Source organism: Pongo pygmaeus, chromosome 3, assembly GCF_028885625.2.
Source record: "Pongo pygmaeus isolate AG05252 chromosome 3, NHGRI_mPonPyg2-v2.0_pri, whole genome shotgun sequence".
Lineage (NCBI taxonomy): Eukaryota > Metazoa > Chordata > Mammalia > Primates > Hominidae > Pongo > Pongo pygmaeus.
In genome coordinates, this window is record NC_072376.2 from 63,540,159 (window position 1) to 63,612,247 (window position 72,089).

General features: G+C 46.6%; 1 non-coding gene and 2 pseudogenes across 1 annotated transcript; 1 reads left to right on the forward strand and 2 right to left on the reverse strand.

Moving 5' to 3' along the window:
• Positions 1-15,698: 15,698 nt before the first annotated feature.
• On the reverse strand, positions 15,699-21,937 carry LOC134739504 (putative uncharacterized protein FLJ44672; annotated as a pseudogene).
• A 1,628-nt stretch (positions 21,938-23,565) lies between these two features.
• Positions 23,566-24,133, forward strand: LOC134739505 (putative uncharacterized protein FLJ46235; annotated as a pseudogene).
• Positions 24,134-48,204: 24,071 nt separating this feature from the next.
• On the reverse strand, positions 48,205-48,308 carry LOC129035918 (U6 spliceosomal RNA). The gene has a single exon (XR_008502407.1). It is a non-coding gene; the product is annotated as a U6 spliceosomal RNA (small nuclear RNA).
• Between the last annotated feature and the right edge of the window lie 23,781 nt (positions 48,309-72,089).

Consider the following 72,089-nt stretch of genomic DNA (forward strand, 5'->3'; position numbering starts at 1 on the left):
CCAGATACAAGTGTCTGTATGTAGCTCCCTTAATGCATTTAGACAGGACTTTTTTCTTCTCTGCTTTACACTTACTATAGCTTAATAGATGTTTACTAGAATATGCCTTAAGATCTAGGTATTTTTATGGATATCTTTCTCCTAATATAATTAAGAACTGTGGCAGTATTGTCTTGGAAATTATACCATATATCAAGTAAATATTTCAGAAAGGAAGGCAGAGGAAAACCTAAAGTCAGGCAATTACATGACCACTTAAACCTGCTTTATAAATGTTGAGAAGTATCCGTGGCACATAGTATTAGGAAGCATCCAGCACAGGAGGATGATGTAGGCTGGGAGGCTAGACCCATCTCATCTTTTCATGTCTTTCTGATTGCTTTATATTCACTGGAAGCTGATTAGATTGTGCCCATCAGATTAAGGGTGGATCTGCCTTCCCCAGGCCACTGACTCAAATGTTAATCTCTTTTGGTCAACACCCACACAGCCACACCCAGGATTAATACTTTGTATCCCTCAATCTATTCAAGTTGACACTCAGTATTAACCACCACAGTGAGCATTTGATAAATTTTAGCTATTTTCTTATATTGTAATTAAAACCAATTTAGAGACATCTTCAGAAACAAACAGCCCTGTGATTCTGTTTCCTTTTAAGTACATTCAAAGCTCTGTCTGTAAGATGAAACAATAAATTTCAGATGTTTATGCACTTTTGCTTTAGCTAAATCATTGTCTAGCATAGAAGTAAAAATGCTCAAATGACAAGGTCTCATAGTTTTCATTTTTCAAGTTTTTTCCCCAGTTTGTGGATAGAAGAAATTTTTTTTAACCAAGATGTTGACATCCCACGTTTTTGGTAAAGACTTGACCCCTGTTTCCAGGTGGTCCTTAAAACAGTGCCACACTTCTTACATATTCCTGCACATCATCTATAAGAGGGATATGTAGCCTAGAAATAGACAAAACAACAGGTTTCCACAAGGGTACAGACTTTGAGTCAAAGGACACCATGAAAAAGGGTGTCCTGAATTTATTCTTAGAGACTAATTTCCTTGCCACTCTTGAATTTTGCTTATAGCACCAGAATTTTATTACCACCATTTTCTTTTTCTGAAATATGTCAAATATTTGAAAACATAGAAGTAGATGATAGGTGTGATATATTTCAGTGATTTAAAAATAGTAAATTTTCTAAGCCCTTGAGAAAATTCCTTTTTGTTTTCTTTGGAAAATGTTGAATATGAATCTCACTGAAGTAAAAAACAATTGATTTATGTGCATTGTATTAGTCTGTTCTCACACTAGTAATAAAGACATCCCCAAGACTGGGTAATTTATAAAGGAAAGAGGTTTAATTGACTTACAGTTCTGCATGTCTGGGAAAGCCTTAGGAAACTTACAATCATGGCAGACCTGGGGATGAACATGTTCTTCTTCACATTGTGCCAGGAAGGTGAAAATTGAGAGCCAAGTGAAGGGGGACGCCCCTTATAAAACCATCAGATCTCCTGAGTACTTACTCACTATCACAAGAATAGCATGGGGGAAACCACCCCCATGACTGAATTACCTCCTATTTTGTCCCTCCCACCATACATGGGGATTATGGGAACTACAATTCAAGATGATATTTGGGTGGGAGCACAGCCAAACTATATCATGGGTCAAAACAAAAATGAACTGGATATTATTTATAAGTGCTCCCTCAACCCAATTTGTATTTTTCTTAGGACATTTATTCAACTTCATGAATGTAATACTATGCCAAGTGGTTGTTATGCACTGTGATTATTGGACACAAAAATTCTTAGGGCTATTACAGACAACTGTTGTGATTAAGTTATTGATAAATTTCACATGAGACCATAACAATGTTGCATCAAAAATATTAGAAGACTATTCATGATATCCAGGAATATGCAATTTAATTCTTTGACCATCTTTAATTGGCTTAGAATAGTTTCCTTGGAGAATATTTAATAGAGATTACTCATGAGAGAAAACAGAAGAAAATAGGAATGGAATCTGTTGGGCACAGCTGGAAGTGCAGTGTAAGGGATCTCCTTGTGTACTAGTCACAGGGTTTTTTGGGTAGGGAATCTACACAGTGGCTGACAGCCATTGCCTGAGATGTTCTCAGATGAAACATCTTTACAGGCATGACTGTGCATAGAAAGTTGCACCAGCTGTAGAAATTTCACACCATCTGACTGAACATAGCCTTATCCCTCAGAGTGTAAATAAACTAACTCAAGATTACTAGCAAATCTGGACCATCCAGATGGCTCCAGCAGACATTTAATTGATAAGACAAAGAAACAACTATTATTTAGAGTATTTTAATTTTATTTTGTGCCATGTTTTCATATATGTGTTTATTGAATGAGTGGAGTTGCTACAAGTAAAATCATGAAACTTAGTTTTTCCTCATGCCACTGTCTTTGAAACATAAAATAGTAGATCTCCCTTTTCTGCTTGGACAATACTTGTGGCAGACCTTGTGGCAAGTGTGCTTATTTTAGATATTGAGGTCTAATTTGGGGGCATTAAAATATTCACTGTTATTTAAAGGAAAATGTGAGTTTTTCATTCAGTTCAATGCTTCTCTCCCTACCCTAACTTTATCATGATTCAGTTTCAGAAACCTACATAAAGAAGGGGCACATGGTCACTTTCTTTTGTCTTTTCTTTCCAACTCTTTAATAATAATTGTCCTTTAATATTTCTCCTGTACTCAAATTCAGAGAGGAGTTTCCCTAAAAATAAAAGCCAAGTCAAAAGTGACTAGTGTATCTGACATCTGGCATTGGTGTCTTAGCTGGGATAGATGCCCAAATATGTCTGTCTCCCAATGGACTATTCTGTGGGTTGTTCTGAAACTCCCCCACGTGGGAAGCTCTCACTGCAATATTTTGTGAAAAGGTCAATGTACCTTCTGTATTCTCTTCTCACTTCCTGCTTCTGGTGTTACACCACAAAAAGACTCCTGATGGAGTCTATACACTCATCCCGTCAGTGTAACCTTCAAGATAATTCATGTCTCTTTGTTTACCAGGGTCCTCTTGGACCCTGAAAAGAGCTAACACACTTGTTCCTTACCCTTCTTATTAGTGCTTCTTGCTTCCTGTCTCTAATTCTCTGCCATTTTCATCTTTCTCCTCAGCTTTACTTTTAAAAGTGTCGATGTCAGAGTCACATACCAAATTCGCTACATGCAGATCTCTAGGTGGTTGATCGAATTGATTTGAAGAAGTTTGAGGTGTAAGGGAGAAATATTTAACATTCTGACGATTATTTCCAATAAATACTCTTTATACATGTTTCTGTATTTGTAGATAAGCTTTAGGTAGATGATGGGATAAAATCTGAAGAACCAACTTTGGGTCAATCCCTCAGCAAGTCCTGAATAAATTATCAAGATATTTATCACCAATTGTTCCCATTTCTGTGCCTCAGTTCAAATTGAAATGACAGGGGACATATCTTTTAATATCCTATCACATATATTTCATGTATACGCTGTCTACATGGCAAATGAATCTTCTGTTTGCTTTCTTGTTTTTTGTTTGTTTGTTTAATATCATCTAATCCTTTATGAAGGCATTTAAGCATTGAACTGAATTCCCTTCCTGTGCCTCAGGAAAAAATTTAGGCACCTATTGGAGCTGAATTATCTTATACTATAAATCTCTCAGTCCTTTTTGAGCAGAAAGATAATCAGGTGAAGTACTTACTGAACCATTCAGATACAAAAATATTTATCTTGGTTGATAAGAAATTTAAAAACAAAATGTACTGTGGCAGAATATATTACAAAGAGGAAAAAGAGAGAGATTTTATATAAGGCTTCTCTAAGATGTAGTAGAAGAACTCCCTCTTTTTTTGTTTATATAATTGAGATTTGAAAAATGTCCACAGTGCAAGCTGATAGCTTTCAACTAGTTCTCAATTATGAAGGATGTTTTTAAATTCTGAATTTCTGTAGGACTCTAAACAGAGAGAAACTGGAGAGCCAAGGGACCTGAAGTCAAAGTTCAAAAGTGTGACCAAAATTAAGAAATATTACAAGTATATTAAAATTAAGCAGATTATCAAATTCTAAGTGTAGAAATAAGGTTAGGTCTGTTTGGGTAAACACATGTTTACTTAAATTATTTTATATATACCAAATATTTATAGATTGAGGCTAAATTCCAAGAAAGCCACTCTTCAAATTTGAAGATGTTGCCATCATACAAAAGATTTTACATAATCTTTAAACAAAAGCATATAGTCATACATAAAAAAGCTTTCTTTCTTTTTTTTTTTTTAAGGTGGAGTTTCACTCTTGTTACCCAGGCTGGAGTGCAATGGCACAATCTCGGCTCACCACAACCTCCACCTCCCGGGTTCAAGGGATTCTCCTGCCTCAGCCTCCCAAGTAGCTGGGATTACAGGCATGCACCACCACACCTGGCTTATTTTGTATTTTTAGTAGAGATGGGGTTTCTCCATGTTGGTCAGGCTGGTCTTGAACTCCCGATCTCAGGTGATTCACCCACCTTGGCCTCCCAAAGTGCTGGGATTACAGGCATGAGCCAACGCACCCAGCCAAAAACACACTCTTTAAGGCTAAAATCATTTTACTCCATATTGTGTTGCATATATTAAACTTAGTAGCTTTAACAAAACACGTAAGAATTTTAAATATTAACCAAAAAAATTCTTAAAAAATCAATTTATGTCATCCCCACATCACTGTGACTTATCTGTATAATAAATTCATTTAATTCTATTACATTTATTTTTTATTAGAATGTTGCTATTGTACTCTGAAGGGTCAAATGATACAGTTATATAGTATAGCACCACCAGAAAAATATTTTATAGCAAGAGGAAACATTGAGAAAATATAGAAAATAGTTCAATTGATTGGACATGAACAAATATCTTTTAAATACGGATATACTGGTGACCAGAGTCTCTAAGAAAATTTTAAATTTCTAAGAAATTTTTAAGAAATTTTAAATTTCTAAGAAAATTTTAAATCTATTAATGAATTATATATATATATATACACACACATATATATGCTAATGAAAAAATATGAGAAATAAATCATGGTCAACATTTCAAAATTTATAATTTTTAGGATACCACAATTTTCTGGATTTTTTAATGTAGCATTTTATTTAGTCAGGAAAATTTACTGAATGTTTTTGTGCAAGGCCCTGGGGGATGCAAAATAGGGTAATTTGAAGTCATTGGCCTTCAAAGAGATAAATTGTTAAACAAAGAAGATAAGGTACATGGTGCCTGATTGACAAGGATGGCGATTCAGAGTTAGGAGGCAGAAAATGCCACAAGAAACATGATGCTTTCCCAATACTTTGCATTTACCTAATAAGTTTTATCATATGAAATGAGTGGCGGGGATCATAATTTTATGACTGTGCACTCTGACTTTGTGCCCTTGGACAAATTATATATCTTGAGTCCTCATTTATTTTTTCTTCACAATAAGATAGTAGTTCCTAATGCATGAAATTGCTGTCAGAATTAAGCTATATCTTTTTTAAAAATTTTTTAAATTAATTTTTTAGATGGATTTTCACTCTTGTTACCCAGGCTGGAGTGCATTGGCATGATCATGGGTCACTGTAACCTTCACCTCCCAGGTTCAAGTGATTCTCCTTCCTCAGCCTTCTGAGTAGCTGGGATTACAGGTGCCCACCACCATGCCCGGCTAATTTTGTATTTTTAGCAGAGATGGGATTTCACCTTGTTGGCCAGTCTGGTCTCAAACTCCAGACCTCAAGAGATCCGCCCACCTCAGCCTCTCAAAGTGCCGATTACAGGCGTGAACCACTACTCCCGGCCCTATATGTTTAACTTGGACAGTGCTAGACATACAATCAACTGTCAATTAATAATAGTAACTTAATATAAATTATTAGAAAATTTTATTGTTACTCCCACTTTACATGTGAAATGCTGCCTACCCTGAAGCAGCTTGTATCTGGCAGAGTTACCTAAGAAAAGCATGTCTATATGGCTCACTCCATGGCTTTCTTAGGAAGATTCCTTTAAATGTCATGCAGTTTTCTGTTTTCTCCTTCATCCCTTAACATTAAACCTTCCAGATGTTTCTTTTCCATTCTAAAAGCATGTACAGAAGAACAGAGAATAAATTGCATAATCTGGTTAGCACCTAAGTGGCAGAATCCTAATTCTGGTCCCTGTTGACAAAGCCAGTGTATCTTTTCCTGCACGAAAAGAAGGAAACTTAAGAGGGAGCAATGACTTTGGGCTGGAGGGAAATGATCAGAATTTAAGCTGGATACTAAAGGATACTATGCTCGTTAGAGATCGCATTGATCTGCATGTGACACATTTCAGCCAAACATAGGGGGATTCGCTGAAATTTTTCCTCTTATAAAAAGTGCTCACAGCCAGATAGTGCCTGGCTTTGGTTCACCAGCTTGAGGATGCTGGGGCTAAATTTCCTTTCTCTATTCTTCATACTGTCAGATGGATGTTGAAGCTCCAGCCATTACAACATTATTTAGACAGCAGGGGAGAAAAAGGAAATGGGAAGTTTGACACATGTATTAGTAGAGCAAATTTGCCCTCCTATGCCCGGCACATTTCCAGTTTTCTGTCATTTTTCAGAAATGTGTCATATGATCATCCCTTCCTATAAGAGACTCCGGAAAGAAGTTTTACCTTTTAAGGTTCATGACAGTGAATCTGATGAGACTGGTAAAATGATGGGAATGTATACCGAGTGAACCACAAATTATGTGCCCCAAAGGTGGGCTTACTTGCATGGCCAGAGATGGGAGAAAGAAATTACAAGCAACCAAAGGTTCAGAGATTTTGGAGACTGATGAATAATCTAGTCAGAATCAGAAAGCAGTGGTTCTTAGGGGTCAACCAGGCCGGGCGAGGTGGCTCATGCCTGTAATCCCAGCATGCTGGGAGACCGAGGTGGCCAGATCACGAGGTCAGGAGATCAAGTCCATCCTGGCCAACATGGTGAAACTCCGTCTCTACTAAAACTACAAAAATTAGCTGGGTGTGGTGTCAGGTGCCTGTAATCCCAGCTACTCAGGAGGCTGAGGCAGGAGGATTGCTTGAACCCAGGAGGCAGAGGCTGCAGTGAACCGAGATTGCGCCACTGCACTCTAACCTGGTGACAGAACAAGAATCTATCTCAAAATAAATAAATAGATAAATAAATAAATACAGTCAACCAAAGGAGTGGGGAAACATTTATTTAAAAACAGAAAAAAGTCTCATGAGAGATACAAATGAAGACAGTGTTTTAGAAATTACAGAGATTATGGTTACAACTCTGAGAAAGATAGAGTGTAGGAGGAAAAGAGAGAAAATGTGAAGATAATCCTTGAGAATAGCTTCACTGAGAAAGCAGTAATAAGACCAAGGAAAGGTGCGGCCAGAGAAGCAAGACAAGGTGGAAAGTGAGTAGCGTCATAGAAGCCCATGCAGTGAAGGAAAGCAGGGTCGCTATTTGGAGACTTCAACTATCCTACACTTGCATTAAGAAAAATGAAAACGAAAAACCCACTGCTTTTAAAGTTTCTTCCATGACTTCAGAGAGAAATTCTTGTAGACTCTCTGGGAAATGTCATGACTCAAGGCTTGAGCTAATTGATGGAAGAGGATAGCAGCTGGAATAGAATACAAATTATTTTAGATGTTTTACTGTCAAAGAGAAGGGAATTCAGTGAGGTTGGGAGTTACAGAAGATAACAAACAAAAGAAAAGTTATTTTATGTAGTTTTTGTGTTTTGTTGTTAATGAGGAAATATTAGCATATGTGTCAGAAAAATGCTAGTGGAAATTTAGAGATTAAAATGGAAAAAAATAGGAGGGAAAATACTTGGCTTTTTAAGTGGATGTTTTATTTATTTTTGATTGTTCAAAGTCTGATAATGTACAGACTTACATGCTTGCCAAATATAGTTCATTTGTTTAAGTAAGAGGGAATAACATTTATTAAACTGTTGAATGTTTACTATATTCCAGCAAAGTTACACAGGTTATCTCATTTGGTGATTGAAAAATTCCTAAGAATATCTGCTTCAAAATGTTGGCATGAGAATGCAATTATCAACATGTAAAATGCTTAAAATAGGTCCTAGCATGTTATAAGCAGTACTACTATAGTTATAATTAATAGCAATTGTAGAAACAATATTTTACACTGCTTTCTTTTATAGAAAACTGGAGTTCAAGTAATTTAATAAATGGATCTGCATTCATGAAAGAAAGTAAATTAGAAATTACTTTGAAAGAAACTAAATTAGAATTCTGTCTCAGGTGTGTCTGACTCCAAACCCCACTGAGTTTCAGTAGGAACAGATTCTGTTAAACATCTTAAGGAGAGTGTCACAGTCATAGGCCTAGTTCAGGGACAGAGACAGTCTTCTACAGACTTAGTAGAGGAGTTGAGTTTATCAAAAGCAATGAATAATTCAAAACCCAATTCTTAGATAAGGTTATGGTTATTAAAATAGAATACAAGGTAGGAACAAAATGTCAGCAGCAAAATGGGTAACCAGGATGAGCACAAGTTGGCGTCATTAGTAGTCAGGGTATTGCCTAATATTGGTGAGGTGCTCCTTAAATTTCTTCTGCTAAAATGTTAGATTTTTTTTCTGGAGGCTAGAACTATCCTACACTTGCATATGGGAGGCAAGCAAATTTAACTTTTAGAAAGAATGGCATGCAAATGCTAAGAATCAGGTAAGGCATTTAATACTAAAAACTCAGTTATTAAATCAAGTTAAATAGAATAATCCTAAATTCTTTAAATGTTTATGTAGTGCAGTTTGCAATATACTGAATCACTGATCCTTGGATCTTAGGGCACTATATCAATTTATATATATATAATCAATCAATCCAGATATGGTCAATTTTTCATAAAAAAGTAATTGTTATTAACCACAGAAATAAGCACTCAAATAGAAACCACATGTAGTTACTGTATTCTTAATTTTGGAGACTTTAATGGCTTTGAAATATTAATTTATGTATTTATTTATCCTTCACTTCACAAACATTTATTATAAAGTACCGTTCAGAAGCCAGTATGTTTGGAAATAAATAATGAGCTGGCTCTCACCTGTAATCCCAGCACTTTGGGAGGCCGAGGCAGGCAAATCACGAGGTCAGGAGATCGAGACCATCCTGGCTAACATGGTGAAACCCCATCTCTACGAAAAATATAAACAATTACCCAGGGGTGGTGGTGGGCGCCTGTAGTCCCAGCTACTCGGGAGGCTGAGGCAGGAGAATGGCATGAACCTGAGAGGGAGAGCTGGCAGTGAGCCGAGATCGTGCCACTGCACTCCAGCCTGGGCAACAGAGTGAGACTCCATCTCTAATAATAATAATAATAATAATAATAATAATAATAATGAGCTGTATACCTGTAAGAAAGATGGAGTATTCCAGAGTGAAAAAGCCATGCACTTCAGAATTAGGAATTATATACCATCACATAACATATAAATTACAAAACTAATACAAGAAGGATTTGCAAATGAAGTAATGTATTCTTTCACACTGAATCTAAGATTTGTATATATAATTATATAAATAATTATATCCAATTAGAAAGGTCAAAAAAGGCAAATATAACAGTTATTTTAAAATCCCAGGGACTGTGTATATACGTGTTTATTAAAGAAGCTGTCAAAATTAACCTTTTAGAATTGTAACTAAATGCAAGTCCAGCTGCTCACTGCTCGAGGGCCAGAATACAAGAAGCAAAGTGTAGTGAAAGGAAAGCAACTTCATTCAAATGCTAGCAGTTGGGAAATGGTCAGGTTCTTGCCTCCAAAAGACCATTTCAAATGTTAGTCTTGGGAGAAGGGGTTTAAAAGGGAGAGACTTGGTATGGAAACCAGCAGGAGAAACACAGGGTGGAGGTCTGAATATCTTGTTCCAAAGGCTATCTTGAGTCACCGTCCACCTGGAGTGCTGGCTGGACCATCTCGGTTGTGGCTGGGTTGTAGATTATCTGTCCTGAGGCAATCTCCTTGTTGGGGAGAATTCCGCAGCTGGGCCTCCTTGCCTGGCTTATTATAAAATTAGACCCTGGAATTTCTTAACAAGCATGCCGTTAGATAAGTGTGTATGGTGCAAGGGACTGTCTGCTGGGAAACAGGGAAGCAGAGTTTCGAAGTACATTTCAAGGCTTTATCTCAAGGGTAAGAAAAAATGTTTCTACAATCTGTTTCAAGGTTACATCTTAAGACTTGAGAGGAAAAAAAGGAAAAAAAAAAGGTTTAAAATGAGTTTCAAAGTTAAAATACTTGGTTACAAAATTAAATAAAATGCATTCACATGGGAACATCATCATCGATATATGCACAAACACATATGCACATAAATTTTCACTGCTATTGATGTTTACTATCTACTCATTTAGTATAAACGCTTGTTTCAAGAAAGATTAAGTGTTAAAAATCATAACTTTATCTGAGAGATGAATGAGTTAAGGCTAATTAAGTACTTCATTAAAGAAAGAGAACATACTAAAGTATTAATTATATTTAAAGCCTCAAACAATATACTTAAATTATGTGCTGAGCAGTTTTTTTTAAATGAGTAAGTTACAAGGCTTGTTTAGAGGAAAAAATAAGAGTGTTTTATCTATCAAAATCAAATTTTGCTAAGGCAGTTTCTAAAAATGATGAGCCAAGAGGCTGTTAAATATTTTAGCAAATGTTATATTTATGAAACAATAACAATGCCAATTTATATTCTTTTCTGTGCTTAAGTACTAGATATAATGTCATGTAGGTCAGATGAAGGATATTTATATTTAAAGTGTTCTGACATCTCACTGGTTCTCAGTATAGATAGAAAGATGTTAACTAATTCTAGACTTTTAAAATTAATTCAGGGATAACCAACCATACAACAACTATTGAGTTTATAATTTCCAATTCAGCAGAGAAAAAAAATGATAAACCTAATAATTGGAAATTGACTAAATGTCTTCATAAAGACAGAGATTTGTGGAATTCAATTTTTTAAAAAGTTCAACTATATAGCTGCTTTTTATAAGGAGTATAACTAAAATGTAAGGACATGAAACTCAGCTGCCCACCTGAGCTGCTCATTCCCAGCACATGGCCAGTGAGGACATAGCGAGTGACGAGGAACACATGGTCATCCACGAGGAGGGGGTGATGATGTCATTGCTGATGACGGCTTTAGCACCACTGACACTGATCTCAAGTTCAAGGAGTGGGTGACCGGCTGAGAGTGGGGACAGCTCTGGGGAGGAGCCAGAGGGCAACAAGGGCTTTGGTGGGAAGGTATTTGCACCTGTCATTTTTTCCTCCTTTACTCCTGCCGCCCCTTGCTGGATCCTGAGCCCCCAGGCTCCCCCGATCCGCCTGCAGTTTTTGGCAAAGTCTATGGTCCCACCCCGTCCTCCTCCTACACATACTCAGATGCTTCCTCTTCAACCTTGGCACCCACCTCCTTCTTACTGGGCCCAGGAGCCTTCAAGCCCAGGAGTCTGGTCAGGGCAGCAGAGCGGGCCCCCTACAGCCCCTATCCCTGGGGATGGGGGCCCAGGGACGCCTTCCAAGGTGACCTGTTTCCTCCCAATGGATCCTGCCACATTCTGGTGCGAGAGACCTGAAAGTGTGGGCGACCTGGAGCTACCAGGCCCCTCAGTCATTGCGGTCCCTCCCAACACTAAGGCTTTCCTAGGCAGGAGCTGGGCTGAGCCACCCGGGGGGCAGAGCCTGAATAGGAGAAACTGACTGGGCTTTGGGGGTCAGGGCAGAGGGAACACCACGGACATGGATCCCAAACTGGAGGACCCCACCATGCCCAAATGCAAAATGAGAAGATGCTCCAGCTGCAGCCCAAAGCCCAACACCCCCAAGTGTGCCATGTGTGATGTGGACAGCTTCCCCTTTGTCTGTACAGGTGGAGAAGCTGAGGACGGGCTGAGGGAACCGGAGACCGAGAAGGCGCTGTCCTCTTCACTGCACACGCCCTGGACCAGTGCCGGCACTGATCATGCAGCTCTTCCAGGCCCACTGCTTCTTCCTGTCCACTAGGCCACAGCCGCCCTCCAGGCCCACTATGCACACATCTTCCCCTCCAAGGTTTGTTCTGCCCCTGCCCTGACTCCCAGCCCTGCGGGGGTCCTGACCCCACCTCACCTGGCTCAGACTCTGACGCTGCCCTGGCTGCCCTACCACTGCCTCTGCCCGAGAGTCACGTGAGGCTGACAGTAGGGGCAGGGGCAGCAGTGGTTCCAGTTGGGGGGCGGTCCAGTGGGAGGAGACTCAGCCTCGCGGGCTGCTCTGTGGGATTGATGACTGCATGATCTTCTGGGCACCTCACGGATCTTCAACTGCAGATGAAATGGATGCTGGTGGTGGGTGCAGGGCCGCTAGGAGCTGCTGCATGGGTCCCAGAGGCTGGACTGGGGCAGGTGCCAACTGAAGCTGCTGGGGCAGCATGGGCAGGATGTTCTGCACACAAACCTTGGAGAAGAAGATGTGTGCATAGCGGGTCCACTGCTGCTGCCCCTGCCCTGACTCCCAGCCCTGCCTGACCCCATCTCACCCTGCTCAGGCTCTGGCGCAACCCTGGCTGCCCTGCCACTGCCTCTGCCCCAGAGTTGGGGCCTCGACAGCCTGGCTGGAAGGGGACACCCCAGCCCTGCCTCAACACCTGGGTCCCTCCATAACTACCACAGGCAGGTGGGTGACCCCAAAGAAGATCCCAGGACTCACAGTACCCCCTGAGAACATGGACAGTATGTGGGGGTAGCAATGGAGGGCAGGATGGTTATCTTCTGCCGGGTAAAGCCATTTAATCCTTTCAGTTTGGGTGGCACGGAATAAGGCCTGCTTCTTTTTTTTTTTTTTTTTTTTTTTGGAGACATAGTCTTGCTCTGTCGCCCAGGCGGGAGTGCAGTGGTACAATCTTGGCTCACGGCAACCTCTTCCTGCCAGGTTCATGCCATTCTCCTGCCTCAGCCTTCCGGGTAGCTGGGATTACAGGTGCACGCTACCACATCCGGCTAATTTTTGTATTTTTAGTACAGACAGGGCTTCACCATCTTGGCCAGGCTGATTTTGATCTCCTGACATCGTGATCCGCCTGCCTCCACCTCCCAAAGTGCTGGGATTACAGGCGTGAGCCACCATTCCTGGCCAAGGCCTGCTCCTCTTATATATACCCCCTACCCCTGCAGCTGTGCCAGGGGAAAGCTGGGCAGTTTCCCTCCTCCGAGCCCCTGTACATACCATGAAGCGTGGGACCTTCAGAGCTTTTCACTTTTCGGAAAATAGCTCCTGCTGGGGCTACAAGATGGAGTGTGAAGAGGGCCTTGGGCCACAGGGAGGCGCCTGTGGAATAGGGGGAGTTCATGCATCCCTTCTTTCCCCAGAGGGGCTGGACTCAGGTGAGTGTGGGGGTGGGGGCTCCTGCACTTCGACAGAGGCAGCGGCAGGGTTTTCTCCCCATTCCCTCTGCACTCTCAACTTGAGTTGTACTTTTTAAGAAAGTGATTCACCCTGCCTTTGCCCCCTTCCCCAGAACAGAACACGTTGATCATGGGCGATATTTCTTATTGTGCCAAAAAGTTGCCATGACCATCATTAAACCTGCTTAACACCAAATAATAAGGAAAATAAAATAAAAAATTCGGGCTTGGTGCAGAAACTCACTCCAAATAAATTACCTATCAAAATATTTATATAATGGTGGAAAATTCCAAAATTCCATATTTTGGGATTTATACACAAAAGATAAAAAAATTAGAGGCCAAGAGGCTGCCGGAAGGGAAAAACGGGGCCTGGAAAGGCCGTTGTGAGGAATGAGCTGGGCCTAAAGAGGCCACAGGCAGGCGGGAGCTGGGCCTGCCGAAGTGGCCGAAAAGCAGGAGCTCGGGAATGGGGAGGCCACAGTGAGGCGAGAGCTAGCTGGGCATGGAGAGTCTGCCGTGAGGCCAAGACCGGGCCCGTGCAGGCCTTTGGGAGGCAGGAGGCCGGGCCTGCAAAGGCCAACTAGAGGTCAAGTTCTGGGCCTGAAGAGGCCGCCGAAAGTCAAAACCAGGGCCTGGGAAGTCCGCCGAGAGCCATGAGCTGGGCTGGGCCGAAAGAGGCCACTGGGAGGCAGGAGGAGCTGGGCCTGGAGAGACTGACTTGAGGAAGTTTTTTTTTTTTTTTTTCTTTTTAAAAAATTTTTATTTTATAGTGGCAAGAAAATTAGCATGAGGTCTACCCTCAACAAAAGTTTAAATGTAAAATACAGTATTGTTCACTATACAAACAATGTTGGGTAGCAGATGCCTAGAAATTTTTCAATTTGCATAACTGAGATTTTATAACCATTGATCAGCAACTTTCCATTTCCCCTTTACCCTGGCCCTTGAAAACCACCGTTTATTCTTTTTTTTTTCGACCTAATTGATATTTATAGCATGCTTCATACAATTGCAGAATATACATTCTTTTTTTTCTTTTTATTCTTCTTCTTATTATTATTATACTTTAGGCTCTATAGTACATGTGCGCAACGTGCAGGTAAGTTACATATGTATACATGTGACATGCTCGTGCGCTGCACCCACCAACTCATCATCTAGCATTAGGTATATCTCCCAATGCTATCCCGCCCCCCTCCCCCCACCCCACAACAGTCCCCAAAGTGTGATGTTCCCCTTCCTGGGTCCATGTGTTCTCATTGTTCAATTCCCACCTATGAGTGAGAATATACGGAGTTTGGTTTTTTGTTCTTGTGATAGTTTACTGAGAACGATGATTGCCAATTTCATCCATGTCCCTACAAAGGACGTGAACTCATCATTTTTTATGGCTGCATAGTATTCCATGGTGTATATGTGCCACATTTTCTTAATCCAGTCTATCATTGCTGGACATTTGGGTTGGTTCCAAGTCTTTGCTATTGTGAATAATGCCGCAATAAACATACGTGTGCATGCGTCTTTATAGCAGCATGATTTATAGTCCTTTGGGTATATACCCAGTAATGGGAAGACTGGGTCAAATGGTATTTCTAGTTCTAGATCCCTGAGGAATTGCCACAATGACTTCCACAAGGGTTGAACTACTTTACAGACCCACCAACAGTGTAAAAGTGTTCCTATTTCTCCACATCCTCTCCAGCACCTGTTGTTTCCTGACTTTTTAATGATTGCCATTCTAACTGGTGTGAGATGGTATCTCATTGTGGTTTTGATTTGCATTTCTCTGATGGCCAGTGATGGTGAGCATTTTTTCATGTGTTTTTTGGCTGCATAAATGTCTTCTTTTGAGAAGTGTCTGTTCATGTCCTTCGCCCACTTTTTGATGGGGTTGTTTTTTTCTTGTAAATTTGTTGGAGTTCATTGTAGATTCTGGATATTAGCCCTTTGTCAGATGAGTAGGTTGCAAAAATTTTCTCCCATTTTGTAGGTTGCCTGTTCACTCTGATGGTAGTTTCCTTTGCTGTGCAGAAGCTCTTTAGTTTAATTAGATCCCATTTGTCAATTTTGTCTTTTGTTGCCGTTGCTTTTGGTGTTTTTGACATAAAGTCCTTGCCCATGCCTATGTCCTGAATGGTATTGCCTAGGTTTTCTTCTAGGGTTTTTATGGTTTTCAGTCTAACATTTAAGTCTTTAATCCATCTTGAATTGATTTTTGTATAAGGTGTAAGGAAGGGATCCAGTTTCAGCTTTCTACATATGGCTAGCCAGTTTTCCCAGCACCATTTATTAAATAGGGAATCCTTTCCCCATTGCTTGTTTTTCTCAGGTTTGTCAAAGATCAGATACTTGTAGATATGTGGCATTATTTCTGAGGGCTCTGTTCTGTTCCATTGATCTATATCTCTGTTTTGGTACCAGTACCATGCTGTTTGGGTTACTGTAGCCTTGTAGTATAGTTTGAAGTCAGGTAGCGTGATGCCTCCAGCTTTGTTCTTTTGGCTTAGTATTGACTTGGCGATGCGGGCTCTTTTTTGGTTCCATATGAACTTTAAAGTAGTTTTTTCCAATTCTGTGAAGAAAGTCATTGGTAGCTTGATGGGGATGGCATTGAATCTGTAAATTACCTTGGGAAGGATGGCCATTTTCATGATATTGATTCTTCCTACCCATGAGCATGGAATGTTCTTCCATTTGTTTGTATCCTCTTTTATTTCATTGAGCAGTGGTTTGTAGTTCTCCTTGAAGAGGTCCTTCACATCCCTTGTAAGTTGGATTCCTAGGTATTTTATTCTCTTTGAAGCAATTGTGAATGGGAGTTCATTCATGATTTGGCTCTCTGTTTGTCTGTTATTGATGTATAAGAATGCTTGTGATTTTTCTACATTGATTTTGTATCTTGAGACTTTGCTGAAGTTGCTTATCAGCTGAAGGAGATTTTGGGCTGAGACAATGGGGTTTTCTAGATATATTATCATGTCATCTGCAAACAGGGACAATTTGACTTCCTCTTTTCCTAATTGAATACCCTTGATTTCCTTCTCTTGCCTAATTGCCCTGGCAAGCACTTCCAACACTATGTTGAATAGGAGTGGTGAGAGAGGGCATCCCTGTCTTGTGCCAGTTTTCAAAGGGAATGCTTCCAGTTTTTGCCCATTCAGTATGATATTGGCTGTGGGTTTGTCATAAATAGCTTTTATTATTTTGAGATACGACCCATCAATACCTAATTTATTGAGAGTTTTTAGCATGAAACGTTGTTGAATTTTGTCAAAGGCCTTTTCTGCATCTATTGAGATAATCATGTGGTTTTTGACTTTGGTTCTGTTTATATGCTGGATTACATTTATTGATTTGCATATATTGAACCAGCCTTGCATCCCAGGGATGAAGCCCACTTGATCATGGTGGATAAGCTTTTTGATGTGCTGCTGGATTCTGTTTGCCAGTATTTTATTGAGGATTTTTGCATCAATGCTCATCAAGGATATTGGTCTAAAATTCTCTTTTTTTGTTGTGCCTCTGCCAGGCTTTTGTATCAGGATGATGCTGGCCTCATAAAATGAGTTAGGGGAAGAGTCTCGCTCTTTAGCCGAGGCCGGAGTGCAGTGGTGCTATCTCGGCTCACAGCAAGTTCTGCCTCCCGGGTTCACGCCATTCTCCTGCCTCAGCCTCCCTAGTAGCTGGGACTACAGGCGCCCGCTACCGCTCCCGGCTAATTTTTTGTATTTTTAGTAGAAACGGGGTTTCACCGTTTTAGCCAGGATGGTCTCGATCTCCTGACCTCATGATCCGCCCACCTCAACCTCCCAAAGTGCTGGGATTACAGGTGTGAGCCACCACGCCTGGCCTTGACTTGAAGTTTTGCACCTGGAGAGGCTGCCGAGAGGACGGAGCTGGGCCCAGGGAGGCTGCCTTGCAGCTCTTCCAGGCCCAATTCCAGGCCAACTTGAGGATGACTTGGGCTTGCAGAGGCTGCCGGGAGGCCGGAGCTGGCCCTGGAGAGACGACTCAAGGGCAGTCTGGGCCTGCAGAGGCCACCAGGAGGAAGAGCTGGGCATGGAGAGGCCGACTGGAGGAAGTCCAGTGCCTGGAGTGGATGCAAAGGAGCAAAGGCTAGGCCGCAAAATGCCGCCATGACGTCCCAGCTTGGCCTCCGGGAGGCAGGAGCTGGGCCTGCGGAGGCCGCCCCAAGGTGGGAGCCTGGCCCGAGGAGGCCACGGTGCCAGGCAACAGGTGGGCCTGGAGGGCCCACTGTGAGGTAGAGGCCGGGCCTCTAGAGGCCAACGGGAGGCAGGAGCTGGCACCGGAGGGGCCCTCATTGAGGACGCGTTGTGCCTGGAGAGGCCGCCGGGAGGCCGGAGCTGGGCCTGGAGAGGCCGACTTCAGGACAATTTGGGCCTGCAGAGGCCACTGGGAGGCCCAAGCTGGGCCTAGAGGAGCCCACCGACCGGACGCCGTTTGGGGCCTGGAGACGCTTTCAGAGGGCAGGAGCTGAGCCTGGAGAGGCCACCGTGAGGCCTGAGCTGGGCCTGGGGAGCTTGGCTTCAGGAAGTTGTGGGCCTACCAGGGCCACTGGGAGCTAGGCGGGAGCTGAGTCCAAAGAGGTTGTTGGGAGGCCAGAGTCGGGCCTGGAGATGCAGCAGGGAGGAAGAACTGGGCCCAGAGAGAATGCCGGGAGGCTGCAAGTGGGTCTGGAGAGGCCGACTTGAGGAGGCCCAGCCTCTGCCTCCCTCATGGCGGCCTCTGCAGGCCCAGCTGTTCCTCCAGGCTGCGTCTCCCAGCCCAGCTCCTGACTCCCAGCAAGCAAGCTCTTTTGGCTCAGCTCCTGCTGGCGTTTGTAGGCCCCGAAGTTTCTGCAGCCAAGCTCTTCAGGCCCACGTCTTGCCTCCTGGTGGCCTGTACAGGCCCAGCTCTGGCTGGAGAAGAGCCTCTGCAGGCCCCGCTGTTGCCTCCCAGGGGAATCTCCAGACCCAGCTGTCGTCCCACGGCGGCCTCCCGGGACCAAGTCCCTGCCTGCCTCCCGGCAGCCGACGTGCAGCCCAGCTCCTCCCTCACGGTGGCCTGTTCAGGCCCAACTCATGCCTCTGGCACCCTGCCCAGAGGCGTGAGCCCCTGCCTCACACTGGCCTCTCTCACGCTGAGAGGTCCTCCATCACGCTGGCCTGTTGAGGCCCAGCTCGTGACTCCGGTGGCCTCTCCAGGCCCAGCCCCTGCCTTGCGGAGGCCCTCCGGAGGCCAAGCTCATGCGTCATGGTGGCCTCTCCCGGCCTGGCATTTGCGCCCTTGCATGCGCTCCAGACCCTGCACTTCCTCCAGTCGGCCTCTCCAGGCCCAGCTCTTCCTCCCAGCGGACTCTACAGGCCCAAGTCATCCTCAAGTTGGCCACCCCAGGCCTGCAGATGCCGCCGGGAGGCAGGACAGGCCGACTTGACGACAGTCTGGGCCTGCAGAGGCCGCTGGGAGGAAGAGCTGGGCCTGGAGAGGCCGACTGGAGGAAGTGCAGGGCCTGGAGTGCATGCAAAGGAGCAAATGCCAGGCCGGGAGAGGCCGCCGTGATGCATGAGGTTGGCCTCCGGAGGGCCTCCGTGAGGCAGGAGCTGGGCCTGCGGAGGCCGCCGCGAGGTGGGAGCCTGGCCCGAGGAGGCCACGGCGAGGCAAGAGGTGGGCCTGGAGGGCCCACTGTTGAGGTAGAGGCTGGGCATCTAGAAGCCACCAGCCAACAGGCAGGGGCTGGGCCTGGAGAGGCCACCAGAGTCATGAGCTGGGCCTCAAAAAGCTACCGTGAGGGAGCACCTCTCTCAGCTTGACAGAGGTCCTCTGAGAGAGGTCCTCTGAGAGGGGTCCTCTCTCACGCTGCGAGAGGTCCTCTCTCACGCTGCGAGAGGTCCTCTCTCACGCTGCGAGAGGTCCTCTCTCACACTGAGAAGTCCCAGCGTGAGAGAGGACCTCTCTCGGTGTGAGAGAGGCCAGTGTGAGGCAGGGGCTCACGCCTCTGAGCAGGGTGCCAGAGGCACGAGTTGGGCCTCAACAGGCCAGCGTGAGAGAGGCCCTCTGAGAGGGGTCCTCTCTCATGCTGAGAGGTCCTCTTAGAGGGGTCCTCTCTCACGCTGAGAGAGGTCCTCTGAGAGGGGTCCTCTCTCACGCTGAGAGAGGTCCTCTGAGAGGGGTCCTCTCTCACGCTGAGAGAGGTCCTCTGAGAGGGGTCCTCTCTCACGCTGAGAGAGGTCCTCTGAGAGGGGTCCTCTCTCACACTGAGAGAGGTCCCTTCTCACGCTGAAAGAGGTCCTCTCTCACACTGAGAGGTCCTCTAACATGTCCTCTCTCACGCTGAGAGAGGCCAGTGTGTGGTAGGGGCTCACGCCTCTGGGCAGGGTGCCAGAGGCATGAATTGGGCCTCAACAGGCCAGCGTGAGGGAGGAACTCTCTCAGTGTGAGGGAGTTCCTCTGAGAGGGATCCTCTCTCAGCATGAGAGAGGTCCTCTGAGAGAGTCCTCTCTCACGCTGAGAGGGGTCCTCTCTCACGCTGAGAGGGGTCGTCTCTCACGCTGAGAGGGGTCCTCTCTCACGCTGAGAGAGGTCCTCTCACAGGTCCTCTCTCACACTGAGAGAGGTACTCTCACAGGTCCTCTCTCACGCTGAGGTCCTCTCTCACACTGAGAAGTCCCAGCGTGAGAGAGGACCTCTCTCAGCATGAGAGAGGCCAGTGTGAGGCAGGGGCTCACGCCTCTGGGCAGGGTGCCAAAGGCATGAGTTGGGCCTCAACAGGCCACCATGAGGGAGGAGCTGGGCCGCTCGCAGGCTGCCGGGAGGCAGGCAGGGAGTTGGCCCCGGGAGGCCGCCGTGGGTCGAGAGCCGGGCCTGGAGAGGCCCCTGGGAGGCAAGAGCGGGGCCTGCAGAGGCTGTTCTCCAGCCAGAGCTGGGCCAGTTCAGGCACCGGGAGGCAGGAGGTGGGCATGAAGAGCTTGGCTGGAGAAAGTTTGGGGCCTACAAAGGCCAGCAGGAGCTGGGCAGGAGCTGAGCCAAAAGAGCTTCCTTGCTGGGAGGCCGGAGCTGGGCCTGGAGAGGCCGACTTCAGGATGACCTGGGCCTGCAGAGGTTGCCGGGAGGCCCAAGCTGGGCCAGGAGGAGTCCACCAACCGGACGCCGTTTGGGGCCTGGAGACGCTGTCGGAGGGCAGGAGCTGAGCCTGGAGAGGCCACCGTGAGGCCTGAGCTGGGCCTGGGGAGCTTGGCTTCAGGAAGTTGTGGGCCTACCAGGGCCGCCGGGAGCTGGGCGGGAGATGAGTCCAAAGAGGTTGTTGGGAGGCAGGAGTAGGGCCTGGAGATGCAGCAGGGAGGAAGAACTGGGCCCAGAGAGGATGCCAGGAGGCTGCAAGTGGGTCTGGAGAGGCCGACTTGAGGAGGCCCAGCCTCTGCCTCCCTCATGGCGGCCTCTGCAGGCCCAGCTGTTCCTCCAGGCTGCGTCTCCCAGCCCAGCTCCTGACTCCCAGCAAGCAAGCTCTTTTGGCTCAGCTCCTGCTGGCGTTTGTAGGCCCCGAAGTTTCTGCAGCCAAGCTCTTCAGGCCCACGTCCTGCCTCCCGGTGGCCTGTACAGGCCCAGCTCTGGCTGGAGAAGAGCCTCTGCAGGCCCCGCTGTTGCCTCCCAGGGGCCTCTCCAGACCAGCTGTCGCCCCACGGTGGCCTCCCAGGACCAAGTCCCTGCCTGCCTCCTGGCAGCCCGCGTGCAGCCCAGCTGCTCCCTCACAGTGGCCTGTTCAGGCCCAACTCATGCCTCTGGCACCCTGCCCAGAGGCGTGAGCCCCTGCCTCACACTGGCCTCTCTCACGCTGAGAGAAGTCCTCCATCACGCTGGCCTGTTGAGGCCCAGCTCATGACTCCGGTGGCCTCTCCAGGCCCAGCCCCTGCCTTGCGGAGGCCCTCCGGAGGCCAAGCTCATACGTCATGGCGGCCTCTCCTGGCCTGGCATTTGCTCCCTTGCATGCGCTCCAGACCCTGCACTTCCTCCAGTCGGCCTCTCCAGGCCCAGCTCTTCCTCCCAGCCACCACTACAGGCCCACGGCGTCCTCAAGGTGGCCACCCCGGGCCTGCAGAGGCCGCCGAGAGGCAGGACAGGCCGACTTGATGACAGTCTGGGCCTGCAGAGGCCGCCAGGAGGAAGAGATGGGCCTGGAGAGGCCGACTGGAGGAAGTGCAGGGCCTGGAGCGCATGCAAAGGAGCAAACGCCAGGCCGGGAGAGGCCACCGTGATGCATGAGCTTGGCCTCCGGAGGGCCTCCGTGAGGCAGGAGCTGGGCCTGCGGTGGCCGTCCCGAGGCGGGAGCCTGGCCCGAGGAGGCCACGGCGAGGCAAGAGGTGGGCCTGGAGGGCCCACTGTTGAGGTAGAGGCTGGGCCTCTAGAAGCCGCCAGCCAACAGGCAGGGACTGGGCCTGGAGAGGCCACCAGATTCATGAGCTGGGCCTCAACAAGCTACCGTCAGGGAGGACCTCTCTCAGCGTGAGAGAGGTCCTCTGAGAGGGGTCCTCTCTCACGCTGAGAGAGGTCCTCTGAGAGGGGTCCTCTCTCACGCTGAGAGAGGTCCTCTGAGAGGGGTCCTCTCTCACGCTGAGAGAGGTCCTCTGAGAGGGGTCCTCTCTCACGCTGAGAGGTCCTCTCTCACACTGAGAAATCCTAGCGTGAGAGAGGACCTCTCTCAGCGTGAGAGAGGCCAGTGTGAGGCAGGGGCTCACGCCTCTGGGTAGGGTGCCATAGGCATGAGTTGGGCCTCAACAGGCCAGCGTGAGAGCGGCCCTCTGAGAGGGGTCCTCTCTCACACTGAGAGGTCCTCTTAGAGGGGTCCTCTCTCACGCTGAGAGAGGTCCTCTGAGAGGGGTCCTCTCTCACGCTGAGAGAGGTCCTCTGAGAGGGGTCCTCTCTCACGCTGAGAGAGGTCCTCTGAGAGGGGTCCTCTCTCACACTGAGAGGTCCTCTAACATGTCCTCTCTCACGCTGAGGTCCTCTCTCACGCTGAGAGAAGTCCTAGCGTGAGAGAGGACCTCAGCGTGAGGCCAGTGTGTGGCAGGGGCTCACGCCTCTGGGCAGGGTGCCAGAGGCATGAATTGGGCCTCAACAGGCCAGCGTGAGGGAAGACCTCTCTCAGTGTGAGGGAGTTCCTCTGAGAGGGATCCTCTCTCAGCGTGAGTTCCTCTGAGAGGGATCCTCTCTCAGCGTGAGAGAGGTCCTCTGAGAGGGTCCTCTCTCACGCTGAGAGGGGTCCTCTCACAGGTCCTCTCTCACACTGAGAGAGGTCCTCTCACAGGTCCTCTCTCACGCTGAGGTCCTCTCTCACACTGAGAGAAGTCCTAGCGTGAGAGAGGCTAGTGTGAGGCAGGGGCTCAGGCCTCTGGGCAGGGTGCCAAAGTCATGAGTTGGGCCTCAACAGGCCACCATGAGGGAGGAGCTGGGCCGCTCGCAGGCTGCCGGGAGGCAGGCAGGGAGTTGGCCCCGGGAGGCCGCCGTGGGTCGAGAGCCGTGTATGGAGAGGCCCCTGGGAGGCAACAGTGGGGCCTGCAGAGACTGTTCTCCAGCCAGAGCTGGGCCAGTTCAGGCACCGGGAGGCAGGAGGTGGGCCTGAAGAGCTTGGCTGGAGAAAGTTCGGGGCCTACAAAGGCCAGCGGGAGCTGGGCAGGAGCTGAGCCAAAAGAGCTTGCTTGCTGGGAGGCCGGAGCTGGGCCTGGAGAGGCCGACTTCAGGATGACTTGGGCCTGCAGAGGTTGCTAGGAGGCCCAAGCTGGGCCAGGAGGAGTCCACCAACCGGACGCCATTTGGAGCCTGGAGACACCATCGGAGGGCAGGAGCTGAGCCTGGAGAGGCCACCGTGAGGCCTGAGCTGGGCCTGGGGAGCTTGGCTTCAGGAAGTTGTGGGCCTACCAGGGCCGCCGGGAGCTGGGCGGGAGATGAGTCCAAAGAGGTTGTTGGGAGGCCGGAGTCGGGCCTGGAGACGCAGCAGGGAGGAAGAACTGGGCCCAGAGAGGATGCCGGGAGGCTGCAAGTGGGTCTGGAGAGGCCGACTTGAGGAGGCCCAGCCTCTGCCTCCCTCATGGCGGCCTCTGCAGGCCCAGCTGTTCCTCCAGGCTGCGTCTCCCAGCCCAGCTCCTGACTCCCAGCAAGCAAGCTCTTTTGGCTCAGCTCCTGCTGGCATTTGTAGGCCCCGAAGTTTCTGCAGCCAAGCTCTTCAGGCCCACGTCCTGCCTCCCGGTGGCCTGTACAGACCCAGCTCTGGCTGGAGAAGAGCCTCTGCAGGCCCCGCTGTTGCCTCCCAGGGGCCTCTCCAGACCCAGCTGTCACCCCACGGCGGCCTCCCAGGACCAAGTCCCTGCCTGCCTCCTGGCAGCCTGCGTGCAGCCCAGCTCCTCCCTCACGGTGGCCTGTTCAGGCCCAACTCATGCCTCTGGCACCCTGCCCAGGCCTCTCTCACGCTGAGAGGTCCTCCATCACGCTGGCCTGTTGAGGCCCAGCTCATGACTCCAGTGGCCTCTCCAGGCCCAGCTCCTGCCTCGCGGAGGCCCTCCGGAGGCCAAGCTCATGCGTCACGGCGGCCTCTCTCGGCCTGGCATTTGCTCCCTTGCATGCGCTCCAGACCCTGCACTTCCTCCAGGCGGCCTCTAGAGGCCCAGCTCTTCCTCCCAGCGGCCTCTACAGGCCCAAGTCGTCCTCAAGTTGGCCACCCCAGGCCTGCAGAGGCCGCCAGGAGGCAGGGCAGGCCGACTTGACGACAGTCTGGGCCTGCAGAGGCCGCCGGGAGGAAGAGCTGGGCCTGGAGAGGCCGACTGGAGGAAGTGCAGGGCCTGGAGCACATGCAAAGGAGCAAACGCCAGGCCGGGAGAGGCCGCCATGACGTATGAGCTTGGCCTCCGGAGGGCCTCCGTGAGGCAGGACCTGGGCCTGCAGAGGCCGTCCCGAGGAGGGAGCCTGGCCCGAGGAGGCCACGGCGAGGTAAGAGGTGGGCCTGGAGGGCCCACTGTTGAGGTAGAGGCTGGGCATCTAGAAGCCGCCAGCCAACAGGCAGGGACTGGGCCTGGAGAGGCCACCAGAGTCATGAGCTGGGCCTCAACAAGCTACCGTGAGGGAGGACCTCTCTCAGTGTGAGAGAGGTCCTCTGACAGGTCCTCTCTCACGCTGAGTTCCTCTCTCACACTGAGAAGTCCTAGCGTGAGAGAGGACCTCTCTCAGCGTGAGAGAGGCCAGTGTGAGGCAGGGGCTCAGACCTCTGGGCAGGGTGCCAGAGGCATGAGTTGGGCCTCAACAGGCCAGCGTGAGAGAGGCCCTCTGAGAGGGGTCCTCTCTCACGCTGAGAGGTCCTCTTAGAGGGGTCCTCTCTCACCCTGAGAGAGGTCCTCTTAGAGGGGTCCTCTCTCACCCTGAGAGAGGTCCTCTGAGAGGGGTCCTCTCTCACGCTGAGAGAGGTCCTCTGAGAGGGGTCCTCTCTCACGCTGAGAGAGGTCCTCTGAGAGGGGTCCTCTCTCACGCTGAGAGAGGTCCTCTGAGAGGGGTCCTCTCTCACGCTGAGAGAGGTCCCTTCTCACGTTGAAAGAGGTCCTGTCTCACGCTGAGAGGTCCTCTAACATGTCCTCTCTCATGCTGAGAGAGGCCAATGTGAGGCGGGGTCTCACGCCTCTGGGCAGGGTGCCAGAGGCATGAATTGGGCCTCAACTGGCCAGCGTGAGGGAGGACCTCTCTCAGCGTGAGAGAGGTCCTCTGAGAGGGTCCTCTCTCAGTGTGAGAGAGGTCCTCTCACAGGTCCTCTCTCACGCTGAGACAGGTCCTCTCACAGGTCCTCTCTCATGCTGAGGTCCTCTCTCACGCTGAGAGAAGTCCTAGCGTGAGAGAGGCCAGTGTGAGGCAGGGGCTCACGCCTCTGGGCAGGGTGCCAAAGGCATGAGTTGGGCCTCAACAGGCCACCATGAGGGAGGAGCTGGGCCGCTCGCAGGCTGCCGGGAGGCAGGCAGGGAGTTGGCCCCGGAAGGCCGCCGTGGGTCGAGAGCCGGGCCTGGAGAGGCCCCTGGGAGGCAAGAGCGGGGCCTGCAGAGGCTGTTCTTCAGCCAGAACTGGGCCAGTTCAGGCACCGGGAGGCAGGAGGTGGGCGTGAAGTGCTTGGTTGGAGAAAGTTCGGGGCCTACAAAGGCCAGCGGGAGCTGGGCAGGAGCTGAGCCAAAAGAGCTTGCTTGCTGGGAGGCCGGAGCTGGGCCTGGAGAGGCCGATTTCAGGACGATCTGGGCCTGCAGAGGTTGCCGGGAGGCCCAAGCTGGGCCAGAAGGAGCCCACCGGCCGGACGCCGTTTGGAGCCTGGAGACGCCGTCAGAGGGCAGGAGCTGAGCCTGGAGAGGCCACCATGAGGCCTGAGCTGGGCCTGGGGAGCTTGGCTTCAGGAAGTTGTGGGCCTACCAGGGCCACCGGGAGCTGGGCGGGAGCTGAGTCCAAAGAGTTGTTGGGAGGCCAGAGTCGGGCCTGGAGACGCAGCCGGGAGGAAGAACTGGGCACAGAGAGGACACCGGGAGGCTGCAAGTGGGTCTGGAGAGGCCAACTTGAGGAGGTTCTGGGCCCGCAGAGGCCGCCGGAAGGGAAAAACTGGGCCTGGAAAGGCCATTGTGAGGAATGAGCCCCATGGGCCTGAAGAGGCCACTGGCAGGTGGGAGCTGGGCCTGCTGAAGCGCCTGAGAGGCAGGAGCTTTGGACTGGGGAGGCCGCAGTGAGGCGAGGGCTAGCTGGGCGTGGATAGTCTGCTGTGAGGCAGAGGCTGGGCCTGTGCAGGCCTTCGGGAGGCAGGAGGCCGGGCCTGGAGAGGCTGACTGGAGGTCAAATTGGGGCCTGCAGGGGCCGCCAAAAGTCAAAAGCAGGGCCTGGGAAGGCCGCCAGGGGGCATGAGCTGGGCTGGGCTGAAAGAGGCCACTGGGAGGCAGGAGGAGCTGGGTCTGGAGAGGCTGACTCGAGGAACTTTTGCACCCGGAGAGGCCGCCGAGAGGCTGGAGCTGGGCCTGTGGAGGCCGACTTGAGGACGACCTGGGCCTGCAGAGGCCACCGGGAGGCAGGAGCTGACCCTGGACAGGCCGACTTGACAACAGTCTGGGCCTGCAGCGGCCACCGGGAGGAAGAGCTGGGCCTGGAGAGGCCCACTTGAGGAGCTTGGCCTAGGGGGTTGCGGTGAGGCACATGCTGGGCTGGGAAAGTGTGCTGTGAGGCAGAGGTTGAGCCTGTAGATGCTGACGGAAGGCACGAGTTGGGCCTGGAATGGCAGACTTGAGAAAGTTCTCGGTCTAGAGAAGGTGCTGGGATGCAGGAGCTGGGCCTGGAGAGGCCACCAAGGCATGAGCTGTGCCTAAAGAGGCCAATGTTAGGCAGGAGCTGTGCCTGGAGAGGCCGACTTGAGGAAGTTTCGGGCACGGACAGCCTGTCGAGGGGCAGGAGCTGGGCCTGGAGAGGCCACGGTGAGGTATGAGCTGGGCCTAATGAGATTAGTGTGAAGCAGGATCTGGGCCTGTTGAGGCTGCTGGGAGGCAGGCAGGACCTTGTTTGGGGAAGGCTTCTGTGAGGCAAAAGCTGGGCCTGGAGAGGCCATTGTCACGCAGGAGCTGGGCCTGTCCAGGCCATTGGGAGGCAGAAGGTGGGCCTGGAAAGCTTGACTTGAGGCAGTTTTGGGCCTACAAAGGCCACTAGGAGCTGGGCAGGAGCTGAGCCAAAAGAGGTTGTTCTGAGGCAGGAGTTGGACCTCCAGACACAGTCAGAAGAAAGAGCACGGCCTGTACAGGCCACCTGGGGGCAGCAGCTGGGCCTGGAGATGCCAACGAAAGGCAGGAGCTGGGCCCTGAGAGGCCGACTTGTGGACATTTTGGCCCTGGATTTTGTGGCCTGGACTTGAGGACATTTGGGCCTCCTGCAAAGAGGCAGGAGCTGGGACTAAAGAGGCTGTTGTAAGGCAGGAGCTGGGCCTGTACAGGCTGCCCGGAGTCAGAAGATGGGCCTCAAGAGGCCACTGTACAACAGGGGCTGGGTCTTGGAAGGTGGCTGTGAGGCAAAAGCTGGCCCTTGGGAGTCCAATGAGTGGCAGGAGCTGGGTCTGGTGAGGTCGACTTGAGAAAGTTCAGGGCCTGGAGAGAAGCCTGGGAGGCAGGAACTGGGTCTAAAGAGGCCATTGTAACGATGGAGCTGTGCCTGTGGAGGCTGTTGTGAGGCAGTAGCCTCATCTGCGGAGACTGCCGTGAGGTAGGGTATGGGCCTAAATAGGCCACTGTGAGTCATGAGCTTGGTCTGTAGAGGCTGACTGGAGAAAGTTCTGGGCCCGGAGAGGCTGCCGGGAGGTAGGAGCTGCGCCAAAAGATTTAAGCACATTACATTTATTAGGCACTTTATTTCCATTATTACACTGTAATATATAATAAAATAATTATAGAACTCACCATAATGTAGAATCAGTGGGCATGTTAAGCTTGTTTTCCCGCAACTAGATGGTCCCACCTGAGCGTGATGGGAGAAAGTGACAGATCAATAGGTATTAGATTCTCATAAGGACAGCGCAACCTAGATCCCTCACATGCACGGCTCACAACAGGGTGCGTTCTCCTATGAGAATCTAATGCTGCTGCTGATCTGAGAAGGTGGAGCTCAGGCGGGAATGTGAGCAAAGGGGAGTGGCTGTAAATACAGACCAAGCTTCCCTCACTCCCTCACTTGACACCACTCACCTCCTGCTGTGTGGCTCCTTACGGCTCCATGGCTCAGGGGTTGGGGACCCCTGCTCAAGTGCATCCAAAACGACCCTTCCCACACCAGTCTTCATAGTGGTCAAGTGCAGCAACCACTTAGCTCCCAAGGCATGTGCCTCAGCTGGCATTTTGTCACAAACAACAGTAAGTGGTAGCTTGAGTCATTGTGAGGTCACTTCCTGGAAATCACCAGCATCCCATTTCCCACTGGCAAAGAGCTCAGCACTGCCCCCTGGGAAACCAAACCTATGTCCAAATCCCATCTGTGTGGGTTTATCTCCTGGGACCCTTCCTAGCATATTAGTCAGAGTCCAATCAGGAAGCATAAACCACTCAAAAGTTTAAAGTGGTAAAATTTAATACAGAGAATTATTCATTATAACAGGTGAACAGCATAATGAGAGATTGGCTAGCACAAAGTAAAGAGAACTCTAGAGAATATAGGACTAGCCCAGGCCAGGCATGGTGGCTCATGCCTGAAATTCCAGCAATTTCAGAAGCTAATGCAGGAGGATTGCTTAAGGCCAGGAGCTAGAGACTGCTCTGGACAACACAGTGAGACCCTGTCTCTATCCAAAAAAAGAAAAAAAATTATCTGGGAGTGGTGGTGCACACTTGTAGTCCCAGCTACTCAGAATGCTGAAGTTTGAGCCTGGCAGGTCAAGGCTGCAGTGAGGCATGATTATGCCACTACAGTCCAGCCTGGTGACAGAGCAAGACCCTGTCTCAAAGAACAAAACAACAACAACCATTTACAGACAGAAAAGAAATAGAGCTAATAAGCTAAGGAAAGATGTTGAAATGTGACAAGTAAAGTAATATGAGGTCTTTTATCTATTTAAAATAATCAAACAAAAAATGACTTACTAAATTATAATACCCTGTGCTGGCAAAGGTGCAGTGAAATGGGCACTTTCTTATACTATAAGGGGTGTTTAAATTGTGTATAAGCCTTCCAGGGTAAAGCTTGTCAATTTTTTAAAATAATAGAGACAGGGTCTCACCATACTGCCATACTGCCTCCTCCAACTCTTGGCCTCAAGCAATCCTCCTGTCTTAGCCTCCCAAAGTGCTAAGATTATAGCTGGGAGGCACCCAAAACCTTGTCAATTTACATCAAGGGTAATGAGAATGTCCATTCACCGTGACTCACAGTAATCTTACTTCTGGGGAGACAATTCAATCTAAACAAAAGGTCATCTGTACAAACACAGTAAAAATCTGGGAGTAACTGAAGACAGAGTTGGTAAGTGAAATAAGAAACAGTTATAAGAAATTAAACTATGGTATTAATAGGTACCTGGTAAAAGGTCAGTTGATGTTAGCTGCTACTCTTTTGTCGTTTTGAGACAGGGTCTCACTCTGTCACCCAGGCTGGAGTGCAGAGGCCTGATCATGACTCACTGCAGTCTCAGCCTCCCTGGGCTCAAGTGATCCTCCCACCTCAGCCTCCCCAGTAGCTGGGACTCCAGGTTCATGCCATCATGCCTGGCTAAATTTTTTAGTATTTTATTTTATTTTATTTTGAGACAGAGTTTCACTCTTCTTGCCCAGGCTGTAGTGTAATGGTGTGATCCCGGCTCACTACAACCTCCACCTCCCAGATTCAAGTGATTCTCCTGCCTCAGCCTTCCAAGTAGCTGGGATTACAGGTGCGTGCCACCACGCCCAGCTAATTTTTGTATTTTTAGTAGACCCGGGGTTTTGCAATGTTGGGCAGGCTGGTCGCGAACTCCTGACCTCAGGTAATCTGCCCGCTTCGGCCTCCCAAAGTGCTGGAATTACAGGCGTGAGCCACCACACCTGGCCAATTTTTTCATTTTTTGTAGAGACAAGGTCTTACTATGTTGCCCAGACTGGTCTTGAACTCCTGGCCTCATGTGATCCTCCTGCCTAAATTGTAAAGTGCTGGGATTACCGGCATGAGCCATCATGCCTGGCTTCATGTTCATTTCTTCTTGCCGCTGCAACATAGTTTGCAGTTTCCTACATTTAGTGGCTTAAAACACCACAAAACTACCATCTTATGGTTCTAGGGACCAGAAACTCAAACTAGGTCTATTAAGGCTAAAGTCAAGGTGTCAGCAGGGCTGCATTCCTTCTGGAGACTCTAAAGTGTTCCCTTGGCTTTTCCAGCTTCTAGAAGCCACCCCCATTCCTTGGATCATGGCCCCTGACTCCATCTTCAAAGCCAGAAGTGAAGCATCTTCAAATCTCCCTCTCTTACCTCTGCTTTCATCACCACATCTCCTGCTCCAATTCTGAATCTCCTACTCTCTTTCTTTTATAAAGACCCTTGTGATTGCTGGGCATGATGGCTCCCACTCAGAATCCCAACACTTTGGGAGGTCAAGGCAGGAGGAACACTTGAGGCCCGAAGTTTGAAACTAGCATGAACAACATAGTGAGACCCCCACCTCTAGAAAAAAAATAAAAATAAATATTAGCCCGACATGGTGGTATGCGCCTGTAGTCCCAGCTACTTGAGAGGCTGAAGTGAGACAATCGATTTAGCCCAGGAGTTTGAGATCAGCCTGGACGACATAACTAAATCGCATCTCTACAAGGAAGAGGTGGGAGGATCACTTGAGCCCAGGAATTTGCGGCCAGCCTGGGCAACAAAAGAAGACCCCATCTGGCCAACACGGCCAACCTGGCCACCATGGTGAAACTCCGACTCTACAAAAATGAGCTGGGCATGGGTGACATGCATGTGTAGTCCTACCTACTTGGGAGGTTGAGATGGGAGGATCGCTTGATCTCAGAAGGCCAAAGCTATAGGGAGCTATGATCACATAACTGCACTCCAGCCTGGATGACACAGGGAGATTCTGTCTCAAAAAAAAAAAAAAGAAAAGAAATATATATTTCATCTCTGTCCCTGGTTCCTGGCACAGAGCTTCTAAAGCTCTTAGAAAGACCTCAGTGATAGATGTGACAGGAACATCTTTTGTTTTAATATTTGGTCTTGGTCCCAGGTTTCTAACACAAGAGCCTCTAAGAACTTTGGGATCTCCAGCATGGTAAGAATGCATTTGGGGATGTTGTTGAGATGACTGGGTGACTGCAAGCTCCTACATTTCTTCAAGAGGAGGACTGATTACCATGCAACCACATGGTAAGAGGCTTGGAACTTTCAGCCTCATGCACTGAACTCCAGGAGGAAGAGGGGCTGGATACTGACTTAATCACCAACAGCCAAAGATTTAATCAATCATGCTTGCATAATAAAGCCTCCATAAACACCCTGAAAGGGGTTTGCAGAGCTCTCAGGGTTGCTGGACACAGGAGATGCTGGGAGGGTCGCATGTTCAACAGAGGGCATGGGAGCTCTGTGCTCCTCCGAACTTAACTTGCCCTGGGTATCTTTCTTTTTTTTGAGACAGGATCAGGCTCTTTTGTCCAAGCTAGAGTGCAGTGGCACAATCTCAGCTTACTGTAACCTAAGCCTCCCCAGTCCCCAGCTCAAGGCATCCTCTCATCTCAGCTTCCCTAGGAGTTGGAACTCTAGGTGCACAACACCACACCGGTTATTATTATTATTTTTTAATTTTTTATAGAGACAGGTTTTCACCATGTTGCCCAGGCTGGTCTCAAACTCCTGAGTTTAAGCGATCCTCCCACCTTGTCCTCCCAAAGTGCTGAGATTACAGGCATGAACCACTGCACCCAGCATGCACGTCTCTTTGACTGTTTCTGAGATGTATCCTTCACAATGAACCAGTAATAGGAAATGAACTGGCCAGATGTGGTGGCTCACATCTGTAATCCCAGCACTTTCAGAGGCTGAGGTGGGAGGATCACTTGAGACCAGGAATTTGTGGCCAGCCTGGCCAACACAACAAGACCCCATCTATACAAAAAATAAAAGAAACTAGCCAGATGTGGTGTTGCAGGCATGTAGTCTCAGCTACTAGGGAGGCTGAGATGGGAGAACCACTGGAGCCGACAATCAAGGCTGCAATGAGCTATGACTGCACCATTGCACACCAGCCTGGGCAACAAAATAAGACCCTCTCTCTCAGAAAAAAAGAAAATAAACTGTTTTTCTGAGTTCCATAAACTGTTCTAGCAAATTATTAAACCCAAGAAAACAGTTATGGGAACCCCCGATTTGTAACAGGTTGGTCAAAAGTACAGGTGACAACTTAGGACTTGCCATTGGCATCTGAAGTCAGGATGGTCTCGTGGGACTGAGGCCCTAACTTGTAGGGTCTGTGCTAACTCCAGGTAGTGTCAGAATAAAGTCATGGGACACCCAGTTAATATCCAGAGCACTGAAGAATTTGGTGTAGAAACTCCATACATACATTCAGTCGGAAGTGTGTGAGTAGAGAAAAACATGGGCTTTTCTGTCACCTGTCTACCGCTTAACTGCATAGGAGAGGCAATACGTGGTGCTCATGAACAAAGCAAACATTAAAGTCAGACCAGACCCAACATTTGACTCAGTCTTAATATCCAGGTGAGCTTGGGCAAATCATTCATTATTCCCAAGGCTTCATCACTCCATTCATCAAATAGGGATAACTGTGGCACCCACCTGTGATTCTGTGAGAATTAATGAAATATTATGCTTGGGGTTATTGTGGTCATTATACCCATTCCAAACTATTTGACAAGGACAGTGATGGATGATGACATCAAAAAATCAGAAACTGCAATGAGGTCTCTCAGGCAAAATTCCATACAAGCAAATTACTGTCTCTACAAAGCATTCCTGCCACACTTAATTCACCATTCCCTGAACAAAATATGCCATCTTCGTTGTTCAGGTCTGTACAGTGCTGGTTTCCCTTCCTGGGCAGTTTGCTCCATCCCATCCCAGCCCATTCCCCATCCCGCCACCTCCCCCTTCCCTCCCCACTCTCATACAACTCTTCCTCATCTTTCAGGACTTGGCTTCAATGTCACCTTAACTGGAAGCTTCTCTCACTCTCCAGAAGAGCTTCCCATTGCACTTGATGCATGCACTATCATTTGATCATTTTTGAGTTACAGTCCAAATCTTTTTGTACCTGAATAACATGTTGCCCAGTCAGTCTCTCTTCCTGGATTCAGAAGTCGTTCATGGCAGATCCAGCTGGAAGTGACAAAAAGACATCTTTTGACATAAAGGGATGACACAGACAGACATAAGTTCTTAAATGTCTTAAATGTTATGTGGAAATTAAACAGAATTCAAAGATTTGTGGGGAACACTTAGGAGGGAAAGTTACTGGCAACGTCATAAAGGGTTAATTTGTATTTTATTTTATTTTATTTTTTGAGACAGTCTCATTCCATCACCTAGGCTGGAGTGCAGTGGTGCAATCAGGCTCACTGCAGCCTTGACCACCTGGGCTCAAGTAATCTCACTTAATTTTTATTTGGTTTAAGAAAGTCTTGGTTGAGAGTGGTGGCTTATGCCTGTAATCTCAGCACTTTGGGAGGCTGAGAGAGGTCTATTACTTGAGGCCAGGAGTTTGAGATCAGCCTGGGCAATATATTAAGACCCTGCCTCTACCAAAAAACAGAGTGAACGTGTGGAAGACAATTTTTCCACAGACTGGGAGTGAGGGAATAATTTCAGGATGATTCAAGTGCATTACATATATTGTGCACTTTATTTCTATTATTACTACATAGTAATATATAATGAAATGATTCTACAACTCACTATAACGTAGACTCAGTGGGATCTCTGAGCTTGTTTTCCTGCAACTAGACTGTCCATCTGGGGTGATGGGAGACAGTAACAGAATATCAGGCATTAGATTCTCATAAGGCATACACAACCTAGATCCCTCGCATGCACACTTCACAACAGAGTTTGTGCTCCTATGAGAATCTAATGCTGCTGCTGATCTGACAGGACATGGAGCTCAGGTGGTCATGCAAGCGATGGGAGGGGCTAGAAATACAGATGAAGTTTCCCTTCACTCACCTGCTGCTCACCTCCAGCTCTGTGGCCCTATGGTTGGAGACCGCTGCTCAAGTGCATTCGAAAGGATCCATCCCATGCCATTCTTCAGAGTCATCTTTACTGCTGCAGTGGTCAACCTGTAGCACCCCTAAGCTCACAGGACATATGCTTCAACTGGCATTTCACAATCAACAGTATATGGTAGCTTGAGTCATTGTGAAGTCACTTCCTGGAAATCACCAGCATCCCATATCCCATTAGCAAGGAGCTCAGCACTGCTCCTTGGATAACCAAACCTACTCCCAAATCCCATCTGTGTGCGTCTATCTCCTGGTACCCTTCCTAGCATCGACTCTGTATTTGTAGGAGTCCAATCAGGAGACACAAACCATTCAAAAGTTTAAACTAGAATGAGCAAGGTGGCTCACACCTGTAATCCCAGCACTTTAGGAGGCCAAGGTGGGTGGACTGCTTTGAGCTCAGGAGTTTGAGAACAGTCCGGGAAACATGGCGAAACCTCATCTCTACAAAAAACACAAAAATCAGCTGGGTGTGGTGGCATTTACCTGTAATCCCAGCTACTCGGGAGGCTGAGGCAGGAGAATTGCTTGAGCCTGGCAGGTGGAGGCTGCAGTGAGCAGAGGTTGTGCCACTGTACTCCAGCCTGGGTGACAGTGCGAGACCCGGTATCAAAAAGAAAAAATGTATATATATGTAAATTTAATATAAAAAGTATTAATTTTGGCCAGGCACAATGGCTCATGCCTGTAATCCCAGCACTTTGGGAGGCCAAGGCAGACAGATCACCTGAGGTCAGGAGTTCGAGACCAGCCTGACCAGCATGGAGCAACCCCATCTCTACTAAAAATACAAAATTAGCTGGGCATGGTGGCACATGCCTGTAATCCCAACTACTTGGGAGGCCGAGGCAGGAGAATCGCTTGAACCAGGCAGGTGGAGGTTGCGCTGAGCCAAGATAGTGCCATTGCACTCCAGCCTGGGCAACAAGAGTGAAACTCCATCTTGAAGAAAAGAAAAGGTATTAATTTTTACAGAGGATCAGCACAATGAGGGACACACTAGCACAAAGTAAAGACAACTCTAGAGAATACAGAACTATCAGAGGCCAGGCATTGTGGCTCATGCCTGTAATCCCAGCAATTTGGGAAGCCTAGGCAGGAGGATCACTTGAGGCCGGGAGTTGGAGACCAATCAGCACAAAATAGTGAGACTCTGTGTCTACCAAAAAAAAGAAACATTAGCCAGGTGTGGTGGTGGTGCACACCCGTAGTTCCAGCTACTTGGGAGTCTGGGGTGGGAGAACCCCTTAAGCCTGGAAGTCTGCACTACAATGAGCCAAGATTGTGCCACTGCACTCCAGCCTGGGTGACAGAGTGAGACTCTGTCTCAGAAAGAAAAAAGAAAAGAAAGTGTTAATCCCCCTGTGAGAATCTCCTCTTCTCCTGCCCTCTCTGGAACCTCACTTGTCAGTTCTTCCTCCCACTTTCCTGTATCTTTAACCTATCCCCCACTTTTAGCTCCTTCCCATCATTATTTAAATTACTCAAACTTCTTCTGTTTAAAAAACCTCTCCCTAAACTCAGTGAGAGGTCTCCTGCACACCCACTGAGCCATCTGCTCTCCCTGGTGCCTTCTCTACAGCAGCCTGAGCCATGTCTCTAATCCGTGAATCTCATCATGTTACTCCCCCATTTACATCACTTCTCCTTGCCTCAGGGATTAAGTCCAAACTCCTTAACAGCCCCTGCTCTGCCCTGCCTTGCAAGGCAGCCTCACTGCTTGCCCCTCTCCATTTCATCTGCTATGGAGTCCAACTGAGCCTCATCTGCCCCTTCAATGCAAACTCTTTCTCCTCTGGGAGTCTCTGAAGTGGGTGATATCCTCTGCTTATAATATGTTTCCCCTTAAACCTCTACTCTCTTCCTAGCTAGCTTTGACTCCTCTGTCACTTGTCCGCTTTGGCATCACCTCCTCATGGAAGACTTCTTTGACTCCCCAGATTCTCAGGAGCATGACAGGTGAGGTGCTCCTCCCAAGAATGGATGGAGATTAGGGAGTGTGTGTTATTCATGCTTAATTCACCAGTGCTTAGCTGAGTACCTGGCATAAAATAGTTACTGTGGTGGCCAAAGTAATAACCCCCACCCCCACCAATTGCTCATGTCCTATGTTACACAGCACAATTACATAGAAAGGTGGAATTAAGAGTGCAGATAAAATTAATGTTGCTCATCAGCTGACCTTAAAACAAGATTATCCTGGAGTATCTAGGAGAGCCCATGTAATTACACGCATTCTTTAAAACTGGAAGAGGGAGGCAGAAGGTTAAGAACCAGAGACGGTGGGCACAATGGCTCATGCCTGTAATACCAATACTTTGGGAGGCCAGGTCAGGAAAATCCCTTGAGTGTAGGAGTTCAAGGTCAGCCGTGGCAACATACTGAGGCCCCATCTCTACAAAAAAATAAAAACGAAATTCACTGAGTGTCACGATGCTTGCCTGTAGTCCCAGCTACTGGGAAGGCTGACATGGTAGGACTGCTTGAGCCTGGGAGTTTGAGGCTACAATGAGCCATGATTGGACCACTGAACTCCATCCTGAGTGACAGGGCAAGGTCCTGTTTTGAAAGAAAGAAAGGACATTGGAATCAGGGTCCTCTCCATCCTGAGGTGCCTACAAGGCATCTCTCTCTGCAAACGAGTAAACATCACCCTCCAACTCCTTACAGAGTGGAGCAGCAGGAAAACTCCTTCACCTCATTTCTGTGCTGCTTGGGAGGCCTGGACAGCCCAATAACAAGCTCCTTGCTGATGAAGCAATCAGGAAATGGCTCGAGTTGAGCTAAGGAGAATTTGGATCCTTCTTTTGGTTCTCAATAGGCAGGGTAGGGGCCAGGCATGGTGGTTCATACCTGTAATCTTTGCACTGTGGGAGGCCAAGGTGAGAGGATTGCTTGAGGCCAGGAGCTCAAGACCAGCCTGGGCAACATAGCAAGACCTGGGTGGCATACACCTGTGGTCCCTACTACTTGGTAGGATGAGGAGGGAGGATCAATCACTTGATCCCAGGAGTTTCAGGCTGCAGTGAGCCATGATCACACTACTGCACTTCAGCCTGGGTGACAGAGCCAGACCACATCACGAAAAGTTAGAAAGAAAAAAACAAGAGAGAGGGAGAGAGACTATACACAGGCACCACCACATTTGGCTAATTTTTAAATATTCTGTAGAGACAAGGTCTTGCTAGGTTGCCCAGGCTAGTCTAAAACTCCTGGCATCAGGTTGGGCATGGTGGCTCATGCTTGTAATCCCAGCACTTTGGGAGGCTGAGGCAGGCAAATCACCTGAAGTCTGGAGTTCAAGACCAGCCTGGCCAACATGGTGAAACTCTGACTCTATCAAAAATACAGAAATTAGCTGGGCAGTAGTGGCATGTACCTGTAGTCTCAGCTACTCGGGAGGCTGAGGCAGGAGAATCACTTGAACCTGGGAGGCGGAGGTTGCAGTGGACCCCATCACTGCACTCCACCCTGGGTGACAGAGCGAGACTCTGTCAGAAACAACAACAACAACAACAACAAAAACTCCTGGCATCAAGACATCTTCCTGTCAGCCTCCCAATGCCCTGGGATTATACTGTTTCCTATAATTGAAGACACTTGTTCTCATACTGCTTTAAGGTATAAAGGAAAAAAAAAAACACAGATAATGGCAAATGTTGGTGAAGGCCGGGCATGGTGGCAGCCTGTAATTCCAGAACTTAGGGAGGCTGAGGTGGGCAGATCACTTGAGACCAGGAGTATGAGATCAGCCTGGGCAACATGGTAAAATCCCATCACTACAGAAAAAAATATAAAAATTAGCCAGGCATGGTGGCGTACACCTGCAATTTTCAGCTACTCAGGAGGCTGAGATGAGAGAATCACTTGTGCCTGGGAGGTCAAGGCTGCAGTGAACTGTGATGGCATCATTGCACTGCAGCCTCAGAGACAGAGCAAACCCCTATCTAGAAAAAAAAAAAAAAATGTCAGTGAAGATGTGGAGGAATTGGAACCCACATATATTACTGGTGGGAACATAAAATCGTGTAACCATTTTGTTTGGGTATTTCTTTTCCTGTCATTTTAATTGGATTTTTTAAAAATCAACACAGGGTTTCACTATCTTGCCCAGGCTGGTCTTGAATTCATGGGCTCAAGCCATCCTCCTAGCTGAGCCTCCTGAGTAGCTGGGATTACAGGTGTGAGCCATTGCACCCAACTGGTGTAGCCACTTTAGAAAACAGTCTGGCAGTTTCTCAAAAGGCTAAATGTACAGTCATCCTATAATGCAACAATTTCACTCCTAGGCATAAATCCCAGAAAAATAAAAATATATGTCCACACAAAAACTGGTACAACAATCTTCATAGCAGCATTATTCATAATGACCAATACATGGAATACATGGAAACAACCCAAATATCCACCAACTGATGAACAGATAAACAAAATGCAGTGTGTCTCTACCATGGAATACTGCCATAGAAGGAATGAAATATGGATACACACTATGACATACAGGAACTTTGAAAACACTGTGCTAAGAGGGAAAAAAAGCCACAAAAGATCACATATTGTACAATTCTATTTGTCCAGATTAGGCAAATCTACAGTGACAAAAAAATTAATCAATGGTTGCCTAAGGCTGGGGGCAAAGGTAGGTGGGGAGAGTAGGAGGTAGTGGCTAAGGGGTATGGATTTCTCTACAGGGTAATGAAAGCTTCTAAAAGTGACTGTGGTGATCGATGCACAGCTCTGTGAATATTCTAAAACCTACTGAATTGCAGATTTCAATAAATAAAGTGAATGGTATGTGAATCATATTTTAATAAAGCTATTATTTAAAATAATGATAATAGGGGGCTGGGCACAGGTGGTCATGACTGCCTGTAATCCCAGCACTTTGGGAGGCTGAGGCAGGAGGATCACTTGAGGTCAGGAGTTTCGAGCCCAGTCTGAGCAACCTGGCAAGATCCCGTCTCTATGATAAAAAACGAAAACATTAGCTGGACATGGTGGCACATGTCTGTAGTCCCAGCTACTTGGGAGACTGAAGTGAGAAAACTGCTTGAGCCCAGGAGTTTGAGGCTACAGTGAACCATGATCATGTCACTGTACTGTAGCCTGAGCAACAGAGCAAGACCCTGTCTCTGAAAAGGAAAGAAAACAAATGCAAGTTTTTATCACTTTGTGAGTGTAGCCAAGTTGGAGGAGAAATAGACAATAGTAAAAGAGCACTGAATAACGAGGGTGAGTGGCTGGTTAGGCTCAGTTGCTAGCTAAATGGCTTCTAAAAAATTCATTAATAAAGTTACAGCTCTGGGGACAGTCATGTAGTCAAAGAATAAATGCTAAATTCATTACAAATGCCCATGGTCCTTCTTTACATGCCTTCTAGTGAAAAATTCCTAAGTGCCTAAATAGCAAGTCTGCAATGATAGCAGCTGTTTATTAAAGACTACAAAAAAGAAATGGAGGCCAGGCGTGGTTGCTCACATCTGTACTCCTTGCATTTTGGGAGGCTGAGGCAGGCAGATTGCCTGAGGTCAGGAGCTCCAGAGGAGCCTGGCCAACATGGTGAAACCCCATCACTACTAAAAATACAAAAATTAGCTGGGTGTGGTGGCGGGCGCCTGTAATCCCAGCTACTCGGGAGGCTGAGGCAGGAGAATTGCTTGAACCCAGAAAGTGAAGGTTGCAGTGAGCCAAAATCGTACCATTGCACTCCAGCCTGGGTGACAAGAGAAAGACTCTATCTTAAAAAAAAAAAAAGAAAAAAAAGAAATGGCATCTTCTTCAAGAATTACATTGTGTTTCATGATAAGCTCTAATTTTGCATTTGTTTAAGTATTGATGAGATTTAGCCAATATGACACCCAACTTGGATAAAATGCAAACAACACAATTTCATTTTCTCATTAACAAAACTAATTAGGTAGTCTAATATCAACTCTGATCTTATTAAAAACTGATCAGATTTTAAAAATTATGGAATTATGGAGCCAATAAGATGTTACAACCTGTTCCAAGGGGAATTCCAAAATCCACACATATCTGAGACCATCAAGTATGATGAAATATATTTGATTACTATATTGAAAAATAAACTGATTACAAAGCCGACAATTGGACAGGGGTCTCCTCATCCACAGCCACACAAACCCGATCATGCAGCTATGTGGTTACAAGGCCTACATAGCCTAGAAGGGACTGGTCTGACTTGAGATTTCATGTGTATTTGTATTTTGAGACAGGGTCCCACTCTGTCACCCAGGATGGAGTGCAGTTGTATAATCATAGCTCACTGCAACCTTGACCAACTGGGCTCAAGAGATGCTCCTGCCTCAGCTGCCCCCATACCTGGGAATACAGGCAAGTACCACCATGTCAGGCATTTTTTTTCATTTTTGTAGAGAGAGAAGTCTTGCTATGTTGCCCAAGCTGGCCTCAAACTCCTAGAATCAAGAGATCTGCCCATCTCAGCCACATGAGTAACTGGGGCCATAGGTACATACCATCATGTCTGGCTATGTTTATTTTTTTAAATTTATTTATTTATTTATTTTTTTTTAGAGAGGAGGTCTTGCTATGTTGCCCAGGCTGCTCTCAAACTCATGGCCTTAAAACATACTCCCATCTCTGCCTCTCAAACTGTTGGAACTATAGGTGTGAGCCACTGCACCTGGCCCGACTTGAGATTTCTTTTATCTAGCATCCTTTACTTGGTAGGATTGGGAAAGGCAGTAGTGTTTTTTAAAATTACTTAATAATTCAATTAGAATCAAACTCAACCTTGACCACTGCCTTCTCTCACAGCTCACATCCAGTCCATCAGGAAATCCTACTGACTGACTTCAACATGTATCCATGCTCTGACCATCTCTCACCACCACCGTGAACCCGGGCAGGATCACTATCATCTCCCACCGGGATGTTGCCACAGCTTGGCCCCCACGCTTCTACCCAAATCTTCCCATAGTCTTTCTCAACTTGGCAGCCAGGTCGTGCTTTTAAATCAGGAGACAGACCATGTCGCCTCTCTGCTCAGAAGCCCTCGGTGGTTCCCATTTTAGTCAGAGTAAAAGCCAAAGCCCCAGCAATAGCATCCCAGGGCTTACACGATCTGTACCAATCCCAGCCCAGTAACTCCCTGGCCTCCTTGCTGACTTTGCTCCCTCTATCTCTTTGCTCCACTGGCCTCCTTCCAGAGCCTCAGACACACCAGAGAGTTTCCTCCTTTATCCAACAGGATAAAGACCCTGTTGACTCAGCCTACAATGCTCTTCCCTCAGCACCTTGGCCAGCTCCATCACCTGCTTCAAACTTTTGCTCAATATTCACTTATGAGGCCAACCCTGACCACTCTACTTAACATTGTCATCTGTCCCCATTCCCACCATGCTCATTTCTTTCTTTCTTTTTGAAACAAGGTCTTGCTTTATTGCCCAGGCTGGAGTACACTGGTGCAATCACAGCTCACAGCAACTTCAACCTCCCAGGCTTAAACAATCCTCCCGCCTCAGCCTCCCTAGGAACTGAGACTACAGCTGCATGCCAGAACACCTGGCTTTTTTTTTTTTTTTTTTTTTGAGATGGAGTTTCGGTCGCCCAGGCTGAAGTGTAAGGGTGCGATGTCGGCTCACTGCAAGGTCTGCCTTTTGGGTTCAAGTGACTCTCTGCCTCAGCCTCCTGAGTAGCTGGGATTACAGGCACCCACCACCACACCTGGCTAATGTTTGTATTTTTAGTAGAGATGGGGTTTCACCATCTTGGCTAGGCTGGTCTTGAACTTCTGACCTTGTGATCCACCCTCCTCGGCCTCCCAAACTGCTGGGATTACAAATGTGAGCCACTGAGCCTGGCCTTTTAAAAACATTTTTTTTAGATATGAGGTCTCATTATGTTGCCCAGGCTGGTCTTAAGCTCCTGGGCTTAAGCGATCCTCCTACCTCAGCCTCCTAAAATTCTGGGATTACAGGCGTCAGCAACTGTAACATGAGGTCCCAGCTTCACGTTCATTTTTGGTTGTTGCTACAACAAAGTACCCTACATTTAGTGGCTTCAAACACCACAAATCTACCATCTTACAGTTCTGGGGGCCAGAAGCCCAACTAGGTCTATTAAGGCTAAAGTCAAGGTGTCAGAGGGGCTGCATTCCTTCTGGGGGAGGCTCTAGACAGAATGTGCTCCTTTGCCTTTTCCAGCTTCTAGAAGCCACCCCCATTCCTTGACTTACCTCGTGACTCCATATTCAAGGCCACAAGTACAGCATCTTCAAATCTCCCTCTCTGACCTCTTCTTCCATTACCACATCACTTTCTCTAATTCTGACTCTCCTACCTCCTTCTCTTATAAAGATCCTTGTGATTGGTCGGTATGGGGGCTCCCATCTGTAATCCCAACATTTTGGGAGGCCAAAGAGGAAGGATTGCTTGAGGCCAAGAGTTAGAGATCAGTCTGGGGAAAATAGGAAGACCCTGTCTTTACAAAATTAAAATTAAAATCAGCTGGACATGGTGATGCACGCCTGTAGTTCCAGCTAATGGAGAGGCTAAGGTGGGAGGATTGCTTTAGCCTAGGAGGTCAAGGCTGCAGTGAGCTATGATCACATCACTGCACTCCAGCCTCAGTGGCAGAGTGAGACTCTGTCTCAAATATAAGAAAAGAAATATACATTTGGTCTCTGCCCCTGGTTCCTGGCACGGAGCTTCCAAAGCTCTTAAAAAGCCCTTTGTGACAGAGGTAATAGGAGCATTTTCTGTTTTGATATTTAGTCTTAGTCCCAGGTTCCTGACACAAGGGCCTCTAAGGTCTTTCAGATCTGCAGCATGGTAAGAATGCATGTGGGATGCTGTTGAGCTAACAGGGTGGCTGCAAGCTCCTAGACTGCTTCAGGAGGAGGGCTAGTGGCCAGAGAAAGCAACCACTTTTTTTTAAATGGAGTTTGGCTCTTGTAGCCCAAGCTGGAGTGCAATGGCACAATCTCAGCTCACTGCAACCTCCACCTCCCGGGTTCAAGCAATTCTCCTGCCTCGGCCTCCCGAGTAGCTGGAATTATAGGGATGTGCCACAACTTCTAGCTAATTGTTGTTATTTTTAGTAGAAACGGGGTTTCACCATGTTGGTCAGGCTGGTCTCAAACTCCTGACCTCAAGTGGTCCATGTGCCTCAGCCTTCCAAACTGCTAGGATTACAGGAGTGAGCCACCGCACCTGGCCCCAACCACATTTTTTGAGGCTTGGAGCTTTCAGCCTCACCTGCTGAACTCCAGGAGGCAAAAATTGACTTAACTACCAATGGCCAATGATTTTATCAATCATGCCCCATAAAAACCCAAACAGCAGGGTTTGGAGAGCTTCTGTGTTGCTAAACACAAGGAGGTCCTGGGAGGGTAGTGTGCCCAACAGAGAGCATGGAAGCTCTGTGCCCCTCCCCACTTACCTTGTCCTGTGCATCTCTTTCATTGGCTGTTCCTGAGATGGAGCCATTACATTGGGCCAGTAATAGAAAATAAGGTGGCCAGATGCGCTGGCTCATGCCTGTAATCCCAGCACTTTGGGAGGCAGAGGTGGGTGGAATCACTTGAGCCTAGGAATTTGAGACCACCCTGGGCAACATAAGAAGACCCCATCTATACAAAAAATAAAAGAAATTAGCCAGATGTGGTGGTGGGAACCCTATAATTCCAGCTACGTGAGAGGCTGAAGCAGGAGAATCACTTGAGCCCTGGAGGTTGAGGCTTCAATGAGCTATGATTGCACCACTGCACACCAGCCTGGACAACAGAGCGAGGCCCTGTCTCTTAAAAAGAAAAGAAAAAAACCTGTTTTTCTAAGTTCTGTGAGTTGTTCTAGTAAATAATTAAACTCAAGAAGAAGGTCATGGGAAACCCTGATTTCTAACTGGTTGGTCAAAATACAGGTGACAACCTAGGACTTGCAACTGCCATCTGAAGTGAGGGTGGTCTTGTGGGACTGAGCCCCTAACCTGTGGGTTCTGCGCTAACTCTAGGTAGTGTCAGAATGCAATTGCGGGATACGCGGTTGGTATCCAGAGAGCTGGAGAATTGGTGTAGAAACTCCGCACATACATTTGGTCAGAAGTCTGTGAGTAGAGAGAAACGTGTTGCAGGAAGTCAGGGACCCCGAATGGAGGGACCTGCTGAAGCCACGGATGAAGAACATAAATTGTGAAGATTTCATGGACACTTATTAGTTCCCCAAATTAATAATTCCATAATCTCTTACGCCTGTCTTTACTGCAATCTCTGAAGTTAAATTGTGAAGATTTCATGGACACTTATCACTTCCCCAATCAATACCCTTGTGATTTCCTATGCCTGTCTTTACTTTAATCTCTTAATCCGGTCATCTTTGTAAGCTGAGGATGAATGTCCCCGCAGGACCCTGTGATAATTGCATTAACTGCACAAGTTGTTTAAACAATATGAAACCTGGGCACCTTGAAAAAAGAACAGGATAACAGCAATTTCAGGGAACAAGGGAGATAACCTTAAACTCTGGCTGCCTGTGGGCCGGGTGGAACAGAGCCATATTTCTCTTCTTTCAAAAGCAAATAGGAGAAATATTGCTGAATTCTTTTTCTCAGGAAAGAACATCCCTGAGAAAGAGAATGCATCTCTAAGGGGAGGCCTCTGAAATGGCCGCTTTGGGGACGGCTGTCTTTTACAGTCATAGATAAGGGGTGAAATAAGCCCCGGGCTCATGTGGCGCTCCCAGACTTATCAAGTTGAGGAAATTCCCGCCTAATAAATTTTGGTCAGATGGGTTGTCTGCTCTCAAACCCTTTCTCCTGATAAGATGTTATCAATGACCATGCGTGCTCGAAACTTGATTAGCGATTTTAATTTTGTCCCGGTCCTGTGGTCCTGTGATCTTGCCCTGCCTCCATTTGCCTTGTGATATTTTATTACCTTGTGAAGCATGTGATCTCTGTGACCCACACCCTATTCATACACTCCCTCCCCTTTTGAAAATCACTAATAGAATCTTGTTGGTTTTGCGGCTTGGGGGGCATGACGGAATCTGCCGACATGTGATGTCTCCCCTGGACACCCAGCTTTAAAATTTCTCTCTTTTGTACTCTTTCCCTTTATTTCTCAGACCGGCTGACACTCAGGGAAAATAGAAAAGAACCTACATGAAATATCAGGGGTGAATTTCTCCCGATATCACACGGGCTCTTCTCTCACCTGTCTACCTGCTTAACTGCATAGGAGAGGCAATGGATGGTGCTCATGAACAAGGCAAGCATTAAAGTCAGACCAGACTAACATTTGACTCAGTCTTAATATTCAGGTGAGCTTGGGCAAATCGCTCATTAACCCCAAGTCTTCATCATTTTGTGCATATAATGGGGATAACTGTGGCACCCACCTGTTTTTGTGAGAATCAATGAAATATTATGCTTGATGTTATTGTGATCATGATACTATCTGACAAGGGCAGTGATGCATGATAACATCAAAAAATTAGAAACTGTAATGAGGTCTCTTGAGCAAAATTCCATACAAGCAAATGACCGTCTCTCCAAAGCATTCCTGCCACACTTAATTCACCATTCCCTGAACAAAATGTGCCATCTTCATTGTTCAGGTCTGTATAGTGCTGGTTTCCCTGCCTGGGCAGCTCACTCCATCCCAGCCCAGCCCAATCCCCATCCCTCCACCTCCCCCTTCCCTCCCCACTCTCATACAACTCTTCCTCATCTTACAGGACTTGGCTTCAATGTCACCTTAACTGGAAGCTTCTCTCCCTCTCCAGAAGAGATTCCCATTGCACTTGATGCATGCACTATTATTTGATCATTTTTGAGTTACAGTCCAAGTCTTTTTGTACCTGAATAACATGTTGCCCAGTCAGTCTCTCTTCCTGGATTCAGAAGTCTTTCATGGTAGGTCCAGCTAGAAGTGACAAAAAGACATTCTAAAAAAAAAAAAAAAAAAAGAGGGATGACACAGACAGACATCAGCACTTAAAAGTTTTAAATGGTATGTGGAAAACAAAATTTAAGGGCTTCTAGGAGAAACGTAGGAGGGAAGGTGTTACTGGGAAATATGATAGAAGATTAATTTTTATTTTATTTTATTTTTAGAGAAAGGGTCTTGCTCTATCACCTAGGCTGGACTGCAGTGGTGCAATCACAGTTAACTGCAGCCTCAACCTGCAGGGCTTGAGCAATATTCCCATCTAATTTTTATTTTGTTTAAGAAATGCAGTCTTGCTCTTAGCAAAGCTAAAGTGCAATGGTGTGATCATAGCTTACTGCAGCCTCAACTTTCTAGACTCAAGTGATCCTCCAGTCTTAGCCTCCCCAGTAGCTGGGACTACAGGTGTGCACTGCAACGTGTAGCTCATTTTTATTTTTTTAATTTTTAGTAGAGACAAAGTGTCGCTACTGAGTGGGTGATCTCCCACACTCAGGCAGTTCTCTCACCTCAGCCTTCCAAAGTGCTTGGATTACAGGTATGAGCTGCCACACCCGGCTGAGGGGGTTAATTTTTAATTATATAAAGAGCTCAAAGCAAATATTAGAAGGAGCCTAAATGCCTCCAGCAGTTGACTGGTACTGGTAAATTGTGATACATCCATATAATAAAATATTATGCAACCATGAAAAGGATTAAGATAGATCAATAGGTATTGGCACAAATGTCCACGAAATATGAAAAGGTGAAGTGATGTTCAATCACCATGTACGTATCTTGAAGGATATGGCCCATTTTCTCAATAGCAATTATTTCCTGAGATAAGATTATGGGTCTAAAGAGTGAAGGAAATTTTTCACTTATTTAAAAGTATTTACTATTTTTATAATTTAATAAAAGATTAAACAGATCATTGAATTAGTAAAAGACAAAGTAACTCTATAAATAAATGGAAAAGACACAGATACCCCAGGCATTGGTGGCTCATGCTTATAATACCAGTACTTTGGGAGGGGGTGGTGGGGGGGATTGCTTGAGGCCAGGAGTTCCAGACCAGCCTAAGAAACAAAGCAAGACCTCGTCTCTAGTAAAAATAAAAAAATAAAAATAATTGGCCAGGCATAGTGGCATGTACCTATAGTCCCAACTACTGAGGTGGAAGGATCACCTGAGCCTAGGAGGTCAAGGCTGCAGTGAGTTGAGACTGTGCCACTACACTCAGGCCTAGGAGACAGAGCGAGACTTCATCTCAAAAAAAAAAAGGACAATAAAGAAATAAAGCTAATAAGCTAACATAAGGAAAGATAAAATATGTGACAAATAGGCTGGGCGCATGGCTCACAGCTGTAATCAAGCACTTTGGGAGGCCGAGGCAGGTAGATCACGAGGTCAGGAGTTCGAGACCAGCCTGATCAACATGGTGAAACCCCGTTTCTACTAAAAATACAAAAATTAGCTGGGCATGGTGGCATGTGCCTGTAATCCCAGCTACTCAGGAGGCTGAGGCAGGAGAATCACTTGAACCTGGGAGGCAGAGGTTGCAGTGAGCCGAGATCACACCACTGCACTCCAGCCTGGTCGACAGAACGAGACTGCGTCTCAAAAAAAAAAAATGGGTGACAAAGTAAAAGTAATAATATGAGGTCTTTCATTTATCACACAGAAAATAACTTGTTAAATTATAATACCTGTGTGGGCGAAGGTGCAGTGAAACTGCCATTTTCTTGTAGTATTAGTGGTGTTTAAAATGTACATAAGCCTTCCAGGATAAAGCTTGGAAATTTTTTTTAAATCATACAGACAGTGACTCATTATACTGCCTCCTCCAACTCCTGGCCTCAAGCAATCCTCCCACCTCAGCCTCCCAAAGTGCTGGAATTACAGGCTGACAGCCACCATGCCTGAAAGCTTTGCAATTTACATCAAGGGTAATAAGAATGCTCATGCCCTGTGACTCACAGTAATCTCACTTCTGGAAATTTCATCTTTGGATGTAATTCAACCTAAACAAAAGGTCATATGCACAAACACAGTGAAAATCTGGGAGTAATTTTTTTCTTTTTTTAAAAAATATGGAATGCTTCACAAATTTGCATGTCATTCTTTCACAGAGGCCATGCCAATCTCTCTACTGTTCCAACTTAAGTATGTGTGCTACTTAGGCAAGCATGAGTAATTTAAGATAGAGTGGTTAAGTGAAATAAGGAAGAATTATGGAGAATTTAAAAATCTATGCTATTTATAGGCACCTAGTAACAGCTCAGTAAATTATTAGCTGCTATTATTATTTTTATGGTAATTTCACTCAATTAAAAATTGTCATTAAAAATTACCATTGTCATGGAACATAATGTCTCCTACAGTATAATTGTAAAAACAGATACAATGAGTCCCTTGGTATATGGGGGGATTAGTTCCAGCTCTCCCATTTCTGTGTATACCAAAATCCACGCATACTCAAGTTTTCGAAGTCAGTCCTGTGGAATCCACATATAACACAAATGGGAAAATTAGTGAGGTGTGGTGACAAGCACCTGTAGTCCCAGCTACTTGTGAGGCTGAGGCAGGAGGATTGCTTGAGCCCAGGAGGTTGAGGCTGCAGTGAGCCATAATTGCACCACCGCACTCCAGTCTGGGCAACAGAGTGAGACAGAAGGTTGACTTTTTAATAGAAGTTTTCTGTTCACTTGAAGATATGGTCAGGATTGTGGCATATGAAAATTCTTCATAAAATAACTATCTAACTCAATTAATGCTGGAATTGGGAACAGCAGAAGTGTCATCTCAGAGCTACTCACAATGAAAGGTGATGTCTGGGGCTCAGGTGTGTTGAGGTCCCCATGCCTGGACTATGGGTGCTGAGTGGGATTTACTTGTTCATCATTTTCTATATTCCAGCACTGGGAAACTAGGGTTTATCCATCTTGATAAGATGTCATTTAAATTCCACTTCACAAGAACGACAAATGGAAGAAAGGTCATGAAACCACAGGACAGTACTTGTTCTCAAGGGAATCTTCAGCTTAGGTGGCTCTGCAAAAGAGAAATTACATTGTTGAAAAATCGTTGCAGGTCAGGTGACGTGGCTCATACCTATAATCCCAGCCCACTGGGAGACTAAGGCAGGAGGATCCCGTGAGGCCAGGAGTTCAAGACCAGCCTGAGCAACACAGTGAAACCTCATCTCTACAAAAAATTAGAAAATGAACTGGGTGCGGTAAAACATTCGTATAGTCCCAGCTACTCTGGAGGCTGAAATAGGAGGATCGCTTGAGCCCAGGAAGTGGAAGCTGCAGTGAGCTCTGATCTCACCACTGCACTCCAGCCTGGGTGACACAGTGAGACCCTGTCTCAAGACAGACACACACACACACACACACACACACACACACACACACACACACACACACACACACACACACACACACACACACACACACACACACACACACACACACACACACACACACACACACACACACACACACACACACACACACACACACACCCCTAATCTCAGTCTGTCCAGCCTTGACTAATCAAAGGGGCCTTCTGGGTTACAGAAGACGTATGCTCTTTTGTAGGACAGGGAGAAACCAGCAAGCTTGTTCACAGACTTTTCCTCATCCTCTGCTTAGTTTTCCAAGAACCCTCACAGTGGAAATGAAGTCTCTGGGAAAACGACCTAAATCTTTGGGTTACCAGGGGAGAAATATGCCTCCTTTGTCAATTAATAAATGGAACACCTGCCTTAAGATCCAGGGAGTTCTGCTAGAATGAATCACTCCCTAAGACCCTGACCTATGCATGGAACATGAAAAACTGAAGTTTAACTGGGCACGGTGGATCGCACCCGTAATCCCAACACTTTGGGAGGCTGAGGCAGGTGGATCACCTGAGGTCAAAAGTTCTAGACCAGCCTGGCCGACATGGTGAAACCCCATCTCTACTAAAAATACAAAAATTAGTTGAGCATGGTGGTGGACGCCTGTAATCCCAGCTACTCGGGAGGCTGAGGCAGGAAAATCGCTTGAACCTGGAAGGCGGAGGTTGCAGTTACTTCTAGAAGAATTTCCATTAGCCCTTTGAAATCCTTCAACATTCATGAAGGCCAAAGGGTTTTCACCTAATTTAATCTGATGGGTATGTGACCAAAGTCTTTCTAGGGAATACAGACTCCCAAACCGTTCAGCTGGGAAGTGAGGAGAGAATTTATTACTCAAAATCAAAGGGAAATGAAAAGAGGACAACATAGAATTGTCACTATTCTTTCTTGGCGGGGAATGGATTCCAGAGTCATTCTGTGACCTTTACATGACCTCCTTATTGGCATCTAAAAGCTTCCAGTGTAGGATGCAGCCAGCTAGGTTCTCTTCTAATGTAATAAAATTTGCTTCAGCAAATCTTATGCAGAGCCATCTCCAGGCTCCAGAAATAATAGGCTATAAATTACTGGATCTCCCATTTGATATAATGAAGTATAAGCACGGTCCTGAATGACTCTTCTACATACTACTCTGGGTGGCTTGAAGTGAATTTGATACAAGAACTGGAGCGAGCGCAAAGCAGAGCTAGATCTAGGATTAATGTGCTTGGGCCCAGCTCTTCACTACTCACCTATGAGTCCAGTTCCAGAACCCAAGTAGAGGGTGGGGAAAGAAGGCTCCTGACTTTTTTCCCTAATGTCTGCATCTCTTTCACATTTCTTATCTCCTTGCAAAGAAACTAAACAGGCTCAACTGAAATAACTAAATGATTAAACCCTATACAGAGAATCTCCAAAGACTGACAAAACATCATTCAAGACTGTTACACAGACAACCTTGAGGATGACTTGATGTACCAATACCATATTTGGGAACATTCCAAATTCCCATCAAGGATCTGCCTATATCAACACAGGAGCCAAGGACCAACCATTCAAATGGGCCCTGCTGCCAAGCCTTTTTTTTTTTTTTTTTTTACAATGCAATCTCTTCATGTTGTTCCATTTAACAAAACTGCAGCCCTTCATCTATCCTTAAGTCCCTTGGCCAATGGTACAGAGCCAGAGTACGCTACTCCCTAGCAGGAAATCAACAGGATGACCTACTAAATACCATTCAGAAGATGCTAAGACCCATGAATTGCAACAAGAAAGAAAAGACGGAGAATTAGTCAGATAGGTACATGCTGTGCCAAAAATGCACTATAGCCCCCACCCAATTCTGCCTAATCCTAGCTGGGCTGACACCAACCTGATGAGACAGGCCTATAAGATCTCAAACTAAAACAGAAACTCCTGAACTGGGTTCTTTCGAACCCAGGAAGCAGCAGTAAATCATTAAAGAACAGATAAGTTCTTAAGGTGAGGGAGAGTTTCAGATAAATGGAATGCTGGTAGAACACAGGGCCCAAAGGAGCAAAAGTTAACCTAAGCCCAGGTAGAACCTTGTTTACTAGAGTATTAGGCATGGGTTGGGGCAACTATTCTAACCAGAGAAACTGGCTTCAGTGAGGGCAAGTTGGCAATCCAAGGTATAGCATGCATAGGGCTGGCAAAATTCAGGGTGACTGAAGCAAAAGCTTCAGAACCAGAAAGACCACATCTGGGGGTAGAGCACAAAACTCTCAAGAGATGAATCTTTGTAAGAGTGAGGCAGAACTATATAGCAGTTTTAGGAGACCTGCTGGTGCCCAGCAAGAGCTCCAAATGGGCTATATGCAGGGATGCAGGCTGTAGTCTCAGGAGAGGAGGTTCACAAAAGTCATTCAGTCCAAGACCTCAAACTGTGTTCTCTACTAAAAGGAATCAAGGTTCCCTAGAGAAACGGCTGACTCCATGTATGGTGCAGTATATTGATCCTGGAACATCTTTTTTGCCAGAAAGCAAGGAAGCCATCAAAGTCCAACAGGATCACATCAAAAAGACATGAAAGTCAACTTGAAGAGATAATTATTAACCTAGATGAGACAATGTAAGCATCCAAAACAATAAAGACTGCAATGGCCTGAAATACATCAAATGCAAACAATAATCTATGAGTTCATAATGGTATTCAGAAAAAAAACTACTGGTCATTACAGGGAAGGTTACTAGGTCACTAACTCACTACTCTGAAAAGTGACTTAAGATGAGAGGTAGGGTGGAGAATTAGCCATTTATTCAGTTTTTCCTGTACAAACATAAATTTTTAGGGAGATTGAAGCAGATGAAACAAATCTGGAAAAATGGAGGTAACTGCTTAATCTGCGGGTTGGGTGCATGGAGGTTCAACATATTTCTTTTGTGTGTATTTGAACCCCCTACAAAAAAAGCACATGATAGAATGTGAGCCAAGCAGCTTAGGGTTTAGGCAAGGCTTCTGCCTACAAGAGACACTAGGATATGAGGGGTAGTTTTAGCCCTGATGGGCTGAGCCAACTGGAGGTATATACGGAGGTGCTAAATTGCAGTGGTATCATGTTGCCCAGCACTTGATCAAATCCTAGATCCTAGGTCTCCTTGGTAGCATGCTTCCTAGGTAGTGGATCTGAGGCTATCTATAGAACTTCCTTTGCCGTCATAATTCGCTCAGAAACTACAAAAGTGCTTGCTCTTGAAAATGGAGTCTGTCTTTGTCCATTTCATGCTTCTATAAAAGAATACCACAGACTGCATAATTTATAAAAAGGAAAAAAGGAAGGAAGGAGGGAAGGAGGGAAGGAAAGGAAGGAAGAGAAAGAAGGAAAGGAAGGAAGGGAAAGAGGGAAAGAGGGAAGGAGGAAGGGAGGGAAGGAGGGAGGGAGAGAGAGAGGGAGGGAGGGGAAGGGAAGAAAAGGGAGGAGAAGGGAAAGGAGGAAGAAAAGGAAAGGAAAGGAAAGGAATAAATTTTATTTCTTAACAGTTCTGGATGTTAGAAAGTCCAAGGTTGAGGGGCCTGCATCTGGTAAGGGTCTTCTTGCTGCATCATCCCACTACAGAAGGCAGAAGGAAAAGAGAGTGCAAGAAAGCAAGAGGGTAAAAGGGGCTGAATTCTGTTTTACAATGTGCCCACTCTGTGATTCCTAATCTATTACCACAATAACAACATTAACTCATTCATAAAGGCTATTTTATTAGGCCCCACACCCCAACTGTTGCATTGAGGATTGAGTTTCCAGCACATAAACTTTGGGGGACACATTTAAACCATAGCAGAGCACTTAATTCAACCAAGAGGAGCTGGGAAAATCAAAGGCATGAGAAAGACAGCAAAAGCTAGCAGACAGAAATGCACAGGTTAAGGGAAAAAGTCACAATGAATCCTGTAGTGCAGGCTACTTTATCAAAAGCACCTAAAAAAGATCTCATTAACTCCCCCAGCTCACCTCCAACCACATCTAAAGAGCCACACACAGCACCACCAAAGACAGCACAATGAGAACAGCATTTTCCTCAACAGACAAGCTGGGAGTATCTAGACACCTGACCTCTATAGCTCCAGAACAGCCCTAAAACAGCTCCTCCCTAACCACCACTCAAGTCACCAGCTTGGAAAGTATTCAGAAAACCCAAATCCTGACACACCACTATGAAACAACTTAAAACAGCAAAGAACAACCCATTTAAACAGCAATGCCAGCTGCTGGGAAAAAAAGGAACAATAAGTAGAGGAGAAACAGACCTCTTGTGGTCCACCAAGACCCAGTCTCTCAGCTTCAGCACTTTCAAATGCAGAATCCATACCCCTCTGGGGCCTGTGGAGCTCCACAAGGCATGTCGTCCTCAAAGATAAATGAGCAGGCAAGCTGGCTAGAAAACCACTAAGGGTATTATTCTTTAAAGAATCTTTATAGGGTCAAAGAGGAATGGGTCTTAACTGGCTATGTGAACTCCCCACAGATTCTGAGGATGATGTCAGTATCCCTTTCCAGATGTGCTTAACACTTTGCAGTCACTTGTATTCCTGCCACCGAGTGCCAGTGCTTTGCTAATTTGAACGGATTCCAGCTCATGCTGACCCCAGCTCCCTGGATGTTACCATTAGCCAAGACTGTCACCCATACTGTACCCTTTCAAAGAGTCCTAAAAACAGCTCTTCACCTACTCTTCCAAGACAAGTAAAAATGTCTGCCAAAGAAATGGGGAAAAAAGATTCAGAGAGTGAAAACAATTAAAATACTAACAAGAGAGCAAAAAGCAAAGGGGGAGGAGAAACTAGGAAAATCATATATGGGCTCACATCTATTTCCAAAGCTGGGCTAATGTCCTTTTGCTTGTGTCTGAATAAGGCACCAATTTTAAGCTGCTAATGAAACAAAAAGAAAAAGAGAAAGAAGCAGGCCCAGGCCGGGCGTGGTGGCTCATGCCTGTAATCCCAGCTACTTAGGAGGCCGAGGCAGGGAGAATTGCTTGAACCCAGGAGGTGAGCTTGCCATGAGCTGAGATCATACCACTGCACTCCAGCGTGGGCGACAGAACAAAACTTCAACTTACCAAAAAAAAAAAAAAAAAAGAAAAACCAACAACAAAAAAAAACAGCTAGCAGGTGACATTTGCTACGGGGAGACTACAGATATGATCTTGCTGCAATCCTTCGATTTTAGTAAATCTAAACAGTGTGAATCCATTCTGTTTCATCCCCACTCCACTCCAGAGCCAAAACAAGAAAATCAATTATATTTCTATTTCTTTAAAAACATATCTAACTAAATCATCTAATTAAAAGATAATATGCATGGTTCCATACTCTAAAAGAAATCTTATGTCCTGCATATCATGGACATTTGATGAATGCTTATTCAGTTGACTGGTGTAGACTTCAATAATAACCTGTTCAATGCATTATGCCAGATGAATCTTGCATCTCAAAAGTAGAACAAATATTGTTCTTTCAGTTTTGTCTACCCATAAATGCAATATCTACTAATAAAAAGAAAATGAGTTCATTGTTCTAGAGAGTATGAGAATTTTGACAACATGAATTCTCCTGTCCTAGGACATAATTAATACTTTGAGGCATACTATTTCATGTGGAAGCTACCATTAAATCAATGTTAAGTGTTAATTACGTCACATAATCTTCTAATCTGACTTAAGACTGAAGATGTACCTCACAAAGCTGATTTATCAAGTTGTAAATCTTCACCTGTTGAATTCATAAGTTCATGTCTGAAAGGTGAGAATACTTAATATTCACTAGGCAATATTCAGCAAAGTAATATCCACTAATACATATTTAATATTTCATCATGAACTGTGGGTGTGAAGAGAAAAGACAGGCTGGGCACAGTGGCTCACACCTGTAATCCCAGCAGTTTGGGAGGCCGAGGCAGGCAGATCATTAGGTTGGGAGTTCGAGACCAGCCTGGCCAACATGGTAAAACCCCATCTGTACTAAAAATACAATAATTAGCTGGGCATGGTGGCAGGCACCTCTAATCCCAGCTACTCGCGAGGCTGAGGCAGGAGAATTGCCTGAACCCAGGAGGTGGAGGTTGCAGAAACCACGATCACACCACTGCATTCCAGCCTGGACAAAAGAGCAAGATTCTGTCTCAATCAATTAATCAATAAAAATATAAGGAGGAAGCATTTACTGTGTATGTATATGTCTGGTATTATGTGAAGCACTTTACTATCTTATGAAATCTTCGGGACAGATCTTCAGTTCTCATGACCACAAAAGAGGATACTAAAGCTCAGACAGGACAGGAGACATGGCCAGCCTGTGTCCCCAGGGCCTATGGTCTTACCACTAGGTTACAGTGTTTCCAGGTGTCACATGTTGTGAGATTTTTGTTTTAAAATGAACCAAAAAAAAACCAAAGGCGAAAAAGGCATAAGCTATTAAAAAGTGGGAGAAACACTAAGAGAACCTTAAGCATGTAACTAAAAATATTATGGAAATGTTATTGAATTCATTAGCAAATTTAATGCTAGGTTTTCATTGAGGAGTAGGTTATATTACTCATGATGAAGAAAAATGTTCATTTTAAGTATATTAACGTAAATACCATCAATATGGTTTATCATGTTTAAATGTCCACTTAAAGCAATTCAGTTAAAATTCTGCATATCATACAATTTTATAGTTTGCTAGTAGGTTACAAGTAGTCATCCAAATAAAAACATCATGTGTTTTCCACTGGTTGTTGCTCTTTTTAGGTGAGCATTTGATGTATACCAACAGAGAGGATAATAACAAATCGCTAATTTCTTTCATCATTATATAAAGGTGGCTTCAGCATAGAATAGTATAAGGGCAATGATGAATTTGAAATCTAACATCAATTCAGTGATGCATCAAGATAAAGTAGAGACAACAGGGGCATCTTGGTGAGTACTGAACATTTTATTTATTTATTTATTTTGAGATGGAGTTTTGCTCTTTTTGCCCAGGCTAGAGTGCAATGGTGCAACCTCGGCTCACCGCAACCTCTGCCTCCTGGGTTCAAGTGATTCTCCTGCCTTGGCCTTCCGAATAGCTGGGATTACAGACATGCACCACCACGCTCGTCTAATTTTGTATTTTCAGTAGAGACGGGGTTTCTCCATGTTGGTCAGGCTAGCCTCGAACTCCTGACCTAGATATCTGCCTGCCTTGGCCTCCCAAAGTACTGGGATTACAGGTGTGAGCCACTGCACCCAGATGAATTCCAAATTTAACAAAGCAGACTAAGAGAAACAATTCATTTAAAAAAAAAAAAAAAACATTTGGCCAGGCATGGCGGCTCACACCTGTAATCCCAGAACTTTGGGAGGCTGAGGTGAGTGGATCAGGAGGTCAGCAGTTCAAGACCAGCCTAGCCAAGATCATGAAACCCTGTCTCTACTAAAAATACAAAAATCAGCCAGGCGTGGTGGCTGGTGCCTGTAATCCCAGCTGCTCGGGAGGCTGAGGCAGAGAACTGCTTGAACCTGGGAGGTGGAGGTTGCAGTGAGCCAAGATCGTGCCACTGCACTCCAGCCTGGGCGACAGAGTGAGGCTCCGTCTCAAAAAAAATGAATAAATAATTCAATGAAATCCCTAAGATCCAGGGCTTTGCAATAAATATGTAAATAGATTTCCAATCTCCATACTGAAAGTTTAAAAGAAATGCTAACTAATAATTAAAGAAATACAACTTTTCCCCAGCTTTGCAGCAATCTAGAAACAAAGTGTGTAGACACTACAAACCACCTTACAAGGAGAAACGTGTAAGGATGGCATGACTCGCCGGCAGCCCTGGGCTTGTCCATGGTACCCCCATGATGAACAGTAACTCCGTTGTGCAAATGCCCATGAACATAAGATTACAGGACTTTTCCAGTTTAGACATACCATATTTTCTTTCAGACAATTCTTGAATTTGTTTACGTAGATCAGCAATATGATTATTCCATTTCTCTGAAAATCAAGCAAAAGTTGATTCTCAATAATGCGTCCCTATGTCAGAGCAGCACTAACATATAATGACTTATTTCATATATTTTACATTCTAACAGTCCATGTCATTTTACTGCTTTTAAAAAAAAAATTTCCCTTTTTTGGTGGTTCTTAGAATTGATTTAATGGGAGACTATTAGAGAAGCTGAAAAGCAGGAGGGCAGAAAAGTTCAATCAAATTAAACACAACAACAGGGAGGTCACAATGAGGAGGTCTCCAGAGGTCTTTTAGCAAACTTCCTAAAACATGTGTCAGCTGTGTGAAATAAGACTTTACAGCAGCCAGGTGCAGTGGTGCAGGCCTGTAATCCCAACACTTTGGCAGCAGAGGCAGGCGGATCGCTTTGAGCTCAGGGCAACATAGCCAAAACCCCCCCTCCCTAGCCCGACCCCCACCCTGTCCCTACCAAAAATACAAAACAGCAGGGCATGGTGGCGGGCGCCTGTAGTCCCAGCTACTCAGGAGGCTGAGGCAGGAGAATCACTTGAACCCAGGAGGCAGACATTGCAGTGAGCCAAGACCACGCCACTGCCAGCCTGGATGACAGAGCAAGACTCCACCTCAAAAAAACAAAAACAAAAACACAAGGTTAAGTGGGACCCCAGACCTTACAGATACAAGTTTAAGAGGGACCCCTAAGCAAAAAATGCCAACCCTTTTTCTCCCAATCACTGAAACACCAGGAGGGTGTAACAGTTTTGCAGCCTAGCTGTAGCAGGCTGATGCCCCCAAGATGCCCATATCCTAATCCCGGGAACTGGTGAACATGACCTTATATGGCAAAATGGGCTTTGCAGATATAATGAAGTTAAGGGTCTTTGGCTTTTGGGGTTGATGTACTCACCCGGATCCTTACAAGAGCAGAGCAGGTGATGGAGAGGGTGGGAGGTGTAGTGACAGAGAAGGAATCTCCAGTCCTTTGAGACGGGCAGCACAAGCTGAGGAGAGCAGGCCACCTCCACGGCCAGGAAACGGATTCTCCCGCAGAGCCTCGGAAGCCACTGAGCCTGCTCCCACTTTGACTCAGCAGGACTTACTGTAGAATTCTGGCCTTCAGACCTGTAAGGGAATACATTTTGGTTGTTTTAAGTCACTAAGTTTGTGGTAATTTTTTGCAGCAGCCACAGGAAACTGGTATTGTAGTGGAGCCTCAAAACCCCCCTGAAGGGGCTGGGCTCAGTGGCTCATGCCTGTCATCCCAGCACTTTGGGAGGCTGAGGTGGGTGATCACTTGAGGTCAGGAGTTCGAGACCAGCCTGGCCAACATGGCGAAATGCCATCTATACAAAAAATACAAAAATTAGCCGGGCATGGTGGCACATGCCTGTAATCTCAGCTACTCAGGAAGTTGAGACAGGAGAACTGTTTGAACCCAGAGGGGCGGAGGTTGCAGTGAACTGAGATTCCACCACTGCACTCCAGCCTGGGTGACAGAGCGACACTCCATCTCGAAAACAAAACAAAGCAAAAAAACCCCACCTGAAGGTTTCCAGGTCTGCCAGCAGTCTCCCACCCAACCCCCAGAAGCAGACATTCCATTGCTGTGGGCCACGGACAGGCAGAAGGAAGTGCCTCCTCATGGCAGAGGCCTACCCAGGAGAAACCCAAGGGAAGGCACTGCCGGAATGGCCCCTCTCTGCCAAGGCCATATTCTTTTCTTTTTTTGAGGCCCAGTTTCACTCTGTCTCCCAGACTGGAGTGCAGGGGCACAATCTTGGCTCACTTCGACCTCTGCCTCCCCAGTTCAAGTGATTCTCCTGCCTCAGCCTCCTGAGTAACTGGGATTACAGGAGTGTAGCATGCCTAGCTAATTTTTGTATTTCTAGTAGAGATGGGGTTTTGCCATGTTGCCTAGGCTTGACTCGAACTCCTTGCCTCAAGTAGTCCACCTGTCTGAGCCCCACAAAGTGCTGGGATTACAGGAGTGAGCCACCGCACCCAGCATTTGCCAAGACCTTTGATGGCAGGCTTTTTCCAGGTGATCAGTCCTTGTCTGGTCTGGCTCTGCCCCGCTCTCCTACTTACCTAGTTGGAATCCCTAGCTACTTTGCAGTAGAGGAGAGTGTGTACCTCAGTCCCAGCTTGGTTCAGATCTGCATTTAACTCATGGAACCTGGCTGCTCCCCAGGTCCTGAAGAAAAAAAGGGTCTCTCTGTGGGTATGATAAAGGATGGGCCTGTCCCCAGGACCCTGTAAGAGGGAAGCCCAATGTCCCACCAGGTTGGCAGGGCTGGGGAAGGGAAAGTGTTATGGTAGCCCCAAGGAATAAAAGAGGCAGCAGAGGGAGGAGGACAGCACTCACATGGAACTCATGCCACTGCCTGAGTGAGGGGAGGGAGGAGTGCACGCCAGTGACATCGGGGGCAGAGAGGCGCAGTTCCAGGGTGGCTTTCCCCCTCACTTCCTGCCATGTTACTCTGATCACCTCCAGGTGAGACTGCCTACTTTGTGCCCAGGGGCCTGTAGAAAACCACAGCTCCCCATGGTTATGGCCCCAGGAGTGGGGCACAGCAGGGAGGAGTCCTGGACAGAGGAGAGGCAGGGGCAGGAGGGAGTGGGCCTCAAACTCTAGGAGGGGGCCCTTCTCATGGGTCCTGCTTTCTGGCTTCTCCTTCCTTACCCCTGGGCTGATCACTCGGGGTAAAACTGAGACAAAGTTTCTCACCCTCAGGCCCAGGGGGTTTAATTACTGGGCCCTTAGGGAGGTGTGAGCCCCCTGAAAGGATGCAAGGTTTTGTTTTGTTTTGTTTTTTTGAGACAGAGTTTCGCTCCTGTCGCCCAGGCTGGAGTGCAGTGGCGTGATCTCACCACACTATAACCTGCGCCTCCCGGGTTCAAGTGATTCTCCTGCCTCAGCTGCCGGAGTAGCTGGGATTACAGGTGGCTGCCACCACGCCTGGCTAATTTTTTGTATTTTTAGTAGAGACAGGGTTTTGCCATGTTGGGCAGGCTGGTCTTGAACTCCTGACCTCAGGTGATCCGACTGGCTCCACCTCCCAAAGTTCTGGGATTACATGAGCCACTGTGCTTGGCCACGATGACAGGTTTTGTGTGGAGAGCATGTACATGCCTTTCTGGGAAAACAGTCCACAGCTCTTATTCTCAGCAGGCTTCAGGGTCAAAAAAGGTTAGAACTCTTGCTACACAGCTGTGGAAGCAGCTAGGTGAGAGGCCTGCCAAGGGCACTCTGGGCACTACCTGGGCACTCTCGAGCCCATCATCCCCTAGGCAGGCTGCACTACTTGGTATTTGCTGAGCTGAGGGGGTGGGGCATGTGGGGACTGTGAAATCGCCCTGAGATGACCCACAGTCCTCAGCTGGGAAGTGAGCGGTGCATCTCCTGCAGCATCCTCCATCCCTAGAGCCATGGGGCCAGGAGAACTGGCCCTTGCAGCAAGTGAAAAGCCTATTATTGACTCCCTCCCTAGTCATGTAGACAGTGAACCAAGACACTCATATCAGGTAAATGCCTTGGTCTCTGTCGCCAAGGTCACCAGTAGGCATTCCCAGATACAGTGAAGGTCCTCACACCAAGATATGCACCTGGCCACCTGAGGAAAGAGAAAGGACTATCTGAGGGGATGGGGCTGAGCTGGGTGTGGAGTGGTCCTTGTGGGTCTTGGTGAGAGGGAGGGGGTGCAGCATGAGCCAGGCCTCAAGGCAGAAGGACAACCAGGAGACAGCCTGGAAAAGTGCTGGGCCCACAAGGGCTCAAGGCTGGACAGAGGGGAGGTGGGATAGGCTGCAAAGTCCTGAGGTCTGAAGATTGGCCCTGGCAGGAAGAAACCAGGTAAGGTGGGGAGTTACCTACACCCTCGGGGCCAGATGCAGGCCAGAGCCAGCCAATTACCAGGCCCTTAGGGAGGTGTGAGCCCCTTGAAATGATGCAAGGGTTTTTGTTTTTGTTTTGGAGACGGAGTTTCACTCTTGTCGCACAGGCTGGCACCTTTGCCCAGAGCAGGCACCAAGATTTCTGGCTCTGGGTGTGACCTCAGTCTGGCGAAAAGCCCCAGCCCCCACCAGGACCACCTACCCCCTAGACTACTTCAGGTGCTGAGCCCAAGCCAGGGGCAGGAAGCTAGACTGATGCCTAGGGTAATCCCAACAAAGTCCCTGGTTCCCTGCAGCTATGGGGCTGACGGGGAATTACAGCCCAAACCCCAGATGCTGGCTCTCAAACTAACACTGAGCCCTTAGTGCCCACAGGGAGATACAATCAGCACACTTTCCAGATGGGGAAATGGGCTCAGAGAAGTGCAACAGCCTTGCCCAATGCCCCAGACCAGGGCTCCAGGCCCAGAGTGTTCTTTTGTCACTATGTCCAGACGGCAGCAGCTGCTGTGATGTACCCACCTGAGCCTGGCAGCTTTCTCCAACTTTGGAAGCGCAGGAGCATGGCCCATGTCCACAGATGCAACCTGGCATGAGGTGTGCCCAGAGGGACAGAGGCAGATGATTTTCGTCTCCTCCACTGGATTGTGAGGGCCTAGAAGGAGACAAGGGTCTGCTTGAGAAGGCAGTGAATAGTGAGCAACCTGAGGCAGTGCCCGTCTGGATGGATCCGCAGTGCCTGGATGGAACCTGGCTCAGACAGAGCTCAGTTCTGCAGGTCCCTGAGGCATGGAGAGTTCACAGCTACCAAGTGTAGGAGTCTGGATTCAAAGCCAACAGCGTGACTCCAAAGTCCCTGCCCTAGCCCCTGGACCACCCTTGCAGGCCCATCAGATGCTCAGGCCAGCAGCACAGCCGGCCAAGACCAGGGAAACTTGGGGAGCCTCAGAGCACCCCCAGGTATTCCAACCTAATCCTGGTACCCCTGCCTCTCACCAACCTTCTTCCTGCTTTAACCTCAACCCCTACACAAAGCCTGGGCCACTTAATGTGGCATCAAACAAATGCCTCAATAAATCAGAGTCTAATCTTGAAAAAAAAAAAAAAAGACTTAACAGATATACAATTGCACATTAGAATGCTAAAGACCATAAACATATAACAACTTAAAGTACATATAAATTCAATATATATCCAATCATTGTGACTATGACACAGTAGAATATTAAAATACTATTTTCAAAATGTATACAAGCTTAATGTTCTGTGTATTCAAACTATTTATTCAAAATAAAAATCATCAACATAATTTGCCACTAATATTCAGTCCCTTCACAGGACACATGATTCACTGGGAGTTAATAAATTAGCAGCCGGCAGGCAGTGACACACAGCAAAAATGAAAACCAAGAGGTGAAATAGTTCTGAAATAAAGGTTTTAATGCTAACAGAAATCACTGAATTACTAAGTCATTAGCACTAATTTTGAGCCAACTAACTAATTAATATGAGATGATACAATGTCCTATACTTTGGTAAATACGGACTATGTTTAAACAATGTCTGTAACGTGACTTTCAAAATGCTCCTGGCTTTATAAAGATGTGATTAAGATGTAGTAATACACGCTAAACCATTTCCCCCTGCAGAGCATGTGGTAACTTTCATCAGTCACATTGAGAGTCCAGAAGATAAAGGAAAAGGTCGTGGATTTCGCTGAGAACTTACCAGAGTTGAACTCCCTCATTTTCCATTCCCCAGCATTGGCGGGTTCTGGGACTGGTGGCTGCGGTGGCTTGTTGATCTCTGTCTCTTAGAAGGTGGGGAATAATCATCATCTTGAAAAAGAAAAAATGGTCATTACTGAAGGAATCATCTTTGGTTACAGCCACCTCTGGGTCAATTCCCAACATTCAAAAGCTGAGCAGGGCTTTAAAGCTATCTTATTAATAATTATTTCTGTATTGCGAACTTCAGCATACTTTTTTCTAGTTACATTTGAAATGTTATTCTTTTGGGATGTGCTCAAGTGAATACTGCTTTTTCCTCTGTCTTGCTTCATTATTTTTTAGTTTGCTTCATTTGAATCATCACTGTAAGTCTCCCCTTCTCCTCAAATAACTTTCAAATTGCTGCCAAGAACTATGTGCTATTTTAAGGCTTTTGAGAAAAAACTTTCAATGAAGATAGCCACCTAAAGTTATATAAATATAGAAGAAACAGGATAAAATAAAGCTTAGATTGGAAAAAATATTTAAGATTATACAAAATTCAAGCTAAACAAGGGAAGCTGAGTAATTGTATGTTCAAATACTTTTAACAAGTGCAAAACATGTAGGCTTAAAGAAATAGAGCTGGCCAGGCACGGTGGTTCACGCCTGTAATTCCAACACTTTGGGAGGCCGAGGCAGGCAGATAACTTGAGGTTAGGAATTCGAGACCAGCCTGGCCAACATAGTGAAACCCCCTCTCTACTAAAAATACAAAAATTAGGCCAGGAGCGATGGCTCAATGCTTGTGATCCCAGCACTTTGAGAGGCTGAGGCGTGTAGATCACCTGAGGTCAGGAGTTTGAGACCAGCCTAACCAACATAGAGAAACCCCGTCTCTACTAAAAATACAACATTAGCCGGGTGTGGTGGCACATGACTGTAATCCCAGCTACTTGGGAGGCTGAGGCAGGAGAATCCCTTGAACCCGAAAGGCAAAGATTGTGGTGAGCCGAGATTGTGCCATTGCACTCCAGCCTGGGCAACAACAGCGAAACTCCATCTCAAAAAAAAAAAAAAAAGAAAAAATTAGCCAGGCATGGTGGTGCACGCCTGTAATCCCAGCTACTTGGGAGGCTGAGGCAGGAGAATCGCTTGAACCCAGGAGGCTGAAGTTGCGGTGAGCCAAGACTGCACCATTGCACTCCAGCCTGGGTAACAGAGCAAGACCCTGTCTCAAAAAAAAAAAAAAAGAGAGAGAGAGAGAGAGAAAGAAAGAAAGAAAGAAAGAGGGCTACATTATTTATGAAACAGATACTGTTAACTCAGTCACCAGAAAGCCTGTGTATAAATGAGCAGTGAGATATTCAAGCACAGCACACACACACTTCTCAGGACAGCTGTCGTGAGAGTTCCATGCTTGTTTCCTTCTGGATACATCAGCAACTCACTCTGCTATGATCCTGCAATACATCTCATGTTAGAATTAGAGACATCTGGGCCAGGCACAGTGGCTGACGCCTGTAATCCTAACACTTTGGGAAGCCGAGGCAGGCAGATCACCTAAGGTCAGGAGTTCGAGACCAGCCTGGCCAACATGGTGAAACGCTGTCTCTACCAAAAATACAAAAAATTAGCTGGGCATGGTGGCAGACGCCTGTAATCCCAGCTACTGGGGAGCCTGAGGCAGGAGAATCTCTTGAACCCGGGAGGTGGAGGTTGCTGTGAGCCAAGATCGTGCCACTGCACTCCGGCATGCGTAACAGAGCAAGGCTGTCAAAAAAAAAAAAAAAAAAAAAACAGAAAAAGAAAAAGAAAAAAGAATTAGAGACATCTGGATCAAATCAGCTGCCAGTCTCGCAAAGTGTTGGGTAACATCCTATTAAGATTGCTGCTTACACATCATCTATAAAATACTGAAAATATCATTTTAAGAAATCTCTTTTTTATTTTGAGACAGAGTTTTGTTCTTGTTGCCCAGGCTGGAGTGCAATGGTGCGATCTCAGCTCACTGCAACCTCTGCCCCCTGGGTTCAAGCAATTCTCTTTCCTCAGCCTCCTGAGTAGCTGGGATTACAGGCATGCACCACCACGCCTGGCTAACTTTGTATTTTCAGTAGGGACAGGGTTTCTCCATATTGGTCAGGCTGGTCTCAAACTCCTGACCTCAGGTGATCCACTGACCTTGGCCTCCCAAAGTGCTGGGATTACAGGTGTGAGCCACCATGCCTAGCCAAGAAACCCTTATTTGAAAACAAGCCAGGCGCGGTGGCTCATGCCTATAATCCCAGCACTTGGGAAGCCAAGGCAGGTGGATCACTTGACGTCAGTAGTTTGAGACCAGCATGGGCAACATGTTATAACCCCATCTCTACTAAAAATATATTTAAAAAATTAGCTGGGTGTGGTGGCGGGCACCTGTAATCCCAGCTTCTCAGGAGGCTGAGGCAGGAGAATCACTTGAACCTGGGAGGTGGAGGTTGCAGTGAGCAGAGATCATGCCACTGCACTCCAGCCTGGGTGACAATAGAAAGACTCCATCTCAAAAACAAAACAAAACAAAAAACCACTAAAAAAAAGACTCCATTTCAAAAACAAAACTAAAACCAAAAACACAACACAAATGAAGTATACAAATGAAAATAATTACTGTGTTAAACACAGTTTCATAGAAAATAAAAGACCAATCAAATACAATAAGCTGCCTTCTTAGATGGGTATGTTATTCTTTTACAGCTAAAGAAACGGGCTCAGAGAATGTTCTTTGATTGGACTGTGTTGCATCTCTGGACAGTGCAGCTGAGATCAGACTTTGTGTGTAACTCCACTAGCCTATCAGGGTGCCTCTCATAAAGGTAAGAAATGTAAATTTGGCCTAATATACAAAGTTGCCAGGGCAGCACTGGGTCAATTCTACATACAGTACTTCTATGTTCATCAAGGGAAACCTTAAAGGAAAGTGAAAATGCTTCTAGAAGGTGACTGGACACCACCGTCTTTGCTTGTTGCCTTTGGGCTCTTCTTCTAAGGCCAACAGTGACCTGAAATTATTGACTAACTTTTCCAATCAAGTGGACAAAATGGTACCAAGGTTGCCAACATCAGACAAATTCACTTGAGGGCCTTATCTATGTACTTTGAAAGACAAAACTGCTTTTGTAAGGGATACTGTATTTCAGAAAAAAATCATATTAACAACTAATAACACTGTAAAATGCTGATGTGTTGAATGCTACTTTAGAAAAACATGTTCAAATCTAGGGAAAAAATTTGATTCAAAACTACATATCAATTATCTAGCTAGCTAGCTATCTAGAGACATGCTTTCATTCTATTGCTCAGGATGGGAAGCAGTGGGATTACCATAGCTCACTGCAGCCTTGAGCTCCTGGCCTCAAGTGATCCTCCTGCCTCAGCCTCCTAACTAGCTAGGGCCACAGGTGGACACAGTTACGCCTGGGTTTTTGTTTTGTAGAGACAGGGTTTCACTATATTGCCCAGGCTGGTGTCAAACTGGAGTCTCGCTGTGTCGCCCAGGCTGGGGTGCAGTGGTGCGATCTCGGCCCAATGCAACCTCCGCCTCCCAGGTTCAAGTAATTCTCCTTTATCAGCCTCCCAAGTAGCTGGGACTACAGGCATGCGCCACCAGGCCTGGCTAATTTTTGTATTTTTTGTAGAGACTGGGTTTCACCATGGCCAGGCTGGTCTCCAACTCCTGACCTCAGGTGATCCACCCGCCTCGGCCTCCCAAAGTGTTGGGATTACAAGCGTCAGCCACTGAGCCTGGCGGAGCACTTTCTTCTCTTATTAAGTAGCCTAACCCAGGTGGGACGCGGTCCCTCACGCCTGTAATCCCGACAACTCTGATGGCCAAGGTGAGAAGATCGCTTCAACTCAGGAGTTCGAAACTGGCCCGGGCAACATAGCGAGGCCCCCCCCACCCATCTCTAGAAAAATACAAAAATTAGGCCAGGTGAGCACCACGCCCGGCTAATTTTTGTATCTTTTGTAGAGACAGGGTTTCGTCATGTTGCCCAGGCTGGTCTCGAACTCCTGAGCCCAAGCCATCCATCCTCCCGCCTCGGCCTCCCAAAGTGCTGGGATTACAGTAGGGCCCAGCCAGCCTCATGTTTTATTTAGCAGTCCCTCCCTGTTGCACACTTTGATAGTTTCTTAATTTTTTTAGACAGGGTTTACCTCAATCTCGCAGGCTGGAATGCTATGGTTGGATCATAGCTCACTGGAGCCTTGAACCTTTGGGCTCAAGTAGCTGGGGGGCTGAGGTAGGACTACAGAGATGGGGTTGCACCATGTTGCTAGGCTGCTCTTGGCCTGAAGGGTCCTCCCGCTTCGGTGGCGCCAGACATAGTTTTCTATTTTTGACCAACATAAACACTGTGCTGGGTCTGAATTTTTCAGCTACCTTTCTTCAGCCGGCAACACACAGACCTGGCGGGGAGGTCGCTGTTACCAGCACCCACTCTGACGAGAAGACTGCCCAGCCCCAGGCACTGTAGCGCCCCAGTGAGGTAGCCGAACACCCGGCGCCTGTGACGTCGCCGAAGGCCCACCTCTACGGTGTCGGCGAAGACGCGCGCTTGTGACGTCACAGAAGGCGCGCCCTTGTGACTTCACGGAAGGCGCGCCCTTGTGACGTCTCAGGGGACCGCCACTCACGCGGAGCCAATCGGAACTCGCTGCGGGGCTGCTAGGTCTTCCAGAAGCGCGCATGAGCGGACGCTGGCTACGGGTGGCCGGTCGGGATGTAACCGGCTGATGAGCTGGCAGTTCTGTGTCCCGAGGCTTCTGCCCGGCAGCAGCCGCACATACGCTGCGAGGAGGAGCTTTACGACTTCCCGGTCTTCGGGGCCGGGCGCAGCAAGGGCCAGACGCTGCCCTAGCAGGCGCTCCGCGCCAACCGGCCGGCACCTGTCGCAGAAGGTGCAACCGATCGCACTGTCGTGCAGAAGCTCCTCAATGGCCAGCTCCAGCTGCAGCCCCAGCCGCCCACTCGCCTCTCCTGAGCCTGGGTACCTGCGTCCCACAACACCTCCCCCAGCCAGGGCCCGGGGACCCCCGGGAGCGTCCCCGGCTACCTGGCGCCGCTCATCCTGGGCAGGGTCGGCCCCCTCTGAGGCTGCCGGGCATGAGGGAGCTGCACCGCTGAGCTTGACCTCTGACGGCCTTTTGTAATAGCATTAAGTCTTTGAAACTTTGTGGCGAGGTAGAAGGGGCTAGGAAACGAAGAAAACATCTTTTTAAAAATATAAGCGATTGGCTGGGCGAGGTAGCCCACGCCTGTAATCCCAGCACTTTGGGAGGTCGAGGCGGGTGGATCACGAGGTCGGGAGTTCAAGACCAGCCTGGCCAGCATGGTTTCACTGAAACCCCATCTGTACTAAAAACACAAAAATTAGTCAGGCGTGGTCGCGGGTGCCTGTAATCCCAGCTACTCGGGAGGCTGAGGCAGAGAATTGTTTGAACCGGGGATGCGGAGGTTGCAGTGAGCGGAGATCGCGCCACTGCACTCCAGCCTGGGCAACAGACCAAGACTCTGTCTAAACAAACAAATATATGTGTGTATATATGCGATCGAGCCCGGGAGGTTGAGATTACAGTGAGCTGAGATTATATAAGCGATCAAGCACGGGAGGTTGAGGTTACAGTGAGCTGAGATTGTGCCGTTGCACTCCAGCCCGTGCAACAGAGGGAGACTCTGTCTCTAAAAAATTATATGCAAGTGAGAACTTTTCTTCCAGCCTTCATGCTCAGAGTGAAGAAAGTAATTAGGCCAGGCCCCGTGGCTCACGCCTGTAATCCCAGCATTTTGGGAGGCGGAAGCGGAAGCGAGTGGATCACTTGAGATCAGGAGTTCCAGACTAGTTTGGGCAACATGGTGAAACCCTGTCTCTACAAAAATACAAAAAATTAGCTGGGCATGGTGGCACGCACTTGTAGTCTCTGCTACTTGCCGGGCTGAGGCGGGAGGATCGCTCAGCTGCAGCCTCGACCTCCTGGGGCAATCCATTTCAGCCTCCCAAAGTGCTGAGATTACAGGAATGAGCCATCGTGCCTGGCTTTACACTATCTTTTAATACTTTTTTTGAAAATGGAAACTTTTACAGGCAATTCACTTCCTTCAAACTAATGATAAGGAAGTGATGCTGTTCTGTTCTGTTTTGTTTTTTGTTTTTGTGGTTTTTTTTTCTTTTTTGAGATGGGGTCTTGCCCAAGTTGGAGTGAGGTGGTGCAAACAAGGCTCACTGCAGCCTTGACCTTCGGGCTCAAGGAATCCTTCCCCGTCAGCCTCCCCAGTAGCTAGGACTGCAGGTGCATGCTACCACGCTTGGCTAATTGTTTTTTTGAAATGGAGTCTCACTCTGTCTCCCAGGCTGGAGTGCAGTGGTGCAATCTCGGCTCACTGCAGGCTGGTCTCAACCTCTGACTCGGATGGTCCACCCACTTCTGCATCCCAAAGTGCTGGGATTACAAGTGTGACCCACTGCGCCTGGCGATATTGCTCATTTTAGATACTAGAACTTTTTAATTTAAATTTTTTTTTTTTTTCTGAGATGGAGTCTTACTTTGTCTCCAGGCTGGAGTGCAGTGGTGTAATCTCGGCTCACTGCAACCTCCGCCTCCTGAGTTCAAGCGATTCTCCTGCCTCAGCCTGCCAGAGTTGCTGGGACTACAGGTGCGCACCACCACACCCAGGAGTTCAAGGCTGCAGTGAGCCATGATCGTGCGACTGCACTCCAGCCTGGGCAACACAGCGAGACCCTGACTCCACAAATAAATAAATCAACATCATATGATCTGTACCAGGGTATAGGCAGGTGCTATGATCCCCACTTTTCATCCTCAACTCTAAGTTGAGTCATACATCAACCTCTAGTAAAAAGTGGCATGCTCTCAATCAAAGGGGTAAGCCCAAACCACGTGGAGAGAATCTTATCTCTTTTGAGAGCTAATATAAAAAGAATTCCTCCTAGGCATAAAAATATTGTGACATCAGTTACTTAGGCTAAACATGCCTATTATGCTAAGTGAGTTATTAACAATAAATACTTTAACTCTGTGCCATGTTAATTATCATAATCTGATTTATAATTTGTTTTAACCTTAGGTTAAACAATAACCTAAGTAATAAAGTAAACAATATCTTAAAACTTGAAGTATATGCTTATTTGTTAAAATAAAAAACAGTTTAATTTGTTTGAGACATTTGTTTGGCATGATCATTTGTTTTCTCATAAAATATATATTAGTGCTTAAGAATTTTAAGAGGTATAGTCTTTCCTTTTATAATGGTGGTTGTTTTTAAAATGAATCTGTTATTTCTGTTACATGAATACAGATACTCCTTGACTTACGATGGAGTTACATCGCAATAAACCCATCGTAAGTTGAAAATACTGTAAGTCAAAAATGCACTTAATACACCTAACTTACAAACAGCACACCTTTGCATAGCCTATCGTAAACATCCTCAGAACACTTACATTAATATTTGGGCAAAATTATCTATCACAAAGCCTATTTTATAATAAAGTGCTGAATATCTCATGCAATTTATTGAATAGTGAACTGAAAGTAAACAACAGAATGATTGTATAGGTACTCTTAAGTATGTTTTTAAATGTGGATCACTGCATGCAGATGACATTCATACTATTGTAAAGTCAAAAAAAAGTAAATTGTACCATCATAACTGAGGAAGTCTGCAGTTTATGATAATGTAAGGATTTTGGAAAACTGTTGCAAATATGTTAAAATTAATTTGTACTAATCTCTTGCACATTTGTATATTAATTGATTAAATGCTTCACCTATAGTTTTTTTCACAGAATTCATTTCATTTAAAATTTTAAGCTCAACTTTGAAAATTATAAACTGTGGGTTGAAATATTATAAATAATACTTTTTGCTTATTTTCTTTAAAAATATAAACCTATATCAAAATATATACATGATATATGTGTGTTTTATGTATAGACACTCTGAATGCAACACATATTTTTATTTTATACTACATCTTTTATTTTATTCCACAAATCTTGTATTAATACTAAATATCAGTCGAATTCCCAAGATACTTTTTTATGTGCCTGCAAATAAGAATTATCCTACCTGATCTTTTCAAAGTAACTTTACCAATGAAATAAATTTGACTTTGTTTAAACATTTCCAATCTTGAGAGCTTCAGAAATCTCATGACAGAAGGTGTCCCTCCATTTGGTATTTGGCAAGTTACAATTTCCGAGTTTCTTGTTTCCCTTCTGAGACACATCAGGCAAATGAGCTTTTTATTTGGAATTAAACAGATTGTTTTGTACGTTGTGCTTCTATCGTGTTAATAAAAAGTTTCATTAGTCTGTCCCTAGTGACTAAATGTGGTAATTAATAGCAACAGTATTGGGTGGGTGACTGTGTGAGTGTGCATGTAGTATATATTTGTGGTCTTTAAAGCTATTTGTTTCAATAAAGATGACAGCATCCAAGATCCCCAAAGTTTCCATTCTGAAAGTATTTTAACAATACAGTTTCTAAAACAACCTGCTAACTTTTCTGTTAATGCACCTGTTGTTCTCTGACATGAGAAATGCTGCACTCACATAAATTGAACTGAAAATGTTTAAGTTCTTCCTTAAAGTGAGAAATTAGCTTCCCCTCAAAATCATCAGCATAATAAAAATATTATATCATGAGATGAAAGTAATTCAGCAACTAATATTCTCTAAAGAGCTAGGCCAAGATGTATTTGACACATAATGTGCTAGACATTTTGAAGAAAGTAATACAGTTCTTGACTTAACCAGAGTATAGCTAGGCACCTTCAGTGCTCAACTTCACTGAAATATCACCCATCTATTAAGAAACGACGCATAGTGGGCAACGTTTAATATGTTTCAGATATGGAAGGGAATCTAAAGTAGTGAGGGGACAAGTGCAAGTTATAAGACACAGAATGAATATTGTTTTGTGTCACTAAGTGAAAAGCCAAATGTACACTATGAGATTTATGACATAAGCCAAAAACA